General features: G+C 39.0%; 2 protein-coding genes across 3 annotated transcripts; both read left to right on the forward strand.

Moving 5' to 3' along the window:
* Positions 1–30,692: 30,692 nt before the first annotated feature.
* Positions 30,693–34,310, forward strand: LOC132500129 (uncharacterized). Its single transcript, XM_060115020.1, has 2 exons — positions 30,693–30,918; positions 34,210–34,310. The coding sequence occupies exons 1-2, from the start codon at positions 30,880–30,882 to the stop codon at positions 34,303–34,305; spliced, it is 135 nt and encodes a 44-aa protein (XP_059971003.1). The 5' UTR covers positions 30,693–30,879; the 3' UTR covers positions 34,306–34,310.
* Positions 34,311–34,655: 345 nt separating this feature from the next.
* Positions 34,656–39,566, forward strand: PTP4A1 (protein tyrosine phosphatase 4A1). 2 transcript variants are annotated; one of them, XM_060115018.1, is made up of 5 exons: positions 34,656–34,760; positions 35,891–35,983; positions 36,320–36,450; positions 37,374–37,448; positions 38,178–39,566. In XM_060115018.1, the coding sequence occupies exons 1-5, from the start codon at positions 34,656–34,658 to the stop codon at positions 38,293–38,295; spliced, it is 522 nt and encodes a 173-aa protein (XP_059971001.1). In that variant the 3' UTR covers positions 38,296–39,566. The 2 variants fall into 2 exon arrangements, with proteins under 2 accessions (XP_059971001.1, XP_059971002.1); XM_060115019.1 differs by having other exon boundaries at positions 38,182–39,566.
* Positions 39,567–72,089: the final 32,523 nt, after the last annotated feature.

The following is a 72,089-nucleotide window of genomic DNA, read 5'->3' on the forward strand; positions in this document are numbered from 1 at the left end:
CTATTTTTCTACGTGTTTGCATTTTAAACTGGTTTTGCATTTTAAACTATTCAATAAAATATAAGGATTGGCTTTGCTTTTGAAAGCCCTGACTCTCTTATAAATGCAGGAAACTTGTATACTGCACATCCAGAGGTATACCAGGTTTCAAGTGCAGTGCCCTCTGCTCTGAGGTTCTCTCTGTGCTGCCAACCTTTTGGGCTGGCATCTGTCTAGACCTCATACCTGCCAGCAGGAACTGGAACCACGTGATTCCTGGTCCATGGCCAGTGGCAAGAGGGACTGTCCACCCCTAAACCAATCACAGGCAGGAGATGAATCAGGAATGACCCTGGACCAGGGATCACTACCTATGGCTGCTGCACACTGGGAAAAGGGCAAGGACAGGCTCCTTCTTAAGCCTGGAATTTAACACAATCTGGGGGTTCTCTTTAAGTGATACAGTTTTAAAAATACAAATTTATTAAGAAAGTGAACATTTATTTAGAATGAAAAGAACACAATATAAATGTTTTTAAATGCCAAATGCCATAGACATCACAAAATTCAGAAAAGAGAGCGTGACATTTTTATTAATTTACTTCCTGACACATCCCTTTATAACTTTTCCCACAATTTTTTGTCCACATTCTCTTGGATTGCCTCTTCATGTGACAATTGTGCAATGGTTAATAAAGAAAACATAAAGAAATATAATTGTCTTTCCTCTAGCATATATTATTAGAAATTGTCAGCATTATTGATAATTTCAAAAAAACTTTTAGCATCACAATTTGTTATCAGTGATGTCATACAAATTTTCAGGAATGTTATCAAATTTAGGTAGAACTCTATCAAGTTATTTTTTTCACATATGGCCATAAAATTTAGAACAGTTTTCCAAAGTCTAGCTACTGGATCTGCACCTCTCAGAGGTAAAATCTCCTCGATTATCGAAATACTGCCAGCAACAGGCACTACAGGACTTGCTCATGGCTTCATACATCCTATGCTGGGGTTGGCACAGCATAATGGATGTTGGGATTATGTCTGGAAGCCATTTCTACACGAGGACAGCTAACTGTACATGAGAGTAATTGCAAACAAGGTAAATATATGCCATTAACCCCAAACAAAAATATACCCTATACACCATCCCCTTAATTAGATCTCAAATTGTATCCAGGCACATCACCCAACTGGAGGGCAAGTGTGGTGGAGGTGTTAGACAATGAAGCAAAAATCGGTCCTAACTGACCAGAGTTAAAATGTCTCATGGTTACAAATTTTACAAAAACATTAGGACCATGTTAAATCAGTATTCAGATCCCATAAGATTGCGTTCTATATATTTGGCAACAGACTATGGGAAAAGATAAGATAGTGCACAATCGATTTCTTTTGTTATGATGATCAAATTATATCTACTTATTAGTTAATTAGTTAGTAATTTGTTCATGTATTACATTCCTGATGCGAGTCTATTTCCCACGACATGAGGGATGAGGGGTAGACACAGAAATGTATCACCAAGCCCTGCCTTTGTTGAATTACTGACATGATAGGGGCATCAAAATCTATAGGCATTCATTTTCTCCTTTAAAATACTTGATAGAGTAAAAGAAAACAATGAAATAAATATATCTTGGCATTAATAACAAGTTAATTTCATATTATACACATTAATCACATTAGAAAATAAACGCTAGTGTGTAGCTATTTGAAAAATAGTTTGGTTGGAGAATCATACTGACATTGTGCAAGGAACAGTGCCCAACAAACTACGGCGTTCATTGTTTCGTCTTGAATACAAGGCTGTTTAGCATTTTCATCAGGTGTGGTTGACAGAATGGAGCACATAATGATTAAATTTACAGATGACAGCGAATTAGAATAAGTGGTTGTTACTTTGGATAAGATTAGAATTCTAAATGACCTTGCAAAGCTGGAAAAGGAGTCATAAAAAGATTGATAAGCAACTGCATTGAGAAATGTGCAGTAAAGTACAATTAGGAATTTTCTATCTGCACAAACAAAATGTAGCAAATTCTTTAACATTTTTTAAATGCAGAAATCACATTCCTTCACAAATTGAATACACTTCAGCAAGTATAGCAATTAAATTTTTTTTAATGCTTCATTTTGGACGTAGTTTAACAACACTCTAATTGAAATGAAACAAAAAATAATGTTTTCCCACTACATCTGGTACCATGCAATCTCTCTTGGATCAAGGTATACTCTAATTCTGAAGAAAAAAAAATGTGTTTTTTTTTTTTTTTTTTTGGCTGCACAGAGTGGCACGCAAGATGATAGTTCCACGATCAGGGATGGAACCCGTGCCCCCTGCAATGGAAGCGTGGAGTCTTTTTTTTTTTTTTAACATCTTTATTGGAGTATAATTGCTTCACAATGGTGTGTTAGTTTCTGCTTTATAACATAGTGAATCAGCTATACATATACATATGTTCCCATATCTCTTCCCTCTTGCGTCTCCCTCCCACCCTCCCTATCCCACCCTTCTAGGTGGTCACAGAACACTGAGCTGATCTCGTTGTGCTATGCAGCTGCTTCCCACTAGCTATCGACTTTGCATTTAGTAATGTATATATGTCCATGCCTCTCTCTCACATCGTCCCAGTTTACACCTCCCCCTCCCGTGTCCTCAAGTCCATTCTCTATGTCTGGCCTTTAATCCTGTCCTACCCCTAGGTTCGTCAGAACCCTTTTTTTTTTTATTTTTTTAGATTCCATATATATGTGTTAACATACGGTATTTGTTTTTCTCTTTCTGACTTACTTCACTCTATATGACAGACTCTAAGTCCATCCACATCACTACAAATACCTCAATTTCATTTCTTCTCTATAGCTGAGTAATATTCTATTGTATATATGTGCCACATCTTTATCCATTCATCTATCAATGGACACTTAGGTTGCTTCCATGTCCTGGCTATTGTAAATACTGCTGCAATGAACATTGTGGTACATGTCTATTTTTGAATTATGGTTTTCTCAGGGTATATGCCCAGTAGTGGGATTGCTGGGTCGTATGCTAGTTCTATTTTTAGTTTTTTAAGGAACCTCCATATTGTTCTCCACAGTGGCTGTAACAATTTACATTCCCACCAACAGTGCAAGAGGGTTCCCTTTTCTCCACACCCTCTCTAACATTTATTGTTTGTAGATTTTTTGATGATGGCCATTCTGACCAGTGTAAGATGATACTTCACTGTAGTTTTGATTTGCATTTCTCTAATGATTAGTGATGTTGAGCGTTCTTTCATGTGTTTTTTGGCAATCTGTGTATCTTCTTTGGAGAAATGTCTATTTAGGTCTTCTGCCCATTTTTGGATTCGGTTGTTTGTTTTTCTGATATTGAGTTGCATGAGCTGCTTGTAAAGTTTGGAGATTAATCCTTTGTCAGTTGCTTCATTTGCCAATATTTTCTCCCATTCTGAGTGCTGTCTTTATCTTATTTATGGTTTCTTTTGCTGTGCAAAAGCTTTTAAGTTTCATTAGGTCCCATTTGTTTACTTTTGTTTTTATTTCCATTTCTCTAGGACATGGGTCAAAAAGGATCTTGCTGTGACTTATGTCACAGAGTGTTCTGCCTATGTTTTCCTCTAAGAGTTTTAGAGTGTCTGGCCTTACATTTAGGTTTTTAATTCATTTTGAGTTTACTTTTGTGTATGGTGTTAGGGAGTGTTCTAAGTTCATTCTTTTACATGTAGCTGTCCAGTTTTCCTAGCACCACTTTTTGAAGAAGCTATCTTTTCTCCATTGTATATTCTTGCCTCCTTTATCACAAATAAGGTGACCGATGCAAGAGGGAAGAGATATGGGGATATATGTATATGTATAACTGATTCACTTTGTTATAAAGAAGAAACTAATACACCATTGTAAAGTAATTGTACTCCAATAAAGATGTTAAAAAATATAAGGTAACCATATATGCATGGGTTTATCTCTGGGCTTTCTAACCTGTTCCAATGATCTATATTTCTGTTTTTCTGCCACTACCATACTGTCTTGATGACTGTAGCTCTGTAGTATAATCTGTAGTCAGGGAGCCTGATACCTCCAGCTCCGTTTTTCTTTCTCAACATTGCTTTAGCTGTTCAGGGTCTTTTGTGTTTCCATACAATTTTTTTTTTTATTATTAGTCTCTGCTTTACAACAAAGTGAATCAGTCATACATATACATCTGTTCCCATATCCCCTCCCTCCTGCATCTCCCTCCCTCCCACCCTCCCCATCCCACCGCTCCAGGCAGCCACAAAGCACTGAGCCGATCCCCCCACGCCACGCGGCCACCCCGCACCATCCATCCACCCCACGCCCGGCAGTGTATACACGTCCATGCCTCTCCACCGCCCCGTCACAGCCTACCCACCCCATATCCCCAAGCCCACCCCCAGTAGGTCTGTGTCTCTATTCCTGTTTTACCCCTAAGTTCATCATGACATTTTCTTTCTTAAATTCCATATATATGTGTTAGCATACGGTATTTGTCTTTCTCTTTCTGACTTACTTCACTCTGTATGACAGACTCTAGGTCTATCCACCTCATTACAAATAGCTCAGTTTCATTTCTTTTTATGTCTGAGTAATATTCCATTGTATATATGTGCCACATCTTTATCCATTCATCTAATGATGGACACTTACGTTGTTTCCATCTCCGGGCTATTGTGAATAGAGCTGCCATGAACATTTTGGTACATGTCTCTTTTTGAATTATGGTTTTCTCAGGGTATATGGCTAGTAGTGGGATTGCTGGGTCATATGGTAGTTCTATTTTTAGTTTTTTAAGGAACCTCCATACTGTTCTCCATAGCGGCTGTACCAATTCACATTCCCACCTGCAGTGCAAGAGTGTTCCCTTTTCTCCACACCCTCTCCAGCATTTATTGTTTCTAGATTTCTTGATGATGGCCATTCTGACTGGTGTGAGATGATATCTCATTTTAGTTTTGATTGGTATTTCTCTAATGATTAATGATGTTGAGCATTCTTTCATGTGTTTGTTGGCAGTCTGTATATCTTCTGTGGAGAAATGTCTATTTAGGTCTTCTGCCCATTTTTGGATTGGGTTGTTTGGTTTTATGCTATTGAGCTACATGAGCTGCTTATAAATTTTGGAGATTAATCCTTTGTCAGTTGCTTCATTTGCAAATATTTTCTCCCATTCTGAGGGCTGTCTTCTGGTCTTGTTTATGGTTTCCTTTGCTGTGCAAAAGCTTTGAAGTTTCATTAGGTCCCATTTGTTTATCTTTGTTTTTATTTCCATTTCTCTAGGAGCTGGGTCCAAAAGGATCTTGCTGTGATTTATGTCATAAAGTGTTCTGCCTATGTTTTCCTCTAAGAGTTTGATAGTTTCTGGCCTTACGTTTAGGTCTTTAATCCATTTTGAGCTTATTTTTGTGTATGGTGTTAGGGAATGATCTAATCTCATACTTTTACATGTACCTGTCCAGTTTTCCCAGCACCACTTATTGAAGAGACTCTCCTTTCTCCACTGTATATTCCTGCCTCCTTTATCAAAGATAAGTTGACCATATGTGCGTGGGTTTATCTCTGGGCTTTCTATCCTCTTCCGTTGATCTATCTTTCTGTTTTTGTGCCAGTACCATACTGTCTTGATTACTGTAGCTTTGTAGTATAGTCTGAAGTCAGGGAGCCTGATTCCTCCAGCTAAGTTTTTCGTTCTCAAGATTGCTTTGGCTATTCAGGGTCTTTTGTTTTTCCAAACAAAGTTTGAAATTTTTTGTTCTAGTTCTGTGAAAAATGCCAGTGGTAATTTGATAGGGATTGCATTGAATCTGTAGATTGCTTTGGATAGTAGAGTCATTTTCACAATATTGATTCTTCCAATCCAGGAGCATGGTATATCTCTCCATCTATCTGTATCATCTTTAATTTCTTTCATCAGTGTCTTATAATTTTCTGCATACAGGTCTTTTGTCTCCTTAGGTAGGTTTATTCCTAGATATTTTATACTTTTTGTTGCAATGGTAAATGGGAGTGTTTTCTTGATTTCACTTTCAGATTTTTCATCATTAGTGTATAGGAATGCCAGAGATTTCTGTGCATTAATTTTGTATCCTGCTACTTTACCAAATTCATTGATTAGCTCTAGTAGTTTTCTGGTAGCATCTTTAGGATTCTCTATGTATAGTATCATGTCATCTGCAAACAGTGACAGCTTTACTTCTTCTTTTCCGATTTGGATTCCTTTTATTTCCTTTTCTTCTCTGATTGCTGTGGCTAAAACTTCCAAAACTAGGTTGAATAAGAGTGGTGAGAGTGGGCAGCCTTGTCTTGTTCCTGATCTTAGTGGGAATGGTTTCAGTTTTTCACCATTGAGGATGATGTTGGCTGTGGGTTTGTCATATATGGCCTTTATTATGTTGAGGAAAGTTCCCTCTATGCCTACTTTCTAGAGGGTTTTAATCATAAATGGGTGTTGAATTTTGTCGAAAGCTTTCTCTGCATCTATTGAGATGATCATATGGTTTTTCTCCTTCAATTTGTTAATATGGTGTATCACATTGATTGATTTGCATATATTGAAGAAACCTTGCATTCCTGGAATAAACCCCACTTGATCATGGTGTATGATCCTTTTAATGTGCTGTTGGATTCTGTTTGCTAGTATTTTGTTGGGGATTTTTGCATCTATGTTCATCAGTGAGATTGGCCTGTAGTTTTCTTTCTTTGTAACATCCTTGCCTGGCTTTGGTATCAAGGTGATGGTGGCCTCGTAGAATGAGTTTGGGAGTGCTCCTCCCTCTGCTATATTTTGGAAGAGTTTGAGAAGGATAGGTGTTAGCTCTTCTCTAAATGTTTGATAGAATTCGCCTGTGAAACCATCTGGTCCTGGGCTTTTGTTTGTTGGAAGATTTTTAATCACAGTTTCAATTTCAGTGCTTGTGATTGGTCTATTCATATTTTCTATTTCTTCCTGATTCAGTCTTGGCAGGTTGTGCATTTCTAAGAATTTGTCCATTTCTTCCAGGTTGTCCAGTTTATTGGCATAGAGTTGCTTGTAGTAATCTCTCATGATCTTTTGTATTTCTGCAGTGTCAGTTGTTACTTCTCCTTTTTCATTTCTAATTCTATTGATTTGAGTCTTCTCCCTTTTTTTCTTGATGAGTCTGGCTAATGGTTTATCAATTTTGTTTATCTTCTCAAAGAACCAGCTTTTAGTTTTATTGATCTTTGCTATCGTTTCCTTCATTTCTTTTTCATTTATTTCTGATCTGATTTTTATGATTTCTTTCCTTCTGCTAACTTTGGGATGTTTTTGTTCTTCTTTCTCTAATTGCTTTAGGTGCAAGGTTAGGTTGTTTATTCGAGATGTTTCCTGTTTCTTAAGGTGGGATTGTATTGCCATAAACTTCCCTCTTAGAACTGCTTTTGCTGCATCCCATAGGTTTTGGGTCGTCGTGTCTCCATTGTCATTTGTTTCTAGGTATTTTTTAATTTCCTCTTTGATTTCTTCAGTGATCACTTCGTTATTAAGTAGTGTATTGTTTAGCCTCCATGTGTTTGTATGTTTTACAGCTCTTTTCCTGTAATTGATATCTAGTCTCATAACATTGTGGTCGGAAAAGATACTTGATACAATTTCAATTTTCTTAAATTTACCAAGGCTTGATTTGTGACCCAAGATATGATCTATCCTGGAGAATGTTCCATGAGCACTTGAGAAAAATGTGTATTCTCTTGTTTTTGGATGGACTGTCCTATAAATATCAATTAAGTCCATCTTGTTTAATGTATCATTTAAAGCTTGTGTTTCCTTATTTATTTTCATTTTGGATGATCTGTCCACTGGTGAAAGTGGGGTGTTAAAGTCCCCTACTATGAGTGTGTTACTGTCAATTTCCCCTTTTATGGCTGTTAGTATTTGCCTTATGTATTGAGGTGTTCCTATGTTGGGTGCATACATATTTACAATTGTTATATCTTACTGTATTGATCTTTTGATCATTATGTTGTGTCCTTCTTTGTCCCTTGTAATAGTCTTTATTGTAATGTCTCTTTTGTCTGATATGAATATTGCAGCACGAGCTTTCCTTTGATTTCCATTTGCATAGAATATCTTTTTCCACCTCCTCACTCTCAATCTGTATGTGTCCCTAGGTCTGAAGTGGGTCTCTTGTAGACAGCATATATACCCGTCTTGTTTTTGTATCCATTCATCCAGTGTAAGTCTTTTAATTGGATCACTTAATCCATTTACACTTAAGGTAATTATCAATATGTATGTTCCTATTACCATTTTCTTAATTGTTTTTGGTTTGTTACTGTAGGTCTTTTCTTTCTCTTGTGTTTCCTGGCTAGAGAAGTTCCTTTAGCATTTGTTGTAAAGCTAGTTTAGTGGTACTGAATTCTCTTAGCTTTTGCTTGTCTGTTTTAATTTCTCCTTTGAACCTGATTGAGATCCTTGCTGGGTAGAGTATTCTTGTTTGTAAGTTTTTCTCTTTCATCTCTTTAAATATGTCTTGCCACTCCCTTCTGTCTTGGGGAGTTTCTCCTGAAAGATCAGCTGTTAACCTTATGGGGATTCCCTTGTGTGTTATTTGTTGATTTTCCCTTGCTGCTTTTAATATTTTTCTTTGTATTTAATTGTTGATAGTTTCATTAATATGTGTCTTGGCATGTTTCTCCTTGGATTTATCCTGTATTGGACTCTCTGCACTTCCTGAACTGGATTAACTATTTCCTTTCCCATATTAGGGAAGTTTTCAAGTATAATCTCTTCAAATGTTTTCTCAGTCCCTTTCTTTTGCTCTTCTTCTTCTGGTAACCCTATAATTCGAATGTTGTTGCATTTAATATTGTCCCAGTAGTCTCTGAGACTGTCCTCAATTATTTTCATTCTTTTCTCTTTATTCTGCTCTGTGGTAGTTATTTCCACTCTTTTGTCTTCCAGGTCACTTATCCGTTCTGTCTCAGTTATTCTGCCATTGATTCTTTCTAGAGAATTCTTAATTTCATTTATTGTGTTGTTCATCATTGTTTGCTTGCACTTTAGTTCTTCTAGGTCCTTGTAAAATGTTTCTTGCATTTTCTCCATTCTATTTCCAAGATTTTGGAACATCTTTACTATCATTACTCTGAATTTTTTTTCAGGTAGACTGCCTATTTCCTCTTCATTTGTTTGGTCTGATGGGTTTTTGCCTTGGTGCTTCCTCTGCTGTGTGCTTCTCTGTCTTCTCATTTTTCTTAACTTACTGTGTTTGGGGTCTCCTTTTCGCAGGCTGCAAGTTTGTAGTTCCCGTTATTTTTAGTGTCTGTCCCCAGTGGCTAAAGTTGGTTCAGTGGGTTTTGTAGGCTTCCTGGTGGATGGGACTGGTGCCTGTGTTCTGGTGGATGAGGCTGGATCTTGTCTTTCTGGTGGGCAGGACTGTGTTCGGTGCTGTGCTTTCGGGGGTGTGTGACCTTATTATGATTTTAGGCAGCCTCTCTGCTAATGAGCGGCATTGTGTTCCTGTCTTGCTAGTTGTTTGGCATAGGGTGTCCCACATTGTAGGCTGCTGGTCGTTGAGTGAAGTTTGGTGCTGGTGTTGAGATGGAGATCTCTGGGAGAGTTTTGCCATTTGATATTCCGTGGAGCCGGGAGGTCTGCGGAGGACCAGTGTCCTGAACTTGGCTCTCCCACCTCAGAGGCACAAGCCTGACACCCAGCCGGAGCACCAAGACCCTCCGTATGTCAGCCACATATGTATGTCAGCCACATATGTATGTCAGCCACACGGCTCAGAAGAAAAGGGAGAGAAAAAGCATACAAGCAAGCAAGCAAGCAAGAAAGAGAAAGGAAGAAAAGAAAGTTATTAAAATAAAAAAGAATTATTAAAAATTAAAAAGTAATTAAACAAGAAAATAAAGAAAGAGAGCAACCAAATCAAAAAACAAATACACTAATGATAACAAGTGCTAAAAACTATAATAAAAACAAAAAACCAAAACCAAAAAAAAAAATAAAAAACGGACAGCCAAAACCCAGAACAAATGGTAAATCAAAGCTATACAGACAAAATCACACACAGAAGCATACACATACAGACTCACAAAAAGAGGGAAAAGAATATATCTATGTTGTTGCTCCCAAAGTCCACCTCCTCAATCTGGGGTGGTTCATTGTCTATTCAGGTATTCCACAGATGCAGGTACATCAAGTTGATTGTGGAGATTAAATCCGCTGCTCCTGAGGCTGCTGGGAGAGATTTCCCTTTCTCCTCTTTGCTCGCACAGCTCCCGGGGTTCAGCTTTGGCTTTGGCCCCGCCTCTGCATGTAGGTGGCCGGAGGGCGTCTGTTCTTCACTCAGACAGGATGGGGTTAAAGGAGCCGCTGATTCAGGGGCTCCGGCTCACTCAGGCCGGGGGGAGGGAGGGGCACGGAGGCGGGGCGAGCGTGCGGCGGCAGAGTCCGGTGTGACGTTGCACCAGCACGAGGCGCGCCGTGCGTTCTCCCGGGGAAGTTGTCCCTGGATCATGGGACCCCAGCAGTGCCAGGCTGCACAGGCTCCCGGGAATGGAGGTGTGGAGAGTGACCTGTGTTCACACACAGGCTTTTTGGTGGCGGCAGCAGCAGCCTCAGCATCTCATGCCCGTCTCTGGGGTCCGCGCTTTCAGCCGCAGCTCACGCCCGTCTCTGGAGCTCCCCGGACTCCCTCCTGGCCAGCCGTGGCGCACTAACCCCTTCAGGCTGTGTTCACGCCGCCAACCCCAGTCCTCTCCCTGCACTCCGACCAACCGAAGCCCGAGCCTCAGCTCTCAGCCCCACCCACCCCGGCGGGTGAGCAGACAAGCCTCTCAGGCTGGTGAGTGGCGGTCGGCACCGATCCTGTGCGGGAATCTCTCCACTTTGCCCCCCGCACCCCTGTGGCTGTGCTCTCCTCCGCTACTCCAAAGCTCCCCCCTCCTCCACCCACAGTCTCCACCCATGAAGGGGCTCCTAGTGTGTGGAAACCTTTCCTCCTTCACGGCTCCGTCCCACTGGGGCAGGGCCCATCCCTATCCTTTTGTCTCTGTTTTTTCTTTTTTCTTTTGCCCTACCCAGGTACATGGGGAGTTTCTTGCCTTTTGGGAGGTCTGAGGTCTTCTGCCAGCATTCAGTAGGTGTTCTGTAGGGGTTGTTCCACGTGTACATGTATTTCTGGTGTATCTGTGGGGAGGAAGGTGATCTCCACGTCTTACTCTTCCGCCATCTTGAAGGTCTCTCAAGCATGGAGTCTTAACCACTGGACTGCCAAGGAAATCCTGAGAAAATGGTTTTTTGAGGGTATTTAACTACAGAGTTAATGTATCTTATAGATTTCTATCAGATTTTTTTCTGAGTGGAAGGAATCAGAGCAGTGACACAGGGGGCCTAAAACTGGGGTCTATCGAAGTCATTTCAACCAGTACTTATAAAACATTTATATATAACATTGCACCAAGCACTATAGACAATTAGATACATATCTTATATAGCTGTGCATAAAAGAGGGTTTGGAAGGATTAAGAACACAACAATAATATGCATTTTCTTCCTTAATTGAATAGTTAACAAATTTCACTTATTCCATAACTGAAATTAGTGGCATTTGTCAATTATATGTGTCATTATGATTTCTCTAAAGGTAATATTATGAGATAATTTGAATGTTAATACAAATATAGAACTATTTATAAAACTAAGTGTGATATCTAGAGCAACATCATAAACACACTTAGAGTAGCTTTGATGAGTTAGTCAGAAGAACTGTGCCCCGTGTATATCAAAGGATCAGAATCCTGACCGCCTTCCAGAACATCATGACTAGTTAAAAACCAATACATCCAATAAAGATGTTAATAAATAAATAAATAAATAAATAAAACTTTAAAAATCAATACATATGCTTATTTTTGGCACAGGTCATTTTATTTTATGGCTTTGCTGGTATTTGAAAGCCAATCATAAAGGTTTAAGGATATCTCAGTAACTTTGCTGAGAGAGGGAAATATATTAAAGAATTAGATTAAAACAATAGAATTAGAAAATATTTGAACCCAGGAACTCCAGGGAAAACAAATTACCATTTATATTTTATCCACATGATTTTGTGCAATTTTAAAGATAATCTAGGAATGATTTATAATGTTTCCCATAAGTGTTAGCAGTATTTTATCAAGGATAATACTCTAAAGAAATTTCTCACCCTATAGAAAATAAGTATCACTACAAGGAAATAAACCTTAATTATTATTTATTAGGCAGTACAGGGCCTTTCTGTAACTTGAAATTTCCCCTAAAGCACTCCAGATTTAAAACTCTCCTCTGAACAAACTCTCTGTGACTGTAACTCTCAAATTAGTGTCACTACTTCAGATGGGAGTTTTTATTGTATAATTATAAAAGACCACAAATCAAATGAGTTAGAAGGGGAGGGTGGGGGAGGAGTCAACAGGAGTAGGGTTGAGAAGTAAGGTAAAAAGTTAAAAAAAACTAAAATGAGAGTTTTCATGGACTAATGATGGTAATAAAATGGAATGAATTAAGGAGAATAATGTTCTTAATCATTCTAAAAATTTTAAGTATTTTTTAAAGGGAGGATGGCAGTATTTTCTGGATGGGACAAAATTCACCTAACAGTGGTTTTCAAGTTCTCACTAGAGCAATGCAGTGGTTCTCAAAGTGTGGTCCCTGGACCAGCAGTCTCAGCATCCCCTGGGAACTTGTTAGAAATGCAAATTATCAGGCCCAATCCCAGACATACTGAACCAAGAACTATGGGTGGGGCCCAGTAATCAAATGATAACAAAGTCCTACAGGTGATTCTAATGCTTGAAAGAGGTGGAGAACCAAATTAGTAACACGGGAGCTTTAAGAACTACCAATGCCCAGGCCGGTCCCAGAACAATTAAATCAGAATCTCTGAGGATGGGATCTTGGCATCAATATGGTTGACAACACTCCTCAGGTCTTCCGATGTCAGATAGAGAATCATTTCCTTAGAGAGTCCCCCACAACCGAGAGAAAGGAGCCAACTGGCTGAGCTCCACATTTAACCCTCCTACAACCGGATTAATTAAATCTTGAACCGGTTTGTTTTACTTCTTTGTCAATGAAAGATTTTCTTAAAAGAAGTGTGAAACCACAGGCTGGGTACAGTCAGGACTGATTAGTTCTATTTAAATCTTTTAACACCTTTGTCAGTAGATCCAATCTCTAAAGGAATAGGGACCCTAGGCTTAATGTTTGCATGTGCAGAAAGGAGGAGGGGGGATGACCATCCTGACCCGTGGGGCACAGTAAGGATACCTCAACAGCCGAGACTATGAAGAAAGGGCCAGGGCTCCAGTGAAGGGGAAGGTAGGAGAGTCCTACAATCAGAATACAGACAGGCCCGGACAAGGGTTTACAACAACAAAAAGCCGGTATGGTGTCACAGGCAGATCTCACCTGCACCAATCAGAGTTTACCTGAGGCTACCTTGGTACAGCCAAATAGAGATTAGTCAGACATAAAGATGAGTTATCTCTGAAGTTATTCTGCAAAATCGTGGGGAAACTTTTAAAAATTTGCTGACATTAAATGTACATGCAAATTTCCAGGTACTTATCTCAGCAGATGGCACCCAATCATCCCCATTAAAGGTTCTTTGGAATGTGAGATGGGGTGTTTGTTTACCAGAAGGTTGTTCAAGAGACACTGTTTCGCGGGTTTCCCTGGGGAGCTGGCATCAAGAGAAAGAGACAGAAATCCAGGACTGTTCTGCTATTATTTTCTCTTCACCAAGATTTCAAGAAATTGTACTGAAAGTGTAGCAAACATTGTTAAAGGGATTTCCATTTTTCATAAGAAAGATAAACATGCAAAAATTGGGACTAATTTAGTGATTGAATTATTAAAGATGAACGTCGAATATCCTGATTTAAAAGAAATTAGACAGAAATTAGATTAGTTTAACTTCCAGTCGAAGACACTTAGTGAGGTAGTTATATATCCCAGTATTTATGCTGTAGCATTGTATCAAATAATAAGATTTTGAAATGTGGTTCAGACATATAAAATACTGCAGATACAAAGGATTAGCATAAAAAATGAAAATGAAAAAGAATAGTTGGTGGTCTCAACAGTATAATCTCATATTTTGAAGATAGCATCAAAATGTGCTTTAGTTTTTTCCCTACAACAATAGTTCAAAAACTTCATCTGCCCCAGAGTCACCTGGGACACAGATTGCTGGGCCCTACTCCTAGAGTTTCTGAGTCCAGAAGTCTGGCATGCAGGCTGATTTTGCATTTCTAACAAGTTCTCTGGTGATGCTAATGCTGTTGCTCTGGGCACCACACTTTGAGAAGCACTGATTTAGAATATGAGTAGATTCCAGCATGTAGAATTTGTTTAAATTTAACAAATTTAAATAGAATTTGTTTAAAATCTTACCATATAAGATTTACAAAGAGGTAAAGAATAAGTAAATAAAGTACTTGACCTACCACCTAACCTAAGAAATTAAACATTACAATACAGTTGAAATTACCTATAAACCTTTCCAGATTCCATTCCTCTTCCAACTTCAAACCTAGGGGTAATCAATATTTTTCATGTTTAATTTTTATTCTTTATGGTTTGCGGAGAACTACTGCAAATCAACAAGAAATGGGAAATCTTAAAAAAAAAAGTAGATGAATAGCCAATTTTCAGAAGAAACTCAAAAGGTCAGCAAATATATGAAGACATGCTCAAACTCAATAATCAGAGGAGACACGGAAGGGGGGAGGAGCAGGATAAGGGTAGGGATTAAGAGGTACAAGCTACTATGTATAAAATAAATGAGCTACAAGGCTATATTGTACAGCTCAGGGAAAATATAGCTATTATTTTATAATAACTTTAAATGAAATATAATCTATAAAAATTTTGAATCTTGAACAACAACAAAGTTGTTCACCTGAAACTCATATAATATTGTAAATCAACTATATTTCAATTTTTTTAAATTTAAAAATTAAAAAAAACATCAAGTTGTACACCTTAAATATACACAATTTTATTTATACCTATTGAGGTATTTTTATTTCATTTAATTATTTTAAAAAATAGGAATCACACATAGATAACGTACAGTGATTGCTTTCTGAATACGTTGAATGGATCCAAACAAAGGTCTTTGTGGGCCCCTCCCTAGAATGCTATTAAAAGAGGTGTGTAAACAAGATAATCCAATCGGGATGAAAGGTTTACCCACTCCTTCGGGAGTATAAGAGGAGTTGAGAGAGGCGTGAGTGATGCATTCGGTGCCCTGAGAGTGAAGCTACAAGAGTGGACCTTTGTTGGGATAACCAAACCTACACCAAGAGAACAGGCTGGAGAGAGGGTGAGTAGACCCATGTGTGAAAGGGGGGAAAGTCGGGCTCCCCAGGCCTTAGAAAGTGTTAACAGTGGTTCTCTCCAAGGATGAGATTTAGAGTATAGATGTGGATAGGGAGTTCGCTTTAAAACATATCTATAGTGTTTGATTTTTAGAACTATGTGTGTGATTTCTTTTCCTATTAAAAAAGTTTCAGTTTGTGGGACTTCCCCAGTGGTCCAGTGGTAAGACCCCGGGCTTCCACTGCAGTGGGTGCAGGTTCCATCCCTGGTGGGGGAACTAAGATCCCACATGCTGGGCAGCATGGCCAAAAATCAACAACAACAAAAATTTCAGGTTATTAAGTAGTAATCTGGATCCTTCATCTCCAGATTACACGTGATAATATTTTTTATAGCCCAAATATCAGGAGAACAAATAGGTCTTTGACATCAGACCTATCCCAGATAATTGGGGGAACTATGGTCACAAAATTTATATTCTGATTATCAAAGGATTATCTAAGTTTGAAACTACGTCCAATAAGAGCTATGTTATGTAATAATGTAAAGTCTGGTCACTGGCAAGTTTAAAAATCAGTATTTTTCATAATTGAAAAAAATCAATCTGGTAATTGAAAGGTGAACCATAATTTATCTTCTTAATAACCTGAAATCATTTTTGCTCTGGGAATCTAGTTATACATACTTGATCATGATTACCTGGGTCTTTTTTTTTTTTTTTTTTGTCTGTGCCCTCGAGGTTTGCGGAATCTTTCCCCAACCAGCACAGAGTCCTAACCACTGGGCCACCAGGGAATTCCCAATCTGGGTCTTTTTTAAGAATGTTGATAGGGTTTTTCTCATATATGAAAGCAATACAAGCCATTGTGGATAATTTGGAAGATACAGAAAAGTATAAAATAAAATGTCCAAAACCTATACCACTTCAGAAATAGCCACTATATGCATCTTGATGTATTCCTTTCCAGACATTTTCTTTGTATGTACCACAAATATTGTTTCAAAATGAGGATTATGTCATATAAAGTTCATTATCCTTAACATTCCTTCATGACCATGATCTCTTTTCAGTGAATATTCTTGGGAAATATGATATAAATAGTTGCATAGAATTCTTCATACAAATTTACCAGATTGTGTTTAACTGGTCCCCAAAGTTCAATGTAGTAAGGAAAAGGTATATCTGAGTATACTGAGTAAATTCAAAAACCATTCTTTTTCTTCAGGGATACTATTGAACTTCAAAGTACAGTAGACCCTTGAACAATGCAGGGGTTAGGGGTGCTGACCCTCCTCACAGCCGAAAATCCACCCATAACTTGTAGTCAGCCCTATGTCCCCACAGTCCCTCTATATCCGCAGTTCCAAATCCAGTTTCAAACAACCTTAGATCATATGGTACTATAGTACTTACTATTTAAAAAATCCACAAATAAGTGGACCCGCACAGTTCAAACCTGCGTTGTTCAAGGGTCAACTCCACATATTTTGCTTAATCAAGTAAGTCCCCAGTAACCGTGTTATAAGACTGAATGGAGCCTTTTGAAGATATCAAAGCTTTACTGTAAAAGGCACTTCTTAGTTACTCAGGTTTGAATAAAATCTGGTAATAGAATGTGTGTGAATGTGGTATGTGAAAACCCAGAGTTTTGGTCCCCATGCTCCATAGTGAAAGCCAAAGATCAGTGTACTTCCTCTTTTATGAATAACCAATTCCATGGGTGGCCTAAAGAGAGAATTCTTATTGGCTAAGACAGGTTAATGAGATTCGGCTTGTAATCCTGTAGTGGTGTAGCTACTTTAGTGCTACAGTGTAGCTAGATCTTCTCTGGCCATTAGCACATATTTCTATCTTCATGCCCCCAACAAAAGCATCTCAGCTAAGGAATGTGTAGTTTACTGGTGATTGATTGACTGCATTATCTCTGATTAGATCAGGGGATAGGAATTCCGGTGTCTTTGTGCATAAGAGCAAGAATTCACACAGGGGTTGTAGGGAAGGGGAAAGAAAGAGGAAATGATGGTATGAACAGCTAAACAAAACTTTTGCTCAGTTTGAGAGTGTAATTGTAATGGGGCGCAATTAAGTTACTTGACTCAGGTTATTTAAAAGGTAATGGTTACAGTTGTTTAAAGCAGAAAATAAGAATAATAGGGCATCAAAGTTAGTGATGTCATATCAGTTGGTATTATTTAAGAAACTTATAAGCACAACTGAAAAATCCCAGTTATCAGTCTAGGAATGTTCATAGACATAGACTATACTTTTTTTGTTTTTTTGGTAATTAAGTGATTTAAATTTTCAAAAAAGCAAAATATTGGAAGCACAAATATTCAGATTAACAGATGGTAGACTCCTCTCAGCAGAGACAATAAAAAAAGACTTTACAATTCTTCTCACCAGAAGTGTATTTAGTTACAATTCAGTCTTGCAGTCTTTTTTTTTTTTTCAAGCACCTTTCATTATAGTAGAATTTTTCTCTATTGTCAAGTTTCTGATCCCTCTGGAAAACTTCAACCAATATGAAAAGCATTCATGTTCTTTTCATCCAATTATCATAATACTGGGAGTATTTGTTTTCAAAACTTGGGACCAGAAATTCTTATTCTCCTTCTTCCTAACTCTAGTCCCTCCTTAGGAAGACTCTACTTTCACTCCCACATTCCAACCCAGGCAGAATTAGGCATCACTTCTCAGGGTTCCCATAGCACCCAGCGGAAAACATCTGTTATACATTTTATCTTGCTGTACCGTAACTGTTTACACAGGGATCACTTTTGAGGACAGCATCTTTTTCACAATTGTATACCACCCACACCCCCATCTCTTAGACCAGTGCCAGTGCATAGTGAATGCTCACAGAAATTTCTCCATCCAAGGAGAAGACTAGTCTTAGAGGCAACATGGACAGTTCTGAGACATAAGGTATGGTTTCTGCACATATTTATCTGTGGCTGACATCAGAACAGAGCCAAGCAAAGCAGCAATTGTTCCAGGTATTCGTAGAAACCTCAAACCTCCATTTCTTGTCATCTTTCCACTCCCAGAACAATTGCTGTTCATTTCTAGTAATAGAAGATTAGGGCTAACTGACCCTCCCTTCTTCAAAGGAGAACATAGTTGGCTCAGCAAAGAAAGTGGGCTCCGTAGAGCGTAGAAGCTCTCCGAGGCTGCCCTGAGACAGGTGGAAGTACAGGTGTGACTCACCATGGCAACCGTCTCCAGCATTAGAGCACTGAATCAGATGTCACAGTAAGACAAGGACCTTGGAAGAGTTCACTGGAAATCAGAGAATTTAAGAATTCGATCTTTTTGTCATGTCATTAAAATATGTTTAGACCTATAGGAAGTAAAATCCTTGAAGCTGTGTCCCCCTCTCTCCTATCTCTTCAGATACCTATTTCTATAAGTGGCATGGGGCCTCAGTTACCAGAAATATTATCACTGCTGCTATAGTTGCTACTGTAATCACAATTCTTGGACCCATGAAGAGTTTTGTGTGCCCCACTGCACTAGAAATAGATGATTTTGCCTTCTTGTGTGACATACTACAAAAGGCATGCTTTCACTCTGCCTAGCTAATGATGAGCTACCTTACAGCAGCAGCTCATGGGAGCTTTTAGCATTCACAGACCCCAACCTGTGAATCAGAATCACCAGAGGTGCCTCTAAAGTTTGGGAGCCACAGCCTCAGAGGAGGTTGGAGCATTTATTTAACCTGTGGATCCTGATTTTATGAGAAGAATGAGTCTGGGAGCAGTTTACAATTTTGACTAGCTTAATTACTAAGTGTGTTTCAACCTCTCCTTATGGAAGATGGGTTAGCCAACTCTCCTCCCAAAGCCTTGTTAAGAGTCGGTAAGAGATGCAATCAGATAATACAAGGGAAATCATTTGGGACTTAAATTACATGGAAATGCAAGTTATGTTCCCGTTAGGAGGACTTCCCCTTGGCTCTGAGATGACTTTGCCACATTCTGTGAGCACTTGATGAGTCACTTATCCTCTCCAGGGCTCTGCTCTCTGAGGTATAATTGGATGATCTTTCAGGCCTTTCCAGTTCCATCTTTACATGGCTCTAAAATTCTCTCATCTTCTTATAGTTGGAAAAACTCCATCCTCCAACACCTTACTGTATTTGCTGCCTCACATCATTCTAACAGCTTCTGAATCTCAGCTACTCAAAAAGGCACACAGATATAGACACTTTACAATATCCTTATACAATAACCATGGCAGACAGAGAGGTTGGGCCGGGTAGATAGAGTGCTTTAAAAAGATAAAATCCCCTTAAAAATGAAAGATTGTTATGTAGAACCAAGGGATCCAAGAATAGAACAATAACTAAGAACCTTGAAGGGACATATTTAATGATTCCATAATCATAAATTGTGTGCATAGATGCAGGATAAAACCCTAAATAGGATGCAACTACCACAAGATGTTTGCCATCCTGAATTAAGCCCTATATGTACAGTAACCACCTGCCAGGATTTTCCCCTCTCAAAAAGGATTTCATTGAAGGAGAACTATTACAAAGATTGTAAAATCTGTTCTTAAATAATTATCATTGATCAGTCAGCACCTTCAGTGTATATGGAGCCAACAGAACACATGCCATACTCTTCTCAATTAAAATTTAATATTAATTAGCATTTCTTTGGTACAATATACAAAACAAAGAAAGGAAAAATTTTCCTTAAATTTTCAAAAAGTTAATCCAGTCTTCAAGTACACATTTTTGCAAATCTAAAAGTTTAATCACACTAATACAACATCTTAAAAATATTATAATAAACTTACTTTAGGTGTGCCATGTTAAGTATTTTCTCAGAGCATGGCTTCTGTCTGCCTTATAGTACACAGAAGGGAGGGTGACACCAGAGGGGAAGTCTAGAATTCTCTGTGCAAAGGCTCTGCCAAAGAGATCAGCATGTCACTATCACTTTAGGTGAATCTGTTCTAGATCAATAATTTATTTCTGAGTCACTGATACTAGTTGTGAGTTCTTCTGTCTTGTTATTTATTTCAAGGAATAAAAGGTAAGATTATTCCTAATAGTAATGTAAAACTGAGTTATTAATACTCTTTTAGGAGAAATGCTCAAATACAGCAACAACAACCAAAAAAGATAGTAAACAATCTGTCTTTGATACTATCCAAGATAAGCCAGCCTGTTATCATGACTTTCTTGATTTCACCTTCTAATCTTTGTCTGCTGCTAGATCCCATTTCTTGGTTCTGTGTCCTACCAAACACCAGCACTGTCCTCCCTAACACCAGCACTGTCCTCTAAACATCCTTAAATAAAGCATGAAACAATAATACCACAAAATATGCTAGTTGCTCATTAAATACCTACTATGTGCCAAGTACTGTGTTAGGCACAGGGAAATTAATAGGACCTGGCCTCTGCCTTGGAAAGCTTCATGGGGTATGAGGGATACGGATGGGTTTACAAAAATGGTTATCATAATGCAATGAATGCTTCATTAGAGGTATGCACAAGAAACTATGGAAGCATGGGGAATGGAGTACCTAATTGATGTAGTGGCCAGGAAAGCTTCATAAGAGAATTAATTGTAGAGTTTTAGGGGAAGTAGAAAGAGAACTTTCTAGGTAAAAGGAATTGCAGACAATAGAGGTCTGAGAAAACATGGCAAATATTTTGGAAACCACAAGTGGTTTCAAAGACTAGAAGAGTAACAGTAGTGCAGGAAGTAGGGCTGGGAAGGCAAAGGCATAATTTGGAGGGTCTTAAATGTCTTGCTAATTTGGACTTTCTAAAAGTTAATAGAGGGCCACTGGAGGATTTTAAGTAGGAGAATGACAAGATCAGATTTGCATTTTTTTTAAAGACACTGAATTTTTTAACAATACAGGATGGATTAGATGGAGACAAGACTAGAAGTCATTGAATCAAGCTATTTCAGTACAACTTAGTAAATATTGTTAAAGGGATGAATGAAGGAATGAAAGAAGGGGGAACAGATGAAGGAAGGAAGGAAGACTGACAGTAAAAAAGTGGAGGCATAGGGACACTTCCTGAGATTTTTAATAGATAGACTCAACAGAAATTGGCAGCCAATCAGACAGAAGAGAAGAGAAGGGAGTATGCTAGTATGGCTGCCAGGTTTCTGGCTGGGGCATCTGAGGGCCAGAGATGGGAGTCACTGGTATCAGGACAACAAAAAGATGAACTGGTCTAATGGGGAAGGGAGGAGATTATTGGCTCAGCTTTGACCATGTGGTATGAGGTACTTGGAGTTTATACCATGGAAATATATATTCTGGAACTCAGGTGAGAAGTCTTTACTGGAAGCACAGGGAATGTTAGGAAGTTGAAACCAAAGAAATCTTCTAAACAACTCTGAGACTGTATAGTGTAAGAGTATAACAGAGAAGAAATAAGAAATATCCTTAAAAATACCAACAACTGGAGGACAGGAAGAGAGAGGGAGACAAGCCAGGAGCTCCCAGAGGGGTAGACGAAACAAGAGAGTTTCAAGAAGGAAATAAAAAACGAGTTTCCTCGTCTGCCAAGTAGGTTGTCAGATAATGCTCATAAAGCGTTTATCACAAAGCCTGCCCATGGAGCAGGATGATGGGCTTTGGATAGGACATATCCAAGGCAGTAAGACTCTATGGCAGTATGGAGGATAGATGATTTTGCTCCACTTTCTTCCCTTTCTCATTGGAAAGAACACTGGAGAGAGGAGTCATTGCTCATTGATATTCATGATGTCCATTAGTGGGGAATTAACTAGTTCAATTTCATCAAAACCAATTCATCTTTATAAATAACATGCTCATGAAGAAAAATATTCTGTAACTATAAATACTCCTGTTGGAAAATTTTAAATCCATTTAAAATCAATTAAAAGGATCATGATGACACTTGTAGACAGCAGGGACTTATATGGAGTCATTTTGGGAAGCTGTAGTGCATAAGACTATTCGACAGAGTTCCATTTCCACCATTACTTGTAAAAACAGTGAATTTACTTTACACAATGAACACTACATATAAGGAGAAGGGCTTAAATAGCAGTAAAAAGCAATTTGGATTTAAATTGGATTTCCCAAAGGCTATAAAACAGTCTATAAGTTTGTTGTCAACCCACTTTTCCTGGCTGTCATCTGATGCTATAAACAACATTTTCAGTTTCCTTTTTAACTCTGTGGAAGTGTGCTACAGTAACTCTAAATTGTCCTGACGGGCGCACACCAATATATCAACAAAAGCATGTTCATATATTTGTAAAACCACAACCATAGTTCTTATTTAAAGTTATCAAAGGAAGCTGAGAAACCATATGAATTGTTTCTTTCCTCCTGATGACAGCAACCCAGGATGGACAGACTAGGAATAATTAATATTGTAAAAGATCATGGAGTGGCCTCATGCATGAAAGACTAAAGGAAGGTACCTGTAGCAATTCTTTTCATAATGTAACTGATCGATTTCCATAGTTTTCAGCAGTATTTCTTAATAAAAATGAATTACGTGAAAATGAAATTTTTCAAAACGTAAAAATATAAGCCTAATTTATAAATTTAATTCAATAAACATAAAGTTACCCTATCAAATTGCTATAAAAGTTCTGAAAGTCCTGCTCTCAATCTCTATACTTATCTCTTCTCAGACCAGCAACAGTTTGTAGGTTGGTTTGTACAAGCTCACAGCCTAAATCTGAGTACTACTGGCCTAGAGAACAACTTCTCTTGAAATATTCATGAGAATGAGAAGGGAGGATGGAGTTTCAGTAATTTACTACATAATCATATTTTGTGATTCACTTTTACTAAACTCATAGAAGATGACATATAGGCCAGAATGCGAGAACAACCAGCATGTTCACTGTACACAGATTCAGTGCCTCTTCCCTAGGCAGTGCTGGACAAACACTGACAACCCTTAGATCTTTAGGCTTTACTGTTCTATGTACCTCTCATCATCTTCCTTCAGTTCTCATAATCTTCCTCCACACAGCTATAATAAAATTGATTTAATTTCCACTTACAATCACATTCCAGTTCACCTTCTCTTAGGTGATACCAAAGTTACCTTGACTCAAGTTTTAGATGTTTCCAAATGTTAGTCACACATTTTTAGGCAATCTTTTGATTTATAACCACAGATATGGTATGTAAACACCCTCATTGTGGCAGAGTTTCTGGCTTAATTCTCTGAAGACAATTTTTTAGAGCAAAAAAGAAAATGGAAAAAGGAGATTTCCTTTCATTTAAAGTTCTCAGGGATCTTGAGAACTCGGGCATTACATTCCTACATGTGATGGCAAATAGATCCACCTTAAAAGTAAATTATAATGGGATTAATCCTCTGGAAACATGGACTCAGAACAGGATGGTTGTGGTGTTCTGACAGCTGGAGTGAGGTTAGGGTAACCTGGCGCCACCATCTCTTTTGCAGAGATTATAAGAAGGCCACAGACCTATCAGAACAACCTCTTCTGGGACAAATTCTAACTCCCAACTTAAATCTGCCACACAAATACCCCTCCCTCTACTTCTAAACAGTCATCATACAATTAAATGTTTCAAATATCTTCCATGTAAATAACATTCCAGACATTCATTTTCTGAAAATATTACCTGAAATTCTGAAAATATTAGGAATATGGGATATGACTTAAATCCTCCAAGTGCTCATTTGGTATTCCCAATAACAAGGGTAGCAGTTTTGGAAAGAAACTAGAAAATATAGGAATTTGTAAAGAAAAAAATCATTCATCACATCACCCAATGACACCCACAAAGCACTTAAATGTCACTTATAACACTGTTGACATTCACGTTTATTTCTAAGTTCAAGAAAAAACTGCAAATGTGTTTAGCACAGATTGGAAGACAACAAGAGCATAATAAATTTTAGCTTTTCATTCTAATATAGTTACCAGGACTTTGATTGTTCTATGAAAACTTAAAATATACAACTGTTAGGCATTCCCATTGCTCTATATTCTTGAAATCCTCAGAAACACTGCCTTTCTCCAAGCATAATTTGAGGACCTTTGTTTCTTTTATGCTTCTGGTTTGCCACTTACAAACATATTGCTGATGAAAATGGTCATGTGAATTATGAAACTTCATGTCAGTTTGCTTATAATATTCAGCACCATAGCATAAAATAGGCTTATAATAATGGCCTTCTATCTTTGTCTGGACACGGACAACAATTCTGGGAAGCTGTAGGCCATGTTGTGATTCACGTCTTCTCAATTCTATTTCTACGTCTCTGATCTATTCGCTTCTCTCCATTTCCACTGTCTCGTCACATCAGCACTGTCACTGTCCACCATTTAGCAAGGCAGGAAACCTCAAGTCTTTCACCGCATCATGCCAACTCCACTCTGTGGCTCCCTCCAATCCATTCTCCACAGAAAAGGAAAAATGATTTTCTTAAAACATCTATTTCCTGTTAGGCAGCTGTTGCTCATTGCCCTTAAAATAAAATCCAAATACTTACCATGGCCTACGAGGTCGCTGAATTATCCAGCCCCTGCCAGATGTGCAGGCTGACTCCTGCCTCTGTTCCCTTTTCTTATTTTGCTGCAGCCCCTCAAGTCTTTCATCTCCTTGAGCACAGCCAAACTCTTCCCACCTTGGGTATTGGTACTGTCATTTCCTCCACCAAGAACCTCTCTCCTCTCCTCCTCCTCCTTCTGTGATAAATTCTTGTCCTTTAGGTCTGGGTTTCCTGGGAGACACTGCCCCTCGACTTCCCTGTCTGAAGTAACTACCCCAGCTATTCTGTTTACCGCCTTCATAGCACACATTACAACTTATATATTCTTTGCTTAGTTACTTTTTATTTTCCCTTTCCTCATCTGTATATAAATTCCACTGGAGGTAGAAACAATGTTTATGCTGTTTATCATAAGATAGCAGAGGGCCTGGCATAGGCTAGGCATTTAACAAGTGTTGAGGAGAGAGGGAGGATGGATAGCCGAAGCTATGGGGGTAAGTGAAAACCTCAGGGTGCATGCAGAGCAGGGCCAGGCAGCCCTAGAACAAACAAAACCCCAGTGAACACCATTGTTAAAGGGATTGAGAAAAAACTAAGAGGAGCCTGCAAATAAATCTTAGGAAGACTGGGAAGAGGATGCCTATAAGGATTTCTGGAGGAACAGTAACCTGGTCATATCCAGACAAATATTGATTATCTACTATATTAACATGTCAAAGGACTCCAGAAATACATGATATGAGAACTACCTTAAGTAGAAGAAATTCTGAAATGCTTCTACACTTTTTTCTTATTCAGTATCTTCTGGTGATGAAATAAGCGATAGAAATACACTAAGATAGCAATCTTTACTGAACATGTCCTGTTAAAAAACAAATTTGTGATACAGTAGGGAAGAGACATGACTACTGAAGCTTTCTGTTAAATAAATATTATGCTTGGCAGAACCTGTTCAAGAGCACTCCTCCTTATGTAAGGCTGACCCTAGTAAGGCTGCTTGGGTCAGTGTCTGTCTGGATTCTGCAGCCTAAATGCCAACTCTGTAAATTAAACCTGTCAAGTGACAGCTTGGCCATAGCATGCATAACAAACCTTTGACATTTATTGATACTCCATTCCCTTTCTCTGGCCAGATTAAGTTCTTTCCTAAGCTATTTTTGCCTCGCTTCAGACTGCGGCATAATTCAACATGTTCCTAACAATTTCATGGAGACTGTGGCCCTCCTGATTTCCAATTCCCAAATGATTTTTATTCAGACTTTAGAACAGCAAAAGAAAGTTTTCCTAGTTCACTAAAAATAAGAATTTTCTGAAACTAGATTCCTCCAGGTACCTGTACGTGAATCAGTCATCAAAATGGCATGCTATGCCGATGCGGGGGACGCGGGTTCGTGCCCCGGTCCGGGAAGATCCCACATGCCGCGGAGCGGCTGGGCCTGTGAGCCGTGGCCGCTGAGCCTGCGCATCCGGAGCCTGTGCTCCGCAACGGGAGAGGCCACAGCTGTGGGAGGCCCGCGTAACGCAAAAAAAAAAAAAAAAAAAAAGGCATGCTATGAAAATGCTATGAAGTATTAGAGGTTTATAATAAGTCCTTTACTCAGCATCCCAAGGAAACAGTTCCTACCAGTATGCAAATAGAAATATTCTTTTGACGAATCTGTCACATCATAATACGCACGCTGAACCTCCACAGAAGTAAATACTCAACTATATTCAGTGTCAGGGTTTCTAACGTGAAAACACAGTTTCATGTGACTTGAAGACTTACCCAAGCAATTTTTGGGTTTGTATTCAAGTTGATTAAACTTAGACATGAAAAGTAAACGGACAGAAAATGGACATAACAGAGATTTACTAAAGAGCATTAATTCTTAAAATAGTTTTTAAAAGGTTTTTTGAAAACTGCCTTAAGTCAGTTTTACAGAGAAAGATTACCTCTAATGATTGGGTTTGAATGACTTAATGTTTATCTCTGATCCAACAGGATTCTTTTATCCAAAGATATTTACATCTTTAGCACCCACCGGGTAGGTGACTTGACAGTTTCTATGTCTGACTGAGTCAAAACACAATAGCCCAAGTACAGGTACTGATTGGCCTACGGACTTTGACTGGCTTGTGACAAGCTTAATTGCTTGTTGGAGATTTCTGTGTCTAAAATTCACATAGAAATGGAGATGTAGCACTGTTGTTTGATTTTTATTATTCATCAAAAGGATGAATTGCTATCCTTATCCCAAGAAAAAATAATTGTACTTACCTATGGGAACAGATGTTACGAGACTTACTGTGGTGATCATTTGTGAAACACACAAATGTCGAATCATTATGTCAGACACCTGAAGCTAATATAATGTAATATGTCAATTATATACCTCAGTTAAAAAGTAATAAATATACAAAAATATGTGGCTATTAAAAAAATACGATAAAACTTTAAATCAGTAACTTAGGGAAAGAAAACTAAGCCATTTTTTAACATAGAGCATGCTTTAGTTTTAAACAACATTCACGCACTTGAAAATTATATGTTCACAGAAATTTAAGTATACTCTCCATTTTAAACATTTTTTAAAAATTTTATTTTTGGCTGCATTGGGTCTTTGTTGCTGCGTGCAGGCTTTCTCTAGTTGAGGCGAGCAGGGGCTACTCTTCATTGCAGTGTGCGGGCTCTAGGCGGGCGGGCTTCAGTAGTTGTGGCACGTGGGCTCAGTAGCTGTGGCACACAGTCTCAGTAGTTGTGGCACACGGGCTTAGTTGCTCCGCGGCATGTGGGATCTTCCCGGACCAGGGCTTGGACCCGTGTCCCCTGCATTGGCAGGCGGATTCTCAACCACTGCGCCACCAGGGAAGCCCTCCATTTTAAACTTTTTTTTAACAAATCACACAAGAAGGTTCGTTTTAGATATAAAATAGGCTGCTATATAACAGCAAAAGGAAAATAGACTGTTACAATGTTGATAGTAGCCATGGTTGTATCCCTGAGTTTTCAGGACACTTTTTACGTTTGGGGCTATACTGCCCTTAAGATCACCCTCCCCACTAGTATCCAGACAGCCACTGGGGTGTTTGCCTCTATTTAGTACACCTGGCACATCATTATACCTTGCAATCTAGTATTTCTTTTCTGGGTTGTTATTGTCACATTTGATCTTTCTGTCACTGCAATGGTAATACTCTTGCTTTATTAAAATTGTTTTTATCAGACTTCCTCATGGTCTCAACCTACCCTTCATGGCCCTAATAAGTCTGAGAAGATAGAAAGGGTTGAAATCCTCCATTCCTCTTACATGTCTGGTATAAGTGGAATCATTCAATGTTTACTAGATCTGCCATCCTATAAAGAGTTCTCTGCTCTTCATCATCAGTTTTTGCTGACTTGTAGTCTCCTGCAGTGCTTCATCTTCCGTAAGGATTTTCCTCATAATTCTCTTACAGTCTCCTTTACCTCCCAACTGTTGGCTTTTGAATTTTGAATATGCTAATGAAAAGTCCTGCCTACCATGATGAACTCAAGGACACGTGTTTTGCTGAGAAAAGTTAACTGCTATCTGGGCATTTTGTTTAGCTGGAAAAGAAGTCTTCCATCTTAGGGCTTCTTTCTGGAGCATTGCCTTTTCAGAAGTGTTTCCTTACTTCTGGATGTCTGGACCACTATTTGCAAGCTTGTTGACTCAGTCTGAACCCTCTGCTTCAACAAGTTCGGGCGCTGATGCTCCAAGTGCAGATCTATAGAGGTTAGTGAGTCCTCTGACCCCAGGAGCCTCCTAACCAGTGACGGGATGGACCACTGTTTTCTTAAAACTTAAAAAAAAAAAGCTTAAAACTATTGGGCTCCACAGGGCACACACGCTCAGCAGTGAACCACAATACCACATGACACACATATAAACACGGCAGCTGCCGGAGCCGCAGGCCCATGACAATAGCAAAAGTTCTATCTAGTTTTTCATCCTTGACTGTCTTTTCCAAGTAGAGCAAGGTGGTACCTCATCTGAGAGGCTAAGACCCGCCCCCTCCCACTCCCCCCCCCCCCCGCCCAAGCTGATTGGTCCACTTGGGAGTTTGAGCCCAGCTTTCAGAGCTTGATGAGCAACAGCTCACCGGATATTTCATGTCAGCACTGCCTGTGACCATTACGGGATCTGGCTCACAAGACTCACAACTTGTATCTCAAGTTCTACAAGAACACTGGCTAATACTGATTTGGCTCTGCTTAGCTGAACTTATATCTCGTCCCACCAAACTCATTTTTTGAAAAGCTTTCACTCTTCCAACTAGCATCTCTGTGCTGACAAACTTTTGGCATGAGAGCAGCTGACTGAACACGGGTTTTTTTAAACTACACTATTGTAGATGTGGGTCAAGCATTTTATTTATTATGGTGTTAACTGTTCCCATGATACGTCGCCAAAATGTCCTCCCAATGGGCCGTTAAATATTTTGTCAACAGCCTTTTGCCATATCAAAGTTTTAAACTTTTATGTAATGAAGGGGCATCGTATATTTCTCAAGCTCTTTAGTTTTCCTTGACTTAGATGGATTCAAGAGTTTCCAAGGCAAGCAATTTCCTTAAGATGAAGGTGATTTGACTTTTATTCCCATAAAAGCCTGCCTGACCCAACTCTTCTTTGAAAGCGCTCACTTTGTTTACAGAGTATGACGTTTATAAAGAAGTTGAATAACTATGCAAGCACAGTCTCTAAGCAGAAGTTCTAATAAATCCTAAGATGCTGCAGTACACTGACCAAGGAAACAACGGGATCCCTAAAGCCCTCTCCAACCTATGCTCAGTGAAAACAGCAAATAAAAGGCCTCAGTGTTAGTAGAAAGCAGAGTTCTTCAGAGCAGGTAAAACTCCTGTTTACTCCTTCCAGAGAGAAGAGAGTTTTCCGACTAGAAATGACAGAGTTGCCCTTGTGTAACACAGAACAATCGTGATAAGCTTTACTTGTTAAGTGCCTAAATTACCAAAGACAGTGGGGCGGTTCCGAAAAGGAACAAAAAGGAAAAGCTCCAGCTTGGACGCAAAGAGTTCCATCGGTCCTTGACCAAGTCGAAGTCTCTTACAATGTTTAAAACGCTGCCTAACCTTCCCTCACCCGTGGCAACGCATCCAGGGAGCCGCAGCACAGAGGATGCGTGGGAGTCGGCAATGCCACGCTTGAGCCTGCCGCAGCTGCCCGCGTGCGGAGCACGAAGGCGTGCCTAAGAGAGCCCGCGGGCGGCAGAGCGCTCCCGCCTTCCGCTGGATGGTCGCCGAAATACGACCTCCCCGCTCGAATGTGCCCGCACCTGCGCTCGCGCGGTCCGAGCCCGGGGGCCCAGGCACCCCAGGGGTCGTCGCCCGGCAGCCGTAGGGCCACAGAAACATTTGACGACGGGGATTGCAAGTCGCAGGTGCCACGGGAAACCGCAGGCAAAGCCGACTGCGGTCTGACCTACGGCAGAAGGAAGCAGGGCCGGGACTGAGACCCGGTTCCGGCCCCGAGGGGACTGCGCTTTCAGGCGAGGTCAACTGCAGGCCTCTCCTGGTGACGAGAGCGCACGCACTCGTCGGGGGGTTTTAAGGAGAAAGGGCGGCACCTCCTCCCTCTCCCGGCCTTCCCCCTCCCCTCCGTGTCCCTCCTCCGCCACTTCCCGCCCCCGCCGGGTGGCGCTCCGACTGCAGCGCGGCGCCATTCGTCAACCGGTTCACACCGGCAGCCGCCGCCGCTCCGTGACGTCCGCGGGGCGGGCCTCCGCCACCGCTCGTCGGCGCGCGACCTGGGGCCCGGCTGCGATTGGTGGCCGGGGGGCACGCACGTCAGGCGCGCTATAAATGGGAGGGCTTGTGACGCAAGGGCGCCTCGGCGCGCGTATTGGCCCCCTGGACTGCGGGCCGGTGAGGCTGCGCGCCCTTCTCGGAGCCGCTCGCTACAGACCGAGTCCGGTTCCCCCGCCGCCGTCACCGTCGCCGCAGCCCGCGAAGCCGCCTCCGCCGCCTCCGCCCCGCGACGACCGCCGCCGCCCCTGCCCTGCCGCCGCCGCCTCGGGACCGGCTGTATGATTAGGCCACAATCTTCAATGAGTAGACATATTCCTGTGAGTACCCGCGCCCCGCGCCGCCGTCTTTGTTCGGAGCCCGGCGCCCGCCCGCGTCCCGGCCCGAGTCCCGGTGGTCCTGGCGGCGGGCGGGTACCGGGGGCCGAGCCCGGGGCGCTGGGCTGGGCGCCCCGGCGGCGCGGTGGCCCAGAAGCCGCTTTGTGGCCGCTTCTTCCTCTGGGCGTATTGCGGGCCCGGCCGGCGCCCCGAGGCCCCTTTGTTTGCCGCGGGGCCCTGGGATCGGGGACGTGGCCCGGGTGGGGCGCGGGCTGCGCGTCACTGCGGCGGGCGCGCCCCCAGCCCCGGCGGGCGGGCGGGAGAGGCGGCTGCGCGCGGGCTGGGCAGGGTTCTCCGGCGCGGAGCCGGCGGGACTGGGCCTGTGGGCTACCGTGCGCTCCGCGCCCGGGACCGGCGCTCGGACAAAATGGCCTCGGCGCCGCACTGAAGGCGCGGCGCGAACCCGTGACCCGGGCCGGCGCGGCCTCGCCAGGTAAGCCGGCCGCCGCGGGGGGCGCGCCCCGCCCCGGGCCGCGGGAGCGAGTCCAGGCTTGTCCTGCGCCGGGGCGGGCTGGGCCGGCGGCGTCTTGCGATCGCGGGCTCTTGGGCTGTGCCTGAGTGTCCCCTGGCGCGCCGTGTGCTTGCCTTCTGTTGGCTTGTGGCGCCGTGGCGAGCCACACCCACGGCTGTGAGTCTGAGCTTGTGCCCGTGGAACCCGCTACCGTTCCCAGTGTGTGAGGTTGTTGCGCTGTTTCTGGCACCGTGGGCTTGCTTGGGATCCAGATTGTGAGCCAGTGCTTCCTGGTACTCTCTCTCTCTCTCTCTCTCTCTTTTTCTTTCTTATTTTTGGCCTCACCGAGCCACTTTTGTGGGATCTTAGTTCCCTGAGCAGGCATCGAACCTGGGCTTTGGGCACTGGGAGCGAGGAGTTCTAACCCCGGACGGCCAGGGAAGTCCCATCTTGTTACTCTTTTCGTATAAATTTTGTTTGATGGCAGTAGAAAAGTTGGAGACCAGGAAACCAGATCATCCCCAGGAGTGAGCAGTATGTTTTTTTACACATGCTTTATTCCGGGTGTGTTATCTAAAGCACAAGTAGATGTGGAACAGACTCGCCAACGAACCGTTGGACACAACAGAGATTTGTTGCTCGGACTCTGCAGTAGGACAGATCGGCTTAGGCTTCTGCACAGAAATTGGTCCCCCATGCCCCGTGTGTATTATTGCGGTTATATGCAGTGGGAGGGGAAAAATTTCTTGGTATTTCCAGACTTCCTATCATGGATAGTTTTTCCTGGGGCAGAGAAGTGGGGAATAGGGGAGTGTCTCGGGCAGAAGAGAAAGATGTTAGGTATTAGTGGTCATTTCTGCGCTTGTGGAAATCCACCGTTCGTCTGTCCGTCGTCGTCCCGTACCCGTCCCCCACCCCCACCCCGCCAGCCACTGGGTGCCTCCACTCAGTAAAAACAACCAGGTCACCAAAAGACTTATTTCTGTATTGCTTTCTGTGCTTTCTCATGAAACCGCTTGTTTGAAAGGGGTGGATATGGCCAAAGTCAGCTATAACAGGAACTTCAGCTGTTCAGTATGGAAGTCGGTGGTGTGCAATGCTGTCTCTTCAGAAATCGGCTTTCAGTTGAAAAAAGGTAGTACCGGAAATCAGAATACTGAGATAAAAGCCCTTGACCTTAACAGCTTTGCAGATCACTTTAATTCATTGTCATTGGAAAGGTGCCAGAATACACTTTTTATTCTAAGGAATTAGTGTGTAAGATTTGAAGGGAAAGTAGAATTGAAATTATTTCCAGTTACTGCCGTCACACTGTTAACAGAACAAAGTCCTCAGTGGCCGTTTAATCACTAATTTTCTTAGCCCAGCTCACAAGTCGATGAAGTAACATCTGAGGGTGGGTTTGAACAAATTTGGATTAATGAAAGTTACCTTCCTTATGGGACACCTATTAAGACATGATTCGTGAGGCTAGTTCCTTTATTTTTCACAGAAAAATGAACTGGGTTTTTGACTTAATGTTTTCTGTGATTGGCTAGATCTTCATATGAATTACTGTTCAAAACTTAGCAGCGTTCTTTTAGAAACTATAACTAGTGTGGGACTCAGTGAAAATGAGATGAGATAGTTTGAATGTAGTTTTAAGCCTTTTTTAATGCTTAAGTTTAAACTTAAGCATAGTAAACTAAGAGAATCTTTTGATTACAAAAGATTTTATTTGGTAATTTATCCATGAGAATACCTGTGAAGAGTTTGGGGCAGTGGCTGGCTCTCAGTGCTCTTGTTGACCTGCTGTTAATTTTTTCTTTTTTTTTTTTTAGTCCTCTGTTTGCTCCCAACCACACAAGCTCTTTGTAAACTACTTGGAAGAAGACTAACATCAACATCAATGTTTTCCGTGTATATATTATGAAAATACCCTGTGAATATTCATGTATTTGATACTAACATAAAATTGATTTAGATCTTTAAGGGGAACTTGGGGAAAGTCTAATTGGTGGTAGCAGTTACCTTGCTTTTGAGACCCGTAAAAGAAATGTAAGGTAATTTACACCATCCCACCACCACCTCTCTCTACTTTTTCTTTCAATTAGATTTCAGTTTAAGACAGGATAACTGAAATTTCGGTTTTAAAATACAAGACTATTACAATTATGAACGTCTTTTTTATAGTTATAAATAGGAGTTCTGTGTATATGTGTAAGTGTGTGTGTGTGTGTGCGCGCGCACGTGCACACATGAACTTATGTTTCACGTAAGTTGAAAACTTGATTTCAAATTGATTAACTCCCAGAGACTCAGATGAGATATATCTGTTAAAGGGGAATGAAAATTTAATAGGTTGTTAAGAATCAAATGAAATAGTATATATGGGAGCATCTTGAAAACCAGTTTCGTTTTTTTTTAAGAATATATTGACTAATATATTGAAGTTTTGTAATACATAAAAACATTTTGGTAGTTGGAAAAATCAGTGTAGAAAGTTGTACATAATAATTTAGAAGAATGTAAAGCAAGTAGCCAGGTTTTAAAAGGAGTAATTAATAGAAGAATGTATGTAAGGGATATTCACCAAATGTAACAATGATGCGAGGGGTATTAAAGTAATCCTTGCTTATTGATTTAATCTGTAATCACCCTTGTATTTTTGTGGTTCAAGTAAAAGTTTAAAAGGTGGCTTTGGCCCAGATTTGGAAAGATCGTTGTGCACTTAAACACCGTCAAAGCATAACATGTTCCTTTTGAATTGAAAACAACTTTTTTTCTCTCTTTCTTTTAAACAGCAGTTCTGTGGTGTTCTTGGTCACACATTTATGGAGTTTCTGAAGGGCAGTGGAGATTACTGCCAGGCACAGCACGACCTCTATGCAGACAAGTGAACTGTAGAAATTCATTACTACTCCACCAAGAAGCCCCCATAAGAGTGGTGAACCTGGACACAGAAGTGTTGAATTGAAATCCACAGAGCATTCTTTACAAGAGTTCTGACCTGGATGGGGTAAACCTCAGTGCACTTCCTTTCTCTTGCCTCAGTATTACTGGATTGAAGAATTGCTGCTTCTTGTCAGGAGGTTCATTTCATTTCCCATTACTCCCAACTTCATACTCAAAAGCACTGAGAATTTCAAGTGGAGTATATTGAAGTAGACTCAGTTTCTTTGCGTCATTTCTGTATTCAGTCTTTTAAATTCTTTCATAACCCTACTGAGTGTTTTTTAACTAAATTAACATGGCTCGAATGAACCGCCCAGCTCCTGTGGAAATCACTTACAAGAACATGAGATTTCTTATTACACACAATCCAACTAATGCGACCTTAAACAAATTTATAGAGGTGAGTTTTGATGCTTTTTAATGTCTTAAACTGATTGTAGTTCAATAGTGGAGCCTTTTATGTAACAAAATAAAATATTTTGGAAATTGTGAGGTGCTATGACTACAGTTCCAGCTCTCAGAAATACCAGTGTCTTTACGTTAGAGGTGAATTATTTTATACATTTTGAGGAGAACATGTACTTGGGTTAGTTTAGATTTATCAGTTAATATCTAGTTCTTCATGCCTCACAGTTTGCTTGATTTAAATGTATATGTGGACAGTATAACAGTATTACTCTTATCTTACTAGAAGTTTGTTGGAGGGAGGCTCCGCGGGTTTTTCACATATTTGCTTATTAGCATAATGCCTGATACTATAAACCAGGATTAGTTTATGTCTTGGCCCCCTTTTGATGCTTAGAATGCAATTATCAGCTACTGATCTACTAATTCTATTTCTGGAAGGATTGTAATGCTGAATAATTTATTTGGATGCATACACATTTTATTTTATAAATATCTATATAATCAGAAACAACAAATAGGCCTTCCAGATCATAGAAATACTTTTATCTTTGATTGTCGTCTATATGTTTTAAATGCCAGAAGAATTATAATTAATAATAATGCATTATGAGTCTTAAAGCCTCTAGTCTTAAATGGTGTGGGGTGTTTACACTGCATTTTTGAGATTTTACTCTCTGAACATACTTTTAAGGCTCTATACACTATACACTGTGCACTGCAAATGAGCAAAAGTTTAAAGAGTTAATATAAGTCAAGTCAGATTACTTATCGTCATGAGTGATTCCTTTGTTCCTCAGTTGCTTCTCATCCTCTTTTTTTAGCGCTTCATCTAGCCAAGGTTACCTTGACTATAAACAACTTCAGTATGTGAAGGGCCTTGGGATTTTTTTTAACATAAAATTTATTAAAAATATGTGATGTTTAACAATTCCCTTTCCTTTTAATGCTATTTTAGTATTGTCACTTAAAACAAGACTTGTGACAATAAGACTTAACAAGACCATGTTAAACATACATGATTTTCTGTTAACCTGTTAGAGAGGTGATCAAAATGACAAATGGTGAGCAAGAGTGACGTGGTTATGAAGACTTCATATGCTTTTTTACATATGTTTTATCCAGGAACTTAAGAAGTACGGAGTTACCACAGTAGTAAGAGTATGTGAAGCAACGTACGACACTAGTCTTGTGGAGAAAGAAGGCATCCATGTTCTCGTAAGTGTTTAATGGTTCCCATGTGTTCACAGTGCTGTGCTGCCGAAGTTTATTCAGATAAACCACTGGCTTCAGAAAGCTTAATTGTTTCAGTTGTTGCAAAAGTATACACTGTCTTAAGGTCCAAATAAAGGTGAAAGTTGAGCAGAGGTTTGAAGCAATAAAAGATCTTTATAAAGACTCAGCATGTATTTGCATTTCATTGACAGTGGGGTTTCATAAAACACTTGTTTAAACGTTAAAAGAAAATGCTTCTGGTAACATTTGGGTGTTAGAGTTTTAGAATTATTATACCAATTACATTAAAAGTCTAAAACTTGTATTCTTTTGACTTAGGATTGGCCTTTTGATGATGGCGCACCACCATCTAACCAGATTGTTGATGATTGGTTAAGTCTTGTGAAAATTAAGTTTCGTGAAGACCCTGGTTGTTGTATTGCCGTTCATTGTGTTGCAGGCCTTGGGAGGTAAGAGAATTTCTTAAACCCATATAATGATACTGGTCTTCATTCTAGTTAAAGCTTGGTTTTGACTCCCGTAAAGACGCGGTTGTCAGTTTGTGAATCAATTTGCTTTGTTAGGTTACTTACTGAGTTATATTTAAAAGTAGGTGAGTGTAGCAGTAATGTGTTCCAGTACATTTGGAACTGACAGATGCTATCCCTGAAATTTATACTTGCCTATGTGGGCGGAATACTTAATTGTGTGTTCTAGGTTGTATCCGTAGTATTGGGAATCACTGTCCAAGCTCATTGGAAAAAGGATCATGAATTGTCTCTAAGGTGTTTTTGCACTGCATATGGTGAGTTTGTGGCAGGGTTCTTGGTCCTGGAGAATCCTGATTCAGTAGGAAGTCATTACACAGCAGTGCCAAAATATACGTGTCCGTAGTTGTAAATTGCTACCACCACCCTCGTCCCCCACTGCTCAGACCATGGCCCTGGGGAGGCTGGCGTGAAACTTATGTCACAATCTCATTGATAATAAAACAAAGAGAGCAGTTTTTTCCAGAAGATCTTTAAGTGGAAAGTATTTTTCACTGCTTGGAATTTAGAAAATATTGTCCACATGTGTCACAATTTACCCTCTCCCTTAAATTTTTTCAAGACTGCTCTCCAGTGATACAGGTCTTAATTTCTAGGCTTATTTGTATTAGTTAAGGACATAGTTGTCTTTTTGGTTATAGATTAAAAACCTGGGTTTGATATGAAAATACTGATACTTTATTAATTTAATTTTTAACATAAAGTCCAACATTTTCCATAGGTATTAACATAGGAAGTGCAGTAAATAATAGTGCTTTCGGATTGGGGAATGTTGAATTGGGGAGTATTGAATTTTCCAGGATTTGACTTTGAAAAATAATTTACTATAATTCTTACCTTACCAGAGCTCCAGTGCTTGTCGCCCTAGCATTAATTGAAGGTGGAATGAAATACGAAGATGCAGTACAGTTCATCAGACAGTATGTATTTAATACGTTCTTTCCGTTTGCACTTTTTATTTCCTCGTTGAATGGTAACGAATTTAAATATATTACTAGGAAAGCAATTTCTTTCCAAGAGCCGATCTGACCATTTTGTTCATTTTTAAGATAGTATTACCACCAGGGAATATCTTACTTGTTTGCATTCCATGTAGATATTCATTACAAAGATTCTAATCCAGTAATAATTCTGTAAATTATTGTTTTAAAATTCTTGATTGAATATGTTGCTTGTTTATCTGTCCTTTTATTGAAGTATAGTTAGTTAAAATGCACAGATATCAAAGGTAGATGAATGGATGGTAACAGCCAAATAAAATAACCACTCAGTGCAATACACAGAATATTTTGATCATTTCAGGAAGTGCCCTCATGCTGTTTGTAGTCATCTTGCCAGCCACCAGGGGCAATCTCTTTTTGACTCATATTACAATAAGTTAGTTTTGCCTTTTCTTGGACTTTATATAAATGAATTTCTAAGTTTGGACTATTTTATAACTACCTCTCAAAAAGACTTAGAAAATTAACTTTTTACGGCCCTTTTCCCATTTACACATGGATGCTGATCCATATTTCTACATTAAGTCACAATGTAATAATCAAAAAATAAATTGCTATAAGAAAGGTGATGATTGCCTCCTATAGAACAGTAAATGTTAATTATAGAGGGACTTTGCTTTAATTTGTCTTTTGTTTTCTTCGTTCTAGAAAGCGGCGAGGAGCTTTTAACAGCAAGCAACTTTTGTATTTGGAGAAGTATCGTCCTAAAATGCGGCTGCGCTTCAAAGACTCTAATGGTCATAGAAACAACTGTTGCATTCAGTAAAACTGGGGTGCCTGATGCAATTGCTTGGAAGTGGAACCTAGACAGGACAGGATTTGTCGTACATGTTAGCCAGCATGTTGGCTTGGTAAAGTCTGATGAAGCTTCCATAGGAGTGTTGAAATGCAGTTTTACCAGGCCACAAGGCTGGCAGAATTGCACCCTCTATGTTTGGGTTAAGATTAACCTACTTGGACACTTAGCAAAGGATTCTTGCTGTTCAGCATTTAAAATGTGCTTATCATTTGTACCAATTGACTTTTCCTGAAATCATGCAGTATGGAGTCATTCATGTCTTTAAATCTGTTTCCATGCCAGATTCTTATCAGTATATAAGAAATTTAGAAAGACTAGGTGCCAAAATACCCAGCACAATTCTTGTTGTTTTTAGTATCATGTCGAACTAAAATCCCAGGAACTATGAAAACTCTGGACCTTATGTGTTTTATTCTTTCCATCATTTCAAACATAGAAAGTAGGGCCTATAAGGTTATTTGCTCACAGTATGTTTACATCTTCCACAGTCATACCAGTATACATCCGATTTGCTCGTTTGCTTTTTTTTAATTAACCAAGTCTTACCAGTGATTATTTAATGTCTTTCTATAAATCTCATTTTGTGCTGTCATGGAAGACCTCCATTTTGAAAATCTACATTGTACAGAAGCACATGTCTTTAATGTCTCCAGACAAAAAAGCCTTACAGTTAATTTTAATGTTTGCACTTTGGGGTGCAACTTACAGGGAGGGCCTGGAAAAGGAATGGGAGGGGGCTATTAAGTATTTTTAGTAAAATGTTGCCTTTGTCTTGTGCAGAACATGTAGAATATGCGCTTTAATTTAGTAAATATTTTTTTAAAAGGTAGAAATACTTTGTTATTGTAGCTAAAACAATTCTTAATCATAAAATTTCTAAAATTCTTGTAATTTTTTTTCAAAGTTATCTGAAGTTGTTTACCAACTTATTTTTTTTTAAGTGTGATTCCCAACCTTTCTTGCAAAAAAAAAAAAAACAAAGTGGGTTTCTGCTAATGAATTGAGCAGACATTTAATATTTTATATGCCTTTTGAGCTGTGTAACTTAATATTTGGATACTTGACAATTTGTTTTATTATGTGATTGATAAAATGGTTATGTGTATTAATGTCAGCTCAACCATATATTTATACTGTCCGGGAACATGTGGTTATAGTTCTGTGGGAGAAATAATTTGTCAGTGTTCACCAGCTTGTAAAAATCTAGTGCAAGAGCTTAAACATTAAATAAATGATGAAATGCATTTATCGTCATTGAAGTTGTTTTGCTTAAAGTTAACTTATTTTGTAGAAAACGATATGAAAGAATTGCACTTGCTGCCATTTGAAGCGTGGATTTTTTTTTAGCAAATGAAGGATTAAATGAAGTTGGCGTTGTGATAAGCTCCTTATAATTAGGCAGGGAACTATTTAATATTAAAAGTGCTTTCCGGGCTTCCCTGGTGGCGCAGTAGTTGAGAGTCCGCCTGTCGATGCAGGGGAGACGGGTTCGTTTCCCGGTACGGGAAGATCCACATGCCACGGAGAGGCTGGGCCCATGAGCCATGGCCGCTGAGCCTGCACTTCCGGAGCCTGTGCTCTGCGATGGGAGAGGCCACAACAGTGAGAGGCCCGCGTACCGAAAAAAAAAATGCTTTCCATTATAAACTTTTTTAAAGGTTTAGATAATCATGAACCAATGTACTCTTATGTACTGAGGAGAAACTGTCGTGGAGGAAGGCCATGATTTGAAGCTCAGTTCCACCAACTAAGTGGTTTTGGGCAACTTAACTTCTTAGCATCAGTTTTCTCATTAGCATATCAATAAGTACATACCTTTATAGGTTTTGAAATTAATTCAGGCATAAATCTTTGGCATATGAGGTGTTACGTTTCCTTCAGTAATCTGAAGTACTTTTGCATAGCTCGTGTTAATCTAAAAGGGAGAGATGTCCTTGTCTGATAACCCTTTTTTAAAAAAAATAGCTACAACTGAGTAAAAGCCTCAAAATTTGAGTAAAAAGACGATACACCACCTTATGTTTTAAAGAACTTGCTTCCATTTTTTCATACCAGTTTAGCATTTAATATACTCCATTCTTGAAACTTAGGCCAGTTGTATGCATTAAGTAGTGAATGGAAGAATTAGTAATTCTATAATTTGACATATTGCCAGACTAATCAGTTGATTAATGTAGCTATCATAGCTACTTACATATTAAAGATCTTATTATCAGGTAATTTTCATAATTCAATTACCTTATCCTATATTAGTTATCCCACATTTACACATAAGGAATATGAGCCTCTAGTTAGGAGATGAGCTCATAAGTGGTAAAAACTCAGGGACTGAAAACCTGTGTGACTGTCCATTCTACCACACAGCCGTGACTATATATGCCTGGCCATTTTTTTATGTTACCAGTTGTTAAAGCTCTTATAATGAGTTTTCAAACTCCTGCCTATGAAACCCATTTTGTTTAAGGACAAAGTGTTCCACAACACTGATTTTGTAAATTTCTTCATTTAGATTAAAACCCTTTTTATTTCTGCAGAAAATCCCTTTTGAATTAAGTCAGGATAGGCTAAGATACGCTGCAGAAACGACCAACCCTGAGAGTAATGGATTTATGTGTCATCTTATCAGAGGGACCCAAGCTGTTGGAGCATCTACTCTGGGACAGTGCTTGTGACAGAAGGCAAAAGCTTTGGAGCGTCACAAATTTCTTGACTAAGAAATCATGCTTAATCACTTTTATTCAACTCATTGGACAGAACTGGCCACTCAGCACAGGAAATGAAATCTATCGTGTACTGAAAAGCCAGAAATACACAGCGTTAATCACTACCACATCACTTATAAGTGGATTTATATTTAAAGAGTATATCTACAGCAACATCCCACAGAACTGAAATATTAAACATAGGGGATAAGGTTTCCAAACAACCAAAATAGAGGTCAAGAAGTTTAGTACTTATTGAAGTGTGTGCTTATTAGGGAATCATAGGTGCTTATTTAAGCCTGTTTAATCTTTAAATAAAACTAAGGTAGCTGTGGTAATTTGGTTTACTAGTTAGTGTTACATATATACGACTTATGTTTGCTAGGATTTACTCAAGTATTAAATGCCAAATTTAATTATCAGATGCTTTTTGTAAATCCAATACATACATATCATTCGAGGAAAGAAGCACTTTTTCTTTCTGAAAGTAACAGTCTGGTTTGTTGGCAGGGCTGGGGCAAAAGAAGAAGCAAAATTCTAGCGCTGAAAGAGCTATTGAATTTTCAGTTGACTAGAATCAGGAAATTGTGCAGTAGTTCCATAGGTGTTCATTGAGTGAACATTATATGCCATGTATTTGGCACTGAAGACAAAGTGATTAGGACAAACTTGGTCCCTGCCTTCATGGAATTTAGACTAGCGCATCAAATATAAACTTAAACTGCTGAGTATAGCATAATAAAAGCCAGTGTATCTAATCCAACAACCTCTACCTAAAGGTTCTGGCTTGCAAAAGAAGTATGTTAAAACACCCCTGCTGCAAAAGTATATTCAAATAATTTTCATGGGTAGCTATCAGGTAAATGCCATTAGCATACAGATTCAAAGAAAGCAAATATTTAGACGTTAATTAAATGATAGTTGTAGTTAAGACTGATACATATGCTGTGCATGAAAATTAATACTGCCAGGTTTGATAGGGCTCACTGGTGCATCAAACTAAACCATCATGAAGTGCAGCTCAAACACCAAAAACTTGACAAGGTGAACTTCCAAATCTTGGCATTGAGTTATTTGGTCACACATATGGAATAAGTCGTTCCTGCGGAGGATCTAAAATTACCAACAATTTCTACTTGAAAAAATTTTCTGCCCACTAATTCTACCTCCTGATGGATGAAAAAAGGCTACCATGACTTAGTTCCAACAACCCTGACAGTGTAGGCTGCTTCTCTCACTTATTTTTTCTTTCTTTGAAAATTTTATTTTTTTGTAACCATAAAACATAGTCAAAACTAGTACTAGTAACTTTTCATTTGACGACAACATATGGTGTCCTTAAGTGCAAGCAGTTTGCAAGAGATGTATTGGTTGCAAATATTGCTTACAAAGTCATCAAAAGATTTTTTTTAAAAAAAGGTTATCTTGGTAACTTACTTTGTTAAGTCCTTCGCACTGTTCTCATTTTTGACACAGCTTGCTTCTCAGTACTTTTCAGATTTTGGAAAGTTAAAGAGAGGCAACGTGCTTCACTTACTGCTTTGCACTTGCTTGAGAGAACTAATCATTTCCTCCATGGTATGGAAGGCACAGGAACAGTTAACACAGATCTAGTTCACAAAACTAAATAGTTCCCTGTTCCTTTGAAATCAGACCTTCAAAAGGTGCTCTTATTATCCTACTTGAAATATACAAAAATAAATTCCCAAACCCAATAGAAAGTAAAATTATTTTTTTCCTCTTCCAACATCTCACTACTGGTGGAGAGCTCCAAGATGGTGAGAGAGAAAGATGTAGAGATCACCCTCCTCCCCACAAATGCATCACAAATACATCCACATGTGGAACAACTCCTACAGAACACTTACTGAATGCTGGCAGAACACCTCAGACCTCCCAAAAGGAAAGAAACTCCCCATGTACGTGGCTGTGTGGCTGACAGGGTCCTGGTGCTCCAGCTGGGTGTCAGGCTGTGCCTCTGAAGTGGGAGAGCTGAGTTCAGGAACTTGGTCCACACAAGACCACCCAGCTCCACATAATATCAAACCGCAAAATTCCTCCCAGAGTGCTCCATCTCAACGCTAAGACCCAGCTCCACTCAACGACTAGCAAGCTACAGTGCTAGACACCCTATGCCAAACAGCTAGCAAGACAGGAACACAACCCCACCCATTAGCAGAGAGGCTGCCTAAAATCATAATAAGGTCACACACACCCCAAAACACACCACCAGACGAGGTCCTGCCCACCAGAAAGAAAAGTACCAGCCTCATCCACCAGAACACAGGCACCAGTCCCCTCCACCAGGAAGCCTACACAACCCACTGAAGCAACCTTAGCCACTGGGGGCAGACACCAAAAACATCAGGAACTATGAACCTGCAGCCTGTGAAAAGGAGACCCCAAACACAGTAAATTAATCAAAACGAGAAGACAGAGAAGCACACAACAGATGAAGGAGCAAGGTAAAAACCCACCAGAGCAGGAAATAGGCAGTCTACCTGAAAACAAATTAAGAGTAATGATAGTAAAGATGATCCAAAATCTTGGAAATAGAATGGAGAAAATACAAGAAACTTTTAACAAGGACCTAGAAGAACTAAAGAGCAAACAAACAATGATGAAAAACACAATAAATGAAATTAAAACTTCTCGAGAAAGAATCAATAGCAGAATAACTGAGGCAGAAGAAGAAATAAGTAACCTGGAAGATAAAATAGTGGAAATAACTACTGCAGAGCAGAATAAAGAAAAAAAATGAAAAGAATTGAGGACAGTCTCAGAGACTTCTGGGACAATATTAAACGCACCAACATTCGAATTATAGGGGTCCCAGAAGAGGAAGAGAAAAAAAAAGGGACTGAGAAAATATTTGAAGATATTATAGTTGAAAACTTCCGGAATATGGGAGAGGAAATAGTCAATCAAGTCCAGGAAGCCCAGAGAGTCACCTACAGGAAAAATCCAAGGATAAACACACCAAGGCACATATTTATTGAACTGTTAAAAACAAAAACTATTAAAAGCAGCAAGGGAAAAACAACACATAATATATAAGGGAATCCCCATAAGGTTAACAGCTGATCTTTCAGCAGAAACTCTGCAAGCCAGAAGGGAGTGGCAGGATATATAGGGAAAAACCTACAACCAAGATTACTCTACCCAGCAAGAATCTCATTCAGATTCGACAGAGTAATTAAAACCTTTACAGACAAGAAAAGCCTAAGAGAATTCAGTACCACCAAACTAGCTTTACAAAAAATGTAAAAGAACTTCTCTAGCAAGAAACACAAGAGGAGGAAAAGACCTACAATAACAAACCCAAAACAATTAAGAAAATGGTAATTGGAACATACATACTGATAATTACATTAAATGTAAATGGATTAAATGCTCCAACCCAAAGACATAGACTGGCTGAATGGAAAGAAAAACAAGACCCTTATATATGCTGTCTGCAAGAGACACACTTCAGATGTAGGGACACATACAGACTGAAAGTGAGGGGATAAAAAAAGATATTCCATGCAAATGGAAATCAAAGGAAAGCTGGAGTAGCAATTCTCACGTCAGACAAAATATACTTTAAAAACAAGACTGTTACAAGAGACAAAGAAGGACACTACATAATGATCAAAGGATCAATCCAAGAAGAAGATATAACAATTGTAAATATTTATGCACCCAACATAGGAGCACCTCAATACATAAGGCAAATACTAACAGCCATAAAAGGGTAAATCGACAGTAACACAATCATTGCAGGGTACTTTAACGCCCAAATTTCACCACTGGACAGATCATCCAAAATGAAAATAAATAAGGAAACCCAAGCTTTAAATGATACATTAAACAAGATGGACTTAGTTCATATTTATAGGACATTCCATCCAAAAGCAACAGAAGACACTTTCTTCTCAAGTGCTCATGGAACATTCTCCAGGATAGCTCATATCTTGGGGCAGAAATCAAGCATTGGTAAATTTAAGAAAATTGAAATTATATCAAGTGTCTTCTCCGACCACAATACTATGAGACTAGATATCAATTATAGGAAAAAATCTGTAAAAAAAATACAAACACATGGAGGCTAAACAATACTCTACTTAATAACCAAGAGACCACTGAGGAAATCAAAGAGAAAATCAAAAACACCTAGAAACAAATGACAATGAAAACACAACGACCCAAAACCTATGGGATGAAGAAAAAGCAGTTCAAAGAGGGAAGTGTATAGCAATACAATGCTATGTTAAGAAACAAGAAACATCTTAAATAAACAACCTAACCTTACACCTAAAGCAATTAAAGAAAGAACAAAAAAACCCAAAGTTAGCAGAAGGAAAGAAATCATAAAGATCAGGCCAGAAATGAATGAAAAAGAAGTGAAGGAAACAATAGCAAAGATCAATAAAACTAAAAGCTGTTTCTTTGAGACGATAAAAATAATTGATAAACCATTAGCCAGACTCATCAAGAAAAAAAGGGAGAAGACTCAAATCAATAGAAGTAGAAATGAAAAAGGAGAAGTAACAACTGACACTGCAGAAATACAAGGGTCATGAGAGATTACTACAAGCAACTCTATGCCAATAAAATGGACAACCTGGAAGAAATGGACAAATTCTTAGAAATGCACAACCTGCCAAGACTGAATCAGGAAGAAATAGAAAATATGAATAGACCAATCACAAGCACTGAAATTGAAACTATGATTAAAAATCTTCCAACAAACAAAAGCTCAGGACCAGATGGTTTCACAGGGGAAGTCTATCAAACATTAAGAGAAGAGCTAACACCTAACCTTCACAAACTCTTCCAAAATCTAGCAGAGGGAGGAACACTCCCAAACTCATTCTGCAAGGCCACCATCACCTTGATACCAAAACCAGACAAGGATGTCACAAAGAAAGAAAACTACAGACCAATATCATGGAAGAACATAGATGCAAAAATCCTCAACAACATACTAGCAAACAGAATCCAACAGCAGGTTAAAAGGATCATACACCATGATCAAGTGGGGTTTATCCCAGGAATGCAAGGATTCTTCAATATATGCAAAGCAATCAATGTGATAAAACATATTAACAAACTGAAGAGGAAAATCCATATGATCATCTCAATAGATGCAGAAAAAGCTTTTGACAATATTCAACACCCATTTATAATAAAAACCCTCCAGAAAGTAGGCATAGAGGGAACTTATCTCAACATAATAAAGTCCATATGTGACAAACCCACAGCCAACATCATTTTCAATGGTAAAAATCTGAAACCACTTCCACTAAGATCAGGAACAAGACAAGGTTGCCCATTCTCACCACTATCATTCAACATAGTTTTGGTAGTTTTAGCCACAACAATCAGAGAAGAAAAAAGAAATAAGAAGAATCCAAATGGGAAAAGAAGAATTAAAACTCTCACTGTTTGCAGATGACATGATGCTATCAATACATAGAGAATCCTAAAGATGCTACCAGAAAACTACTAGAGCTACTCAATGAATTTGGTAAAGTAGCAGGATACAAAATTAATGCACAGAAATCTCTGGCATTCCTGTACACTAATGATGAAAAATCTGAAAATGAAATTTAAAAAACACTCCCATTTACCATTGCAACAAAAAGAATAAAATACCTAGGAATAAACCTACCTAAAGAGACAAAAGACCTGTATGCAGAAAACTATAAGACACTGATGAAAGAAATTAAAGATGATATAAACAGATGGAGAGAAATACCATGTTCTTTGATTGGAAGAATCAACATTGTGAAAATGACTATACTACCCAAAGCAATCTACAGATTCAATGCGATCCCTATCAAACTACCAGTGGCATTTTTCACAGAATTAGAACAAAAATTTTCACAATTTATATGGAAACACAAAAGACCCCAAACAGCCAAAAGAATCTTGAGAAAGAAAAATGGAGCTGGAGGAATCAGGCTTCCTAACTTCAGACTGTACTACAAAGCTACAGTCATCAAGACAGTATGGTAGTGGCACAAAAAAAGAAATATAGATCAATGGAACAGAATAGAAAGCCCAGAGATAAAGCCATGCCCATACTGTCATCTTATCTTTTATAAAGGAGGCAAGAATATATAATGGAGAAAAGACAGCCTCTTCAATAAGTGGTTCTGGAAAAAACTGGACAGCTACATGTAAAAGAATGAAATTAGAACACTCCCTAACACCATACACAAAAATAAACTCATAATGGATTAAAGACCTAAATGTAAGGCCAGACACTATAAAACTCTTAGAGGAAAACATAGGCAGAACACTCTATGACATAAATCACAGCAAGATCCTTTTTGACCCACCTCCTAGAGAAATGGAAATAAAAACACAAATAAACAAATGGGACCTAAGGAAACTTAAAAGCTTTTGCACAGCAAAGGAATCCATAAACAAGATGAAAAGACAACCCTCAGAATGGGAGAAAATATTTGCAAATTAAGCAACTGACAAAGGATTAAACTCCAAACTTTACAAGCAGCTCATGCAGCTCAATATTAAAAAAACAAACAACTGAATCCGAAATGGGCTGAAGACCTAAATAGACATTTCTCCAAAGAAGATATACAGATTGCCTACAAACACATGAATGAATGTTCGACATTATTAATCATTAGAGAAATGAAAATCCAAACTACAAAGAGGTATCATCTCATACAAGTCAGAATGGCCATCATCAAAAAATCTACAAACAATAAATGCTGGAGAGAGTGTGGAGAAAAGGGAGCCCTCTTGCACTGTTGGTGGGAATGTAAATTGATACAGCCACTACATAGAACAGTATGGAGGTTCCTTCAAAAAATAAAAATAGAACTACCATACAACCCAGCAATCCCACTACTGGGCATATACCCTGAGAAAACCATAACTGAAAAAGAGTCATGTACCACAATGTTCATTGCAGCAGTATTTACAATAGCCAGGACATGGAAGCAACCTAAGTGTCCATCGACAGATGAATGGATAAAGAAGATGTGGCACATATATACAATGGAATATTACTCAGCCATAAAAAGAAACGAAATTGAGTTATTTGTAGTGAGGTGGATGGACCTGGAGACTGTCTTATAGAGTGAAAAAGTCAGAAAAAGAAAAACAAATACTGTATGCTAACACATATATGGAATCTAAAAAAAAAAAAAAAAACCACAGTGTTTCTGAAGAACCTAGGAGCTGGACAGGAATAAAGAGGCAGACATAGAGAATGGACTTGAGAACACAGGGAGGGGTAAGGGTAAGCTGGGATGAAGTGAGAGAGTGGCATGGACTTATGTACACTGCCACCTGTAAAATAGATAGCTAGTGGGAAGCAGCCACATAGCATAGGGAGATCAGCTCTTTACTTTGTGTCCATCTAGAGGGGTGGGCGGGAGACACAAGAGGGAGGAGATATGGGGATATATGTATATGTATATCTGATTTACTTTGTTATACAGCAGAAACTAACACACCATTGTAAAGCAATTATACTTCAATAAAGATGTTAAAAAAATTCACCTCTTCAACCTCTTTCCACAGTTTTCTTATGTTTTAAGTTTGCCCAAAATAAGTGTGATTCCTCTTTCTGAATTATGACATGTTAATTTTTTAAAGTAAGCAATGATAGGGAAAATTTTAAGACGTGTTGAGAGTAGTCAACTTCTACCTTACCCTTATTCACAAAGACGGTGATTCTCAAATTTATGCCTGCATCAGAATCACTGGAGGGCATATTAAAACAGATAGCTAGGCCCTACCCCCAGAATTTCTGATTTAATAGGTCTGGAGAGGGCTTGAGGGTATGAATTTCTAGCGAGTTCTAGGGTGCTGCTGCTAGTCCTAGGAGAACCCTTTCAGAACCAGTGCTTTAGAGAAAGGTGTCCAAATGCTAAAGAAATTGGGCGTGTTGCCGTGGGTCTGTTATCTACAACCTGAACCACAGTCTGTGCAGAGGACTTTGCAATAATAGTGTTAAGAAATAATATCACAGGAAAGCAGTTGGATTGCCCAACTCCAGGGAAATAATGAAATCTTGGAGTGTTAGAGGTCAGGTGACAGCCGTGGACTGTCAGAGATAAGATAGGGGAAATTACGTCACTAAGACAGTGATGAAATGGTAATTAGAAGGTTTTGTCCCCAGGATCTGTGGTGGTGGCTAATTCATCATCGAATCCCTAGAAATGAAATAGATGGGCAGCTTACTAAGGTGCTACTTGACATACATAGATGGAAAATTATAGGTCTTCATGTCAAAAAACATAAGTCATTGTAGTGGGACTTTTTGATCTTTTACTCAATTCCCCAATCTAAGCCAGCTCAGAGTCCTGAGGGACCTGGTCTCTTTAAGAAAGTACCCTGCACTCTTCCACCCCTGTTTTCGGTGAATCTTCCCTCAGACCTTGCCTAGAGTCTGTTTAATGGTTGCCTCTACCCTGAGGAAAGGAAAATACCCATCACTCTGAACCAACGCCAAAATCAGAGACCAGAAATACCTCGATGGACCACCAGTAAGGGTTTTGTTTATGGAGGTAAGAGGACAGGAGGAGGCCTGACCTAAGCCCATAAAGCACTGAGTCAATGTAGTGGCCAGTTTCTAAGACAGCCCATAATGACCCTTACCTCTCTGTATTTGTACCTATCAGTGATGCCTTCTGTGTTGTGCCAGGGTTGGCCTGCATGAACAATGGAGTGTGGCAGAAGTGATGGTATATCGCTCCTGAGATTAGGTTATAAGAGGCCACAGCTTTCATCTTGGGCTGTGCTCTGGGGCAAACCAGTGGCCACATCTTCAGGACACCCAAGCAGTCTTTGGGAAGGAAAGAAAATGAGGCCTCCAGCTACAGCCAGTGAGGAACTTAGGTCAGCCTGCAATTACTGAGTAAACACGGGAGCGGATCCTCCAGCCTGCAGATGACTGTGGAGATGCTCAGCCAGAGCCATGCCTCTAAGCTACTTCTGAACTCCTGACCCACAGAAACTATGAGATAAGTGATTGTTGCTTTAAGCTGATAAATTTGGGGAGTAATTTGTTATGCAGCAGTAGGTACTTAATACAATACCCTGCCAAACTGGGTTATTTGAAGCAATTGCTGGATATAACATCATTTCATCTGAATATATTTTGGTGTGCATTGCCAAAAAATAATTTATCTTTTCTAAACATATCACAATATCATTATCACACCTAAAAATTAATAATTGCTTAAGATCATCAAACATCCAATGAGATCAAGAATCCAATCACTGTACAAGGGCTTCCCTGGTGACACAGTGGTTGAGAGTCCGCCTGCCGATGCAGGGGACATGGGTTCGTGCCCCGGTCCGGGAAGATCCCACATGGCGCGGAGCAGCTGGGCCCGTGAGCCATGGCCACTGAGCCTGCGTGTCCCGCAACGGGAGAGGCCACAACAGTGAGAGGCCCGCATACCGCAAAAAAAAAAAAAAAAAAAAACTCAATCACTGTACAAATTTCCCTGATTGTCCTATTATCAAAAAGGCAAGAAATGACAAGTGTTGGTGAGGATGTGGAGAAAACAGAATTTTAATACACTATTGGTGGGAATGTAAATTGGTACAGACACTATTGAGAACCGTATGGAGGTTCCTTAGAAAACTAAACACAGAGTTACCATATGATCCAGCAATTCCACTCCTGGTATATATATCTAGAAGAAATGAAAACACTAATTCAAAAACATACATGCACCCCAATGTTCATAGCAGCATTATTTATAATACCCAAGATGCAGAAACAACCTAAGTGCCCATCTATGGACAAATGGATAAAGAAGATGTGGTATGCAATGGAATACTACTCAGCCAGAAAAAAGATGAAATCTTGCCATTTGTGACAACATGGATAGATCTTGAGGATGTAATACTAAGTGAAATAAGTCAGACAGAGAAATACCATATAATTTCACTCATATGTGGAATATTCAAAACAAAACAAAAGCAAGATAAGTGAACAAACCAAACAAAAACACTTAGATACATGGAACAGAGAAGTGGTAACCAGAGGCGAAACGGGCTGGGGGCAGGGTGAAATGGATAAAGGGGATCAACTCTATGGTGACAGATGGAAACTAAACTTTTGGTGGTGAGTACACTGTAGTGTATACAAAAGATGAAATATAATATTGTATACATGAAATAAAATATTATATACATTGGTTTATAATGTTCTAAACCAATAAAAAGTAAAATAATCTTCCCTGACCATCTCATGAATTTATTTTAACATTGTGCAACCTAGGATTCACATGAATTCCCTACATTGCAATTGGTTAGCATGTTTTTTAACTTATAGGTTTTTTCTCAATTAAAATGAAATTTTGCCATTGCAACAACATGGATGGACCTGGAGGGTTTTATGCTTAGTGAAATAAGTCAGGCAGAGAAAAACAAATACTGTATGTTATCGCTTATATGTGGAATCTAAAAAATAAAACGAATGAACATATGAAAACAGAAGCAGAACAAAATAGTAGTTACCAGTGGGGAGAGGATTGAGGAGAGGGGCAAGGTAGGGTTAGGGGTTAAGAGGTACAAATTACCTTACTTACTATAAAGTAAATAAGCTAAAAGGATATGTTGTACAGCATAGGGAATAAAGCCAGCCTTTTATAATAAATTTGAATGGAGTGTAATCTATAAAAATTGTGAATCACTATGTTGTACACCTGAAATTAATATAATATTGTAAATCACCTATACCTCAGGTTTTTTTTAATTTAAATAAATAAACATAAAATTTTAAAACCAATATTCTTTCTGAGCAAACTTGTGCTGTAGTAAAGAATAGCCTGCAGCTTCTCCTACTTTCAGGTACTGATTAAGCATGATTTCCTTAAAAAATAAAACAAAACAAAATGGTGAACTTGGCTTGCCAATCCTTGAAGAACTTATGTGTTGAAAACTATGATGCAAATGAGTGCCCAGGTCTATAAATCAATACTTTAGATTTTGGTAGATCCCTGGAGTGTGCGTCACAGTGACTAATATTTGTTGTTCTTGTTGTTTTTTGCGGTACGCGGGCCTCTCACCGTTGTGGCCTCTCCTGTTGTGGAGCACAGGCTCCGGACGTGCAGGCTCAGCGGCCATGGCTCACGGGCCCAGCCGCTCCGCTGCATGTGGGATCTTCCCGGACCGGGGCACGGACCCGTGTCCCCTGCATCGGCAGGCGGACTCTCAACCACTGCGCCACCAGGGAAACCTACAGGGACTAATATTTTTAATACTGATTAGATTGCAAAAGTAACCTGCATATTGGAAAACACATTTTCCTACATTCAAAGTTCTTTTCCCCCACCTGCAGCTCTTAGCAAACGCATTTTTAACAAAGATGTAGCTGGACTGGGATATTCTGATCAGTGTCCAAACCTTTAGCATTTTATAGTTTATCTAACTGGAATATCAATAGTCAAATCCTTAACATAACTAGGAAATTTCTGGAAACCACTTAAGATTCCTCTTGATAAGTGATTTGTACATTTATTTAGCTTTTCAAAATTGTATGTGCCCACCAAGGAATAGTTATTTCTTGAGCCCTGTGTCACGTGGTTTGGTAGTGGGTTCAGATAGCTTTACCTCAAGTAGCTAAAGGATGGGAGAAGAGCTGTCCTACTGTATCCCTAGAGTTGATCAAAGTGGAACATATGCATTAAATAAGTTACGTAGAATCTGGTAGTGCTTAGTGATATCATGCAAACCAGGTGGGAATTTTAGTCATATTTCTTGCTATCTTATAGATCGTCCTTAGATGAGATAATCTAGATCAGGGGTCCCCAACCCCCAAGCCGTAGACAGATAGTGGTCCTTGGCCGCTTAGGAACCGGGCCACACAGCAGGAGGTGAGCAGTGGATGAGCCAGAGAAGCTTCATCTGCCGCTCCCCACCACTCCCCATCGCTCCCCGTCGCTCCCCGTCGCTCCCCGTCGCTCCCCACCACTCCCCATTGCTCCCCATCGCCACTGGAATTACTGCGTGAACTATCGCTCCCACCCCCCAAGCCCCTTCTGTGGAAACGTTGTCTTCCACGAAACAGGTCCCTGGGGCCAAAAAGGTTGGGGACTGCTGATCTAAATAGATAAAAACATATCCTAAGACGCTCTTGATGGCCTATCCCACAGCCTTTTACACCTTTTTCCTTGTACAGAACTCTGATTTAGTTCGTTGTGCAACAACTCCAGAGAATGAATCATGTATGATCCAAGCAGTGGCTCTCAGCCATGGCTGCACATTAAATCCCTGTGAGAGAATTTTCCAAATATTGATGCCAGGGCACCACCCCAGAGCAATGAAATCAGAATCTTTGCAAGCTGGGTACAGGTGAAAATATGTTTTGAAAGCCTCCTAGGTTATCGTGATATGCAGCTGGGGAACAAGACCACAGGTCCAAGCCAATCATGGCCTGCAGCCCCTTTGTCAGTGACCAGAGGAAGGTACGTCACTCTGTTCTGACTGATGAGACTGAGGGGAAATTCTGCAGAGGTAAAATTTTTCCTCCCTGAAACTGGAGAAGAATGCAAGGAGATAGATTTTTAGCACCAGTACTCCTGCTTTATGCTTTGGCAATGTCCTGTGAAGGTATCATGCTTGGTCATGGTGGCCATTTTGCAGCCATGAGGAAAGACACTGTTGAAGCAATAAAGATGGCAGAACAGAAAGATCCCAAGTATATCAGTAGGAAAAGAGAGCCACTCTAAACAGAAAGAGAATAAGGGATTTATCATAACAATTAGACCTTACACAAGTATAAGTGGAGTTGCAAAAGTGAAGGTCTGCAAAGGGAGACAGGATCAGAGAAACAGGCACTAAACTTTCCACCTGAAACATTGGTGTGAGTGGACGAACTGGAGGTGGCAGAGGAATTCAAGAAAACAAGCACAGCTGCTTGCCAAAGTGGGACTGTGGAAGGAGTACTGATGGAGAGATCTCTTCAAGCGTCACCTCTGGGGAAATAGTTGTCTTCCTGTGGCCATCACCCCTGGGTCTTCAGCTAAGTGCCCTGTGGGTGGTCAGGGGCTGCCAGTGGCCAGTAGGACCAGCAGGTGGCAAGAGAGTCAAGACATGTCCTGGAGAGAAGAAAGGAAAACGTGGGACTCACCGGGCATCTCTGCCCCTACAGTCACCCAGTCTGACAGCAATGACCTTCTGAGCATAGTGGCTTCAATTGCTGTCACTCTCCAAATCTCATACAAATTCTCATACAAATTTGTCCATTTCTAACCTGGAACCATATAGGAAAAGGGATTCTGGGAAATTTAGTTCCCAACCTTAGCCAAGAAATGAGAACAAACAAGCCGTAATCCTTCTGGAAAGTCTAAATTTGGTGGCTAAAATCAGTAATAAAGACAAATTTGGAGATGATGGCTGTCGATTATCCCTCAAAACCTTGCCTTTCCCATTATTAAAAGTGAAAATCAATTTCTGTAAATGTGTCCATGCCTCTTTTTGACTGAGTTCTGGTACTTATCTCTTATACAGATAAATCGATAATAAACACACACGATAAACAATAAAGGAACAGGGACAAAAAATCAATGGCTAAGAAGAAATTTTTAAATGGAATGAATTAAAATGTAGAGAAGAAGGGACTTCCCCGGTGGTCCAGTGGTTAAGAGTCCCCCTTCCGATGCAGGGGGCGTGGGTTCGATCCCTGGTTGGGGAACTAGGATCCCACATGCCGCGCGGTGAGGCCAAAAATTAAAAGCATAAATAGAGTAAACAGCAATAAAAAAAAATTAACATTGAAAAAATGTAGAGAAGATTGATGTGAAAATAAAGATTAGTAGGAATTAAAAAGACTCAATAGATAGGAAAAATAGAATGAGGTAGGAAATAAAAACAGGAGGCTTCTACTTTTAAGGCTGGATGGTAAAATAAAAGGATATAAAAGAAGAACAAAAACCAGCATATTTTTGGACAAGGATGTCAATTAAAGCAGTGTGAGGGTAATTTGAGCAGGATTAAGTCATCATTATAATAAATAATAATTAGGTCACAGCGTCAACTAACACTGAGAAAAACTTAAATTGTCCCCACTGTAACCAATGTAAACAACAGTTGTAGTAGAGATTTTAAGAAGTCCTCATTCTGCCAACATATTTTCAGTGAGTATTTTTGCAAGACCCCCTGCAAATTTGTCTTGTCTGGAAAACTCGCAAAAGAAAACTGGAGAGAGACAAAAACTACAAAACTTTTAGAAGTTATTTTACAAATTTTTTTGAACACTGACTAGCTAATGGAAGTAAGTGGGTTGTTACCTACATATAATATTTATTTAAAAATTAGTTTCTCCTCAATATATTTTAAGCAAATATTTAAGAATATTGGTTAAAGGGGGCTAAACAAATAAAGTAATCGCTTTATTTGAGTGGTAAACTGGCTTCCAGCAGGCTCTGGTGGATCTGCCATGCCCCTCCCTGGAAATATATGGAGCATATCTCACAGTGCACTGCGAGGAATCTCATTTTCAGATATACAAGGTTGCACGAGAAAGTGGTAACACTTGTAGCCTCCTAGAAAGGGGAAATAGTATCTTGGAGAAAAGGGATGAAGGAAACTTTCATTATTCTCCTTGCCATATACATTGTAAATGTTGTACCTTGTGAATATATTACCAATTCAAAAATCATCTAAAAACAAAACTTTTCAGGTTCTCAGCTTCCGATTCTGAAATTATCCACCACTTTAAGGAAGAAAGCAATTTCAAATGCCAGGTTCACCGCTCCTGGCTTCCCTCTTCTCCTGGATCTTGGTCCACAAATTTCACTTCTTTAGTTTCTCTCCAATGCCTTCAAAGTGTTATTTTTATATCCACCTCAATCTCAGCTTTTAAAATTGTTCATGGTGGGAAGGATGGACCAAAATGATCTAGTGTACTGTAGTACCTGAAGCAGAACTTCTATGATCACCTTTTTTTTAAAGTTTCCTTGAAGTGGAAATATTGTTGCAGTTTGCAAGTTGCCAAGGATTTAATAAATGCAACATGTTAATCAACAGGTATTAAAATTTACTGTCTCCAAAGAAAAAGGAGAACAAGGTCAAATGAAACATTCGATTCCATAGGTATTTATTTGTAGCCAGCATTCACTTTGTCTACTGTAAGATAAACCCTATATCAAATGCTATTAATACACCATCTTATTTAATCTTTATAACAAACCATCTGATATTTATCATCAGTCCTGTTTTACAGATACAGAACCATGTGACATGAAATAATTTTTTTCTGGATTACATAGTCAATGATTGGTAGAACTTAGTTCAATTCAGCTTTGATCATTGAAATTAGTAGTATGCTCCACATTTTATCCAGCTCTGCAAGGCACTCTGCTACATCCTGAATCAAAACAAAAAAAAGTAATAAACAGAAACCTGACAATAGTGTTATTTAGTTTGATATTTTCTGTCCAAAATTGGTCAAAATATTGAAGATATAATCTTTGCAAAATGGCGTTTGAGATAGGAGAGAAAATTAGCCTAAAGAAAATAGCCCCTCAAAATGGAGTTATTTTCGATATCTGTAAGTCTGTTTCTGTTTTGTAAATAATGGGAAACATGGGGGAGGGGATAAATCAGGAGCTTGAGATGAACAAACACACAGTACTATATATAAGACAGATAACCAGCAAGGTCCTACTGTATAGCACAGGGAACTCTACTCAATATTCTGTGATAACCTATATGAGAAAAGAATCTTAAAAAGAATGAATATACGTGTATGTATAGCTGAATCACTTTGCTGTACACCTGAAATTAACACAACATTGCAAATCCACTGTACTCCAGTAAATTTTTTTTAAATAGAGTTATTATTTGTCCCCCTTTCATTTCAGCACACGTGACATTTCCATATTGTCATAAACAGTGACATTCGAAGGTGGAAGGGAGGAGAACGGGAGAGTCATTGGTTCCCCCCATCGTTTTTCAAACCTGCTTCTGGATGCTGCTTCCGCACTAGGTTGTAGGGCTGCACTGGTTTCTGTTTTCTATTTTCTCCACACAGCTTCAGATTCAGTCCTTCCTTGCTTCCCAGGATGACCAGTCACTATATTTAAGCTTTGCTAGCTCTAATTTCTATGAATTAAGATCAAGTACTTCTGGAAGGAGGCACTAGAAACTAGAGATTGCATCTGGGGAGTGATTGGGGTGGGAGAGAGTTCTCAACGAATAACTTGTATACTTTTAAATGTATTTTTTACAAAGTATGTGTATTATCTATTCCAAAATTTTAAAATAAAAAATGTATATTTTGGAAAAAAAAAAATCAAGTACTCTCCGACACTTCTCTGCTGCTGTGGATGTCTGACCACTTTATTCCGGGGTCCCAGTCCCAGGCATTCCTGGCCATCTCTCTGGCACTTTTATTCCTTCTTAGGGCGGTCCTCTGCCAAGATTTGGATTCATTCACCTGGGTCAGTGACTATTCCGCTTCTACCATGAGGACAAATGCCTGTCTGCCCACACCTCTTGGTGTCACTCACCATAGACCGTCGCAGGCTTTCCTTTTTACATCTTTATTGGAGTATAATTGCTTTACAATGGTGTGTTAGTTTCTGCTTTATAACAAAGTGAATCAGTTATACATATACATATGTTCCCATATCCCTTCCCTTTTGCGTCTCCCTCCCTCCCACCCTCCCTATCCCACCCGTCTAGGTGGTCACAAAGCACCGAGCTGATCTCCCTGTGCTATGCGGCTGCTTCCCACTAGCTATTTACCTTACGTTTGGTAGTGTATATATGTCCATGCCACTCTCTCACTTCATCCCAGCTTACCCTTCCCCCTCCCCATATCCTCAAGTCCATTCTCTAGTAAGTCTGTGTCTTTATTCCCATCTTACCCCTAGGTTCTTCATGACATTTTTTTTTCTTAGATTCCATATATGTGTTAGTATACGGTATTTGTCTTTCTCTTCTGACTTACTTCGCTCTGTAGGACAGACTCCGTCGCAGGCTTTGTCCTACTGATTACCTGCTTCCCTCTCCCAACACTCCCATCCCCAACACAGCAGTCGCTTCGGAGGTACCCACTGGGTTGCAGGTACCTTTCCGTCTGCTGTTGAATGAAGCTGCCGTTTCACAAAACTACGTGTAGGATGTTTTATCTCCTGGATGAATGGATTGAACAAAGAATGTTGCTTCACAAATAAATATTCATTTAAAATACTCTTAAGCCTCTTATTACTGTTAATGCTGTAGGTTACAGGAACCAGAAAAGGAAAAAAGCACATATTGCTGTGGCCATGTTTGCAAAATATAAGCTGCCACACGGAACCAGCCCTTTAACGTGTACTTTGTTTTTTGTGCTTCTGGATTGTCCTTGATACTGTTTAAACCAGATTTCATCTTCACTCATAACTACGCATGGGCAAGTATTAGGCAAAGGAGAGATATGATATGCTTTGTCTCAGACACCATACCCCACGACCGAGAGCTATGCCTGTAGCAGCGTGTCTGTACACTCCGCCTGATACCAGGATCTTGGCCTTCCCCAATCAATAGAAGTTGATCAGAGGCCAGACAAGAAATTCAGGCCAGGCTTTATTGGGGCCCCTGCTGCAGCAGAGGGGAGCGAGAACAAGCAACAGGTTCCTTTGCTGGGTCCCTGAGGGGGCGTGAGCTGCTTCCCTATATGGGGTGAGTTTGGGGGTGGGTCCAGGGGTCAGGCTGGAGGTGTGGCTTAGGTGGTCTGCCCACCCCTTAGGTGGTGTAGTGTGCAGGGGGCATGAGCAGTACCCTGCTTTTGCTCCCGACACCCTGTATTTGCTCCTGGCTCTTCAGAAGTGGTAGTTGGGGTTTTTGGGGGGGTCTTTTTGCATCTTGTCCATAATTTGCCCCAACTCACATGCACGCGGTTTTATTTTTAATATTTTAATTTTATTGGAGTGTAGTTGATTTACAGCGTTGTGTTAGTTTCAGGTGTACAGCAAAGAGATTCAGTTATCCATATGCATATATTCTTTTTTTTTTTAGATTCTTCTCTCACATAGGTTGTCACAGAACATTGCATAGAGTTCCCTGTGTTATACAGTAAGTCCCTGTGGGTGCACACAGTTATCTTTAGTCCCTTATAGTTTCTTTGTATTTTGTTGCTCCAGGAGATGTTTGTCCAGGTACAAGCACTGCAGCAAAGGGTCCCGGGTCCCAGGTCCCAGCCTGTCTCACACACACCCCTCTCTAGTCCTATTTGAAAACAGCTGAGAGTAATGAGTTTTATTTTGAAAGAGATCCTTACAAACCCTAGCAGTCATTTTGCAGCCTATGTATACAATATTCCTACTTTATGGCACACATACTATAGACAAATCACAATATATGCATAGAACTTTACATTTAACAAACAAGTATAAATTAGAAATTTCATTTTTTCATTTGCTTCCAAATATTCTTACATTTTTCAGAAATACTACATGATGAAATAATGAGAATAGCTCTTGGGACCTTTTTTAGTTTCCTTTTAATTTTTTATTTTAAATTATAAAACACTTCATATGTATCAAAAGTATACAAATAAAAAGTCATCTGTTAAGTTAACATCTGACCACATCAGCGACCCTCCCTCCTCTTTTTCTCTCAAAATAAATTATGGGTGAAATTTAAAAATTATCCCCATATTTCTTCCCTCCCTTCCCAGGTCTGCCATATGATACTGCACAGATTGTGTAAACATTGTAGTTTACATAAACGGTGCCCCAGAGGGTCGTGCAAAACAGAACACAATTATCCGTGCCAGCCCCAGAATTACTGTACTGAAATTAGTGGTTTTCATTGTGATTCTCATTTTTACATTTTCACTACAAATAAGGATTATATATAAATGTTCCTCATATGCTGATCTTTACATTTTTACATAGATGCTATCGTAATATAATTATTTTGTAGTTTGCTTGTTTTACTTACCCCATCCATGTTAATAAATGTGCATCTAACTAATTAATTATCCCTGCTCTATAGTATTCCTTTTTTAAAAAAAATAAACCACACTTTATCCATTCTTCTATGAGAGTTAATTTTTCCCCATCATTCTCTCCGTTAACATCATTGCTGCAATGAACATTCTTGAACAGTTATCCTTGTTCACATAACCATGAGTTTCTTTAGGGATTAAATATACCTAGAAACAGAGTTGCTGGCAAATAGGGGATGTGAATATTATATATCGCCAAATGCATGTCTAAGGTAGACTGGGCTGCAGTAACAAACAGACCCCAAAATATAGCACTTCAACTCTATAGCAGTTTACTTTTCATTCACCTAAAAGCCCAGAACAGCATGTGCTCACACCTTCACGGTTACCTGAACAAACACTAGGTAACTTGCAGAGTTGGGTGAGTGAGACTGCCCCACGCAGCTACTCAGGTAATGATGCTGTCAGGGATTCTGCCATTTTTAACCTGTGGCTTCCACGTTTCCCTGAGCATCTATTTCATTCCTAGGTGGCCAGAAGGGAGTGTGCATTCAATCCCTTCCCATTGGTAACAGTTACAGAGCCACATCTAACCGCAAGAGAACCCGAGGAGCTGGTCTGGCTGTGTGTCCGGGAAGAGGAGAACAGATCTGCTAAAGACTTAGCAGTCCATGCCTCCTCCATTTTCCCCTCCAGGAATATAGAAGAATTTCTATTCATTCACACGTTACTAATATGTGATATTGTCAAACTTTTCCATTTTCTTAACATAACGGGTATGTGGTAGCCTAGCAAGTACTTTTGATTTGCATTTCTTTGATCTAAGATTAATTGCCATCCATTTTTCCTCTTCTGTTTAAATCAATTGCTCTATCTGCCCCCTCTAGCTTCTCCTTATTGATCTGGATATAAATTCTATTTACTTGTTATACCTATTTTGACGATATGAATTGTAAAATTCTTCTAGTTTGTGCATGTCTTCTCACTTTGTTTACTGTACTTTTTGTCATACTAAGTTTCAAAGTCTATTGTAACCCAGTTTATCAGTTTTCCTTTATGGATTGTGCTGTTTGTGCCTTATTTAAGAAATCCTTCATTGCCAAGATGTAATGAAGCTATTTTACTCTGCTTACTTTTGAAAGTTTTATAATTTCATTTTCTGCGTTCATTATCTATTCCATCTGAATTTGGGGGGGTTAAGAAAAATTTTTGGCCCCCATATGGAGAGTCAATTGTTCCAGCATCATTTATCGAATAGTCTACCCTTTCCCCACTGATTTGTAATACCACCTCTGTCATAAATCAAAATCCATGTATGCGTGGGTCTGCTTCTAGAGTCACATTTCTTTTAAGTGGACTATTTGATTGTAATAAGCACATGTTTTTATTATCATAGATTTATTGTAAGACTTGATAACTGGTAAGAATAATCCTCCTTCTTCAAAATCCCTGGCTCTTCTTGGCACTTTCCATTTGAGTTTTAGAATGCGTTTTTCAGATTCCATGAAAACTCTGTTGGGAGTACAATAAGAATTGCAATACCTTCACAGATTGATTTGGAAGAATTGTCATCTCTGTGATAAGAAGATCTTGGTATTGGTTTGAACATCTTTCTAATGACTCTAGTGCACCTTTTTATCATGACATGGGGTTAAGAACTTAAGCTACACATTTGCCAAAGTCCATAGAACTGTACAGAACAAAACATGGACCCTAATGTAAACTATGGACTTCAGTTAATCATAATGTATCAATATTTGTTCATCAGTTATAACAAACATACCACCCTAAGGCCAAGAGTTAATAAAAGCAGAAACTGTGATCCAGGCCATGAGGAGGTAAGTGGGAATTATCTGTATTATCTGCTCAATTTTCTGTAAACCTAAAACTTCTGAAACAGATAAAATCTATTATTTAAGGGAAAAAAGGAACCCTTAAGCTATGATGTTCAACCCTTAGTAGTTGTGGGACTTTGGACAACATTTTTTGTTTTGTTTTGTTTTTCTATTTCTTTTTCTTTTTCTTTTACTTATTTACCTTATCTGTATCATAGGAGTTATTATAGTATGTATGACAGTGCTTTGCTGAAAGGGTTACTGTAAGGATTATATGATATGTTTAAAGTGCTTATCACAGCTGTTGGCAAATGAGAAGAGCTTAATAGTGGTAGCTACAATTATAATTTGGGTCTAATTATTCTTCTCTTCTAATAGACTAACAACCCAGCTTTAGATTTACCCTCCAATTTAGTCCTTAGCTGCTGAATTCATTCACTGGAAAATATTAATTCTGTCCCAAATATTGTGTTAGACACTATAAATACAAAGACATAAGTTTTCTGCCCTCAAATAATTTATAGTCTAATGGTGGAGAGAGAGAAGCAAACAGATAATTATGGTATGGTTCCATAGTGCCATGGAAAGCAATGCCTGACATTCCTTCCATGTTCAGTTTCCAGGATTTTCCCAACCTCTTAATCTACCTGGACTTGGGACCCAAACTTCCCTGGTTTATTCTGCCCAGCCACTGAATGAACCAATGTTCTGAAAGAACAGTGAGTTTCAAAAAGTCGCAGGCCCCAGTTACTCTACATAAACCCATCACCATGAGCTGTTGGTGTTCGTGGTTGACTGGCTGCTTTACTGTCAAGAAAAATACACCTATAGTAGTAGCATGCATAATACATTTCTCAGAAATTAACATCTTCCGCCATGACTTTTAGAAGCCAAGACTTGCCAGACACACGGCTTCTGTTTCCCTAATCAGGCCACTCATTTCACACACATATGTTGCCACCAAACACCAAGCAATATTGCCCAGAACGACAAGTGCTCCACCGTTCAGAGTCACCGAAATCCTTTGTACCAGCTCCTGCAGAATTGTAACCGAGCAGGACTTTATGGGGCCTTCCCAGAACAGAATCCTACTCCCCTTGTCCTCTGCCTGCCTCTTGTCTGTAGAAAAACCTTAGCCTCCTAGGCCTTCCCCGAGTTCCAAAGAGTAAATTTAATCAGAGAAGTGAGAAAATGCAGAAAGAAAGGAAAACAGGCAAACAAGACAAAATAATAATAGTATAGCCATTAAACAAAGTCAAGGACCTTTAGTTCCTCCTCGAGGGCTGTAGATAATATTCTGAGCCACGTCCTTTGAACTGTTTTGCAGATACTGAAACCCCCAGCAGGTGGAAGAAGTTAACTCCATGCTGCCCACAAGCATGTAGACTCCAGACCATTTGGAACCAGAAGATTGATGATGTTGACTCCCCATTACCCCACGACCAATGAATCAGAAGAAGGTCCACGAGCTGATCACACACCACACACACCCCTCCCTCACCCTGTCTTTAAAAACCTTTTGCTGAAAGCCTTCGGAGTTTTCAGGTCTTTTCAGCACTAGCTGCCTGGACTCCTTGCTTGGCATCTGCAGTAAACTCTGCACTTTCCTTCACCACAACCCAGGGTCAGTAGATTGGCTTTACCATGTGCAGGCAACTGGATCCAAGTTTGGCTCAGTAACAGAATCCCCACAACTCCTCTTGCTCAGTTCCTACTCTGTCCTGAACAATTCATGAGCTGGGAGCTCAGAAAACTTCTCCCAAAGACAGTGACTCCTCAACCAGGCCAAAGAATTCATCATAATGTCTGCCAAAAGATCTCTGGTTCCAGTGGTCCTCTGGAAAGTTTTGCTTTGTGGCTTTCATTTTCTTTTGGTATTACACCATACCATGACTTCTTGCTCATGAAGGAAAGATATTTTCCATTCTGACCATATCTGAGAAGAAAATTAGATGGGTTAGTGCCTTAGTGGCTGTTTATCCATAATCACACTCTGTCTTTTTATAAACTAAACTAAGCTTGTTTCCAAATTTAAATCATGGCTTGAGCAGATTCTACCAGAGGCTTCTTTTTCCTTATAATAATATTATAGCTCAATAATTAGTGAATATTTTTTTATACTGGAAATGTGGAAAACTCAGTAAATGATAAGTGCCTTGAAAGAAGCATCTTTGTTTTATTTATCTTATTATCTTTAGTGATATTCAGAGCCTTACACACAGTAGACCCACAGAAATGTGTGTTGAATTAATTTGAGAATCTTTTTCTACTGGTCCCTCAGAATGACAGGGAGCTTCACTGAGAGGTACTCTAAAACCCCAAGGATCGTGTTCCTGGAACCAGATAGACACAGTTTCTCAGATGGTAGTGAGGTTAGGAAAAGCCTTTATCTTGCTGCCACGTAAACGAGCATGTGCACTAACTGGCTGACTAACTGTGGCACGTGTGCTACTTAGAGGAGCTCTTTACAAGCCGTAAACAGGGGACGTGTTATTCTATCAGCACTTCAGAATCTTAACCCACTGCCTAACTTTGAGAAATTTCCCACTTTCCGGGTCTTGGTGGAGGTTAGAGCCCGTATTCCTCTAGAAAGTTGGAAGAGGCCCAAACCTTCCTCCCCAGGCACCATGTAAGTGGGGCCTGGGCTCCACTTTTAGATGTATCTTTCCTGACTCTGACCTTGGAGCTGGTGGCACAAGAAGCGAGGAGAATGGAGCATCCTACTTGGCTGCAGGGACAATTGCAACAAGTATTTAGCTTCTCTTCTTTCCTGGGTCCAAATTTTAGACCCAGCCTTGGAAAATCTGTCTTCAGAGGTAGTAAGGAGGTCTCTGCTTGGTCCTTTTGTGTCTGGAATATACCTTCGAGTAATGTTGATACAATAAAGGCAGTTGTATCTTCATGTTTACAGGTTAGAAAAATTATTAGAAACTTGAGATTTCAACCTTTTTCTGGGAATACCTGAAAATGAGCTCAATGTTTTTTTTGAGTTGTGGCTCAAGGATAAAGTAAATTTTCCAAATATCCGTCCGTTAGCTAAGTTATTATTTGCGCTGCCAAGAATTAGCAACCGTTTAAAATGCACTTCTTTATTTGTTATGGTGTTGGTAGAAAAAGGTCATAGGAAAACTTCTAACTCTAATTAGATGCGAAGAAAAGCTGAGATGACAATAATTCAAAAAGTAAAGAAAAGGATAATTGAAGTAAGGTAGATTGGATGTAATCTTAAGGCCAATGCCCACAGTTATCCCAGGAATATCTAAAAGAATCTGAATGATAGGCTCAACTTCAATTCATTAGACATTTTTGTTTTAATCTTAATAGCCATAATGTACTAAGTTCTCCTTACGGAGTAAGTTAACTTTTATACTGCAATATAAGTTTGTATTAAAAACTGATGAATTTGTGATAGAAATACGCTATAACTTTGTCATCACTTTAGACTTGATTTAACTTAATCATATAAAATATAGGCATTATAAGGAGAAAATGTACTTCCCAACCCTAGAAGTGATCTCTTTTGTACTAAGATAGTGCCAAATGTATTTAGATTGTTGAGATCATGACACCAGGTAGAACAACAATTCATTTACACATTTACTCATGTAAAACCTGACATTTGGTTTACTGTAATGCCATGACTGTTAAGCAGAAGTTAATTACTCTAGAACACATTATGAGTTCTGAATGTCTTTTTTTTTCTATAAAAAGTGTTCAGTCACGTTTCCTGCTGCTTCTTGTTCACTGGGTTTCAGTATCACCCACAAATTCTCTCCTAGTTTCTTGCTAACATAGGAAGCAATCAATAACAACTATGTGAACATTCTGAAGAAATAAACTTAATTAAATAAAGCTAGTATTTGCTCGTGTGTTAAGGAATTATTGGAAGCCTGCCATAGAATTTGAAAATTGAATAAAATTTGAATAAAGATCAAAGCAAAGCATTTTCTAAGGTGCAAATGTTTCCAATACGTGCCTCTGTGTAAATATATATATATTTTTTTCAAATATGATTTTCTAAAGCTGGTAAGGATGCTTATTTATTTTGAACCCATGGAAGTTATTTGCCCAAAATATTGGTGTTTAAGTGCATGTAGTAATGTAATGACTTTGACTTAATATTTGTTAAGTTTAGTCTTACTGCATATGTAGTTCATTACTTTTAAAATTTGTAAATATTTCCCTGTACTATCACCAAACTGAAATTCTAGAGTGATAAATGTAAGGGGAATTAGGTAAGAGAATTTTCCTTGTAGGAATTTGAGCAGCTATTAGCTGCTGTACCATATTACAGCATTTATTAGTTATCCTACAGTAATTTATAAAACTTTTCTCTTACATAGCCTTCCACTTAAACTTCAACTGACATCACAGAGAATGAAAACAATGATGTAATAAATACAAAATGAAAGTATTTAATTAAGGGATTCTTTCCATTGTACTTTTTGGCATCTGGAAAACATTTTGTTACATTCTTAAAATAAAAAAAAGAAAGTAGGAAGAAAAGGGAAAATAAAAGAAACCTGATATGGCACAAAGTAATAATATTAGAAAAATGAGTAAAACCTGAATCTAACACCTTTGGAACTCATCTACTAAGGGTGTGAGCTAAATCTTCACAATAAAAAGTGATGAATGTGTTTTCTGCTGTCATGGTAACCATAGATTTGGAGCCCAACCTCCAGAGAAAATTCAGGAGAACACCCTTAACTTCTGACCTCCAAATTTTGGAATCTTTATTCCAGGTGAGCAGGGGGAAACACTTTGATAAGTCTCAGCAATGTTCTCAATTTCTAAGATATAATGCTTTTGAACATTTAGGTTCCACTCAGTATTTTTCAATTGCATGCACACTTTCTAAAATCTTCTCATGTTCACTAAAACAGGTAGTAGATCTGAATGTAGTCAATATTTAAGTGTGTATTAAGATAATTAACAAAGACAAGTTTCTTTTTTTTATTGTAGTATACTTGGTTCACAATACTGTGTTACTTCCAGTTGTATAGCATAGTGATTAGTTTTTGTTTGTTTGTTCTGCAGATTATATTCCATTATACAATATTACAGATACTGAGTATAGTTCCCTGTGCAATACAGTAAATCCTTGTTGCTTATCTATTTTATGTATAGTAGTTTGTATCTGTTAATCTCAAACTCTTAATTTGTCCCTCCCCACCTCTTTCCCCTTTGGTAACCATAAATTTGGTTTCTATGCCCATGAGTCTGTTTCTCTTTTGTATACAGATTCATTTGTATTATATTTTAGATTCCACATATAAATGATATCATGTAGGATTTGTCTTTGTCTGACGAAGCATAGTATTCTCTAGGTAGGTCCATCCATGTTGGTACAAATGGCATTATTTCATTCTTTTTTATGACTAATATTCCACTGTTTATATAGACATCGCATTTTCTTAAGCCAGTTATCTGTTGATGGGCAATTGGGTTGTTTCCATGTCTTGGCTATTATAAATTGTGCTGCTATTAACACTGGGGTTCATGTATCTTATTGAATTAGTGTTTTAATTTTTTTCGGGATATATACCAGGAGTGGAATTGCTGGATAATATGGTAACTCTATTTTTAGTTTTTTAAGGAACTTCCATACTGTTTTCCACAGTGGTTGTACTGATTTACATTCCCACCAACAGTGTAAAGGGTTTCCTTTTCTCCACACCCTCTCCAGAACTTATTATTTCTAGATTTGTTTGATGATAGCCATTCTTAACAGTGTGCAGTGATACCTCTTTGTAGTTTTGGTTTGCATTTCTCTAATAATCAATAATGTTGAGCATCTTTTTATGTGCCATTGTCCACCTGTATGTCGTCTTTGGAAAAATATAAATTTAAGTCATCTGCCCATTTTTTATTTGGGTTGTTTGTTTCTTTGATATTGAGTTGTATGAGCTGTTTGTATATTTTGGATATTAACCCCTTGTCAGTCACATCATTTGCAAATATTTTCTCCCATTCCATAGGTTGTCTTTTCATTTTGATTATGGTTTCCTTTGCTGTGCAAAAGCTTGTAAGTTTGATTAGGTCCCATTTATTTACTTTTGTCTTTATTTATTTTGCTTTGGGAGACTGATCTAAAAAATATTGCTACAATTTATGAAAAGAATCTTTTCCTATGTTCTCTTCTAGGGGTTTTATGGTATTATGTCTTATATTTAGGTCTTTAAGCCATTTTGAGGCTATTTTTGTATATGATGTGAGGGAATGTTCTAGTTTCATTGACTTACATGTAGCTGTCCAGCTTTCCCAACACAACTTGTTGATTAGACTATCTTTTCTCCATTGTATATTCTTGTCTTCTTTGTCATAGATTAATTGGCTGTAGGTATGTGGGTTTATTTCTGTGCTCTCTGTCCTGTTCCATTGATCTATGTGTCTGGTTTTGTGCCAGTACCATGCTGTCTTGATTATTGTAGTTTTGTAGTATAGTCTGAAGTCTGGAAGAGATATATCAATACCTCCACCTTTGTTCTTTTTTCTCAGGGTTGCTTTGGCAATTCTGAGTCTTTATTGGTTTCATATAAATTTTAGGATTATTTTTTTCTAGTTTTCTGAAAGATGTCCTGGGTATTTTGATAAGGATTGCATTAAATCTGTAGACTGCTTTGGGTAGTATGACCATTTTAGCAATATTAATTTTTCTGATCCAAAAGCTTGGGATAGCTTTCATTTCTTTGAGTCATCTTCAATTTCTTTATCAATGTTTTATAGTTTTCAGTGTATAGGTCTCTCACCTCCTTGGTTAAGTTTATTCCTAGGATTTTATTTTTTTGATGTGATTTTAAACAGGATTTCAAAAAAACTTTCTCTGTATGCTATTTCATTATTAGTATAAAGAAATGCAACATATTTCTGTATATTAATCTTGTATCCTGCTATTGTGCTCAATTCATTTATTAGTTCTAATAGTTTTTGGGTAGAGACTTTAGGGTTCTCTATGTAGAGTATCATGCCATCTGCAAATAGTGACAGTTTTATCTCTTCCCTTCCAATCTGAATACTTTTTATTTGTTTTCCTTGTCTGATTGCTGTGGTTAGTACTTCCAGTATTATGTTGAATAGAAATGGTGAGAATGGGCATCCCTGTCTTTTTCCTGAATTTAGCAGAAGGGCTTTCACCTTTTCACCATTGAGTATTATGTTGGCTGTGAGTTCGTCATAAATGGCCTTTATTATATTGAGATAAGTTCCCTCTATTCTCACCTTGGTGAGAATTTTTATCATTTTTATCATGAATGGATGTTGAATTTTGTCAAATGCTTTTTCTGCATCTATTGAGATGAACATGTGGTTTTTGTTTTACCTTTCATTAATGTGGTGTATCACATGGATTGACTTGCATATGTTGAACCATCTTTGTGACCCTGGAATGAATCCAACTTCATCATGGTGTATGATTTTTTTATGTATTGTTGAATTCTGTTTGTTAATATTTTTTTGAGGATTTTTGCCTCTATATTCATCAAAGGTATTGGCCTTAATTTTCTTTTTTTGTAGTGTCTTTCTTTCTTTGTGGTGTCTAGTTTTGGTATCAGGGTGATAGTGGCCTCAGAATAAATTTGGTAGTGTTCTCTCCTCTTCAATTTTTGGAAGAATTTGAGAAGTATAAATGTTAGTTCTTCTTTATGTGTTTGGTAGAATTCCCCTTGAAATCATCTGGTCTTGGACTTTTGTTGGTAGGGAGATTTTTAAATTACAGATTCTGTTTCACTTCTAGTGATGGGTCTGTTCAAATTATCTGTCTCTTCTTGACTCAGTCTTGGCAAGCTGTATGTTTCTAGAAACTTGTCTATTTCTTCTAGGTTGTCCAATTTTTTGGTATAACTGTTCTTCGTATTGTCTTATGATTTTTTGTATTTCTGTGGTATTGGTTGTTAATTGTGACAAGTTTTTTTTTAAGTCAAAGATTCTTTAATTGTTCTCTCTTTTGGTGTAATTATCCAAGCTGACATTGCAAAATACTTTCTGTGATTATAACTTATCAAATCTCAAACAGGACATTGATGCAGTTAATTTGCACTATCTTTTGCAGAATTTCTCTTCTAAATATATGGCATGTACCTGATTTTAGACTCACAAGGGCTTGCATTTAGAACCTTGCTCTATCACTAACAAGCTGTTTGACCTAGAAGATTATTAACCACTGTGAATCTTAGTGTTCTCATCTGTAAAATAGGAATAGTAGTAACTACTTGTGCTTATTCTAGGACCTGAGTTATAGAAAGCACTGAATAAATTACTACAACTTCATGGTCCTTTCCTTAAGGCACATCCATAATTAAGTAGTCAAAGCAATGTTGTTTGTGGCTTGAGAACCTGGAAAGTGATTAGTAAAACAGAAATTATAATCCTTGTGTTACCTACTTAAAGTCAGAGTCTGGAATTTTATTTTATCCTTCCTACAAACTAACAAGTTAGTATGCTACTGTTTTGTGAATACTGGCCAAACACACACCACTGATGGTCAGAGACAAAGGACTTTATTACTCACAGCACAATAAGCAGCATGAGCTTCAGGTGGCTGGTACGTACACAGGGACCGGCCTGGAGACAAGAATACTGAGCTTTGGGAATGAAGCAAACCTACTCGTTACCTCATACCTCAAGGTTGTTCATTGTAAACACAACCCTGAGAAATGTCCCAGGTAAGGAGCAGTAAGAGCTTTGCATCTTTGATGTACCTAGCAAGAATATGCAGGGGTGTTCAGGGCCCATGGAGAATTGCCTCAACTCCTACCTACCTCATCAGTGATATTGGTACTGAATATAGAATAAAAAGTGCTTTTTGAGCTTTTTGGGATAAATTAGTAAATGTGACAACTCCTAGAATTTAGCCTAATGCCTAACACTGTCAGTGTTTAATAAATGAGAAATATGCCAACAAACAATCTAATTAGTATGTTTATTAAGTTGTTTTTTGTCATCATTTTATTTCAAAATTAAGATAAATTAGAGGACAATAATGTGTTAATTAAAGTGAAATTACTGTATTTTATAAAACCAGGAGATAGCTTGAGTCCCTAGTAGGAAATGTAGAGATACATGTCTGAGAGAGATTAATAGAAATAAAGAAGAGGACTTGGGCATTGAAACAGGTAAGTATCCAGAATTGACAATACAAAAGTAAACACATCCATAATTATTGAATTTGCCTATTATTTTTAACTGTCTTCAACTATTCAAGTTGTAATTTAGAGAGAGGAGTAAATACAATGAGTAACTGACTGACTGTGCTGTGTTTAACCTCAAGACCCACAGGACTACTCACTAATCAATGCTGCTCTGCAGAATTGCCTTATCCGGATCTGCTCTTTGGCCTTCACACGACAATACCTCCTTTTATCCTTTCAAAGCCAACTTTCTATATCATAAGGTAGCTGCTTGATTAACCTCAGTATATTCATTGGGCAATAATTTCTTAACATGCACTGATCATTTTCAATTCTGCCTTCCTATCACGTGCAGAATGTGAAGGGTGTGCTCAAGAGCTGCCGTCACCCCAAGCATAGCAGGGTGTGAATTAAGGAATCCACGCTGTCAGAGCAGACACTACCCTGCTCAGAGTCCACTGTTACAATTTCCAAAATCCCCTGAAATATTGAACTGCCACTAATTACACCATAAAATATGAAAACTTTAACCACATTTGGAAGATAGAGAAAATTGAGCCTTAACAGAAAGAAAATCTTACAGATGAATGATCAAAACCCACAGAGAGCAGGTTTCTTACCACCGGACCACTCCGAGTTTTCTGCAGACAGGTCCTTTGTCTCCCTCTCTCTTCTCCTCCCTTAAGATCCCAGTATGCCTCTTCATCCCTTTCCACCTCTCCCCTCCCATCTTCCCCACATACTTCCTTTTCCTCACTCTGAGCTTCTGAATCTGACTAACTGCCTGAGCTAGAGGATGAGAGAGGAAGTGGGGACAGGAGGTTAGGGGGAGGACTGCAGGCTCTCAGGTTTACACATAAGGGAGGAGAAGAGAGGAAACTGATTACCCAATTCAGTCTCAAGGTCAAAACCACCAGGACAACAAATCTTTAATTTAATATTGAATGTAATTTTGCTGAAGAGTATTATATATTTTTCTACATCTCCTTCTTTATCCTGAGTTGGGTGAGCTACATCCCCAGCAGAGTTGTGGGTAACTGTCCAGTCCCAGAATAGGATTGGGGGGAAGTAGGGTCTCAACAAGAATACATGTTTAGTTTTACATATTTTTGGTTCACTAGCAGCATCACGTAATATTTCCTTATCTCCTGAGCCCTATATGTCAACCCCAGTGATG

The sequence above is a fragment of the Mesoplodon densirostris genome, chromosome 12 (genome assembly GCF_025265405.1).
Source record: "Mesoplodon densirostris isolate mMesDen1 chromosome 12, mMesDen1 primary haplotype, whole genome shotgun sequence".
NCBI classification, from domain to species: Eukaryota; Metazoa; Chordata; class Mammalia; order Artiodactyla; family Ziphiidae; genus Mesoplodon; species Mesoplodon densirostris.

Coding starts and splice junctions, on each gene's coding strand:
- LOC132500129 (XM_060115020.1), top strand. CDS start 30,880: ATGATTAGGCCACAATCTTCAATGAGTAGACATATTCCT. Junction 30,919..34,209: donor CAATGAGTAGACATATTCCT/GTGAGTACCCGC, acceptor TCTTTTAAACAG/CAGTTCTGTGGTGTTCTTGG.
- PTP4A1 (XM_060115019.1), top strand. CDS start 34,656: ATGGCTCGAATGAACCGCCCAGCTCCTGTGGAAATCACTTACAAGAAC. Junction 35,984..36,319: donor AAGAAGGCATCCATGTTCTC/GTAAGTGTTTAA, acceptor CTTTTGACTTAG/GATTGGCCTTTTGATGATGG. Junction 36,451..37,373: donor TGTGTTGCAGGCCTTGGGAG/GTAAGAGAATTT, acceptor TTACCTTACCAG/AGCTCCAGTGCTTGTCGCCC.